The sequence below is a fragment of the Alnus glutinosa genome, chromosome 3 (assembly GCF_958979055.1).
Source record: "Alnus glutinosa chromosome 3, dhAlnGlut1.1, whole genome shotgun sequence".
NCBI classification, from domain to species: domain Eukaryota; kingdom Viridiplantae; phylum Streptophyta; class Magnoliopsida; order Fagales; family Betulaceae; genus Alnus; species Alnus glutinosa.
Window position 1 is genome coordinate 15,341,463 of NC_084888.1, and position 72,089 is coordinate 15,413,551.

The 72,089-nt window shown below is 37.3% G+C and overlaps 1 protein-coding gene and 1 long non-coding RNA gene across 2 annotated transcripts; one reads left to right on the top strand and one right to left on the bottom strand.

Annotated features, from left to right (window-relative positions):
- Positions 1-40,295: 40,295 nt before the first annotated feature.
- Positions 40,296-41,905, bottom strand: LOC133864080 (GDSL esterase/lipase 1-like). The gene is made up of 5 exons (XM_062300283.1): positions 41,597-41,905; positions 41,392-41,513; positions 41,056-41,286; positions 40,711-40,954; positions 40,296-40,633 (listed from the first exon to the last, which is right to left on the bottom strand). The coding sequence occupies exons 1-5, from the start codon at positions 41,859-41,861 to the stop codon at positions 40,395-40,397; spliced, it is 1,101 nt and encodes a 366-aa protein (XP_062156267.1). The 5' UTR covers positions 41,862-41,905; the 3' UTR covers positions 40,296-40,394.
- A 3,458-nt stretch (positions 41,906-45,363) lies between these two features.
- On the top strand, positions 45,364-48,427 carry LOC133863829 (uncharacterized). Its single transcript, XR_009899448.1, has 2 exons — positions 45,364-46,154; positions 48,164-48,427. It is a non-coding gene; the product is annotated as an uncharacterized LOC133863829 (long non-coding RNA).
- The last annotated feature ends 23,662 nt before the right edge of the window (positions 48,428-72,089 follow it).

Below are 72,089 nucleotides of genomic sequence, written 5' to 3' on the forward strand. Positions count from 1 at the left end.
TCTTCACAAGGAGCTGTAAAAAGAAAAGTAAGCAAAGTCAGAATCAAGATGCAAGCGGAATGAAAAGGCCCAGCTCCAGAAACTTACTTGATAATGAGAGATAAGAATGCCTTGAGCAATTTTCTCGGGAGAAGACACCCCTGCACTCCCCAGATATCCCTCGGGGATTAAGTTCTTTATGGCCTCCATCGGATGACCCAGAAGACCCCTGCCCAAAACATCGAAACCGACCGAGACCCTAGGGGAAGGGCTGGGACCCGCATGAGGTTCAACCCCTACATTTGGAGCCGCTTCAGACCCGACAGATCTTAGTCCAGAAGGGCCAGCCTCGGCACGAACAGAAGTCTCGGGAAGCATACCTGCTTCAGGGATAACGTTCTCGGGGTCGATCCGAGGCTCCTCAGGCACTTCGGTATGGGGAGTTATTTCGGGCTGACCAGAACCTTGAACTTCAGAAACAGAGCCCGGCACCTCCTGATCAACCGCTTCCTGAAAGGTGCTAGGCTCTTCGACATCCTCAGCCTCGAGTACTCCAGTAGGAGTCTCAGTTTCTATAGGCGCAGAACATGAAGCTTGGGGGGTGGAGTGCCCCGTTTCACGATTTTCTTCAGGGGGTGGTGGCGTCTCTGGACGTTCTGAAGAAGGAGTTCGGGGAGTACTTTCTACTTCAGACTCTTCAACCAGAGGCTCGTCTCGGGGGGTACCAGTTTCCTCATCCATCTCTTCAAGAGAGTCACCACTTGAAGCGACAGGATCAGAAGGTATTATAACCGCTTTACCCCACAAACGCCCGGCGTCCGCGAGTCTTTGAGCCATTCGATCCTGGCCTGTGAGTTTCCGCTTCTTGGCCAGATGTTTCACCCTACGCACGACTGGGACGTCTCGGGCCTCAGGTACATTTCCTTCTCCTTCTCCAGAGCCCTCAGGCGCCGCACATTGTTCACCATGGAATGAAGCCTCAGAGCCAGATTCATCCCGTAGAACAAAAGAAGGAGCGGGGCTAACCTCGGGAATGAAATCCCGAAAGCTGGCAGACCCCTCTTCAACGCTCACCCTAGGTGATGGAGCCGAGGAAGAAGTCCTCCTGGCACCCGAAGCGGCCAAAGGAATCTTCTGTTTCTTTTGTGCAGGAACATCCCCGAGAACTTCCTCAGAATTTTTGAACGATCTCTTCTTAGTAGCAGGCCTCGGAGATGAAGGGGCGTCATTCCTCTTCTTGACAGCTCCCCTCTTGGTGATTAGCTGTTTATCTCTCGGAATGTCGTATCCGAGAAACTGCCTCAGATTCTCCTCGGTGACGAGATTATCGAAATCAACCTCTTCAAACTTTTCGGCTTTGACCCTGGCAGCGGACCACCCACTTATCTCCTTAACGTCCTCCAGTTCGGATACAGTGAGTGAAGGGGGGTCGCTTCGGTCAGACCGCAGCAATTGCCAAGTTCGAGGCATCATACGGTCTTCAGGAAGAAGAGTACCTTCGGGGCATTCCCATTCCCCGGAAACTCTGAAGAATTGCATCTCCCAGAACTTATTGTTCGTCAGCCCACTCTTGAGCTTGATGAAGACAGGCGGGTGACGAACGCAGAGTTCTATCATCCCCTTTGTAGTCTGCCTCGGCCTGTAGATATTGAAGAACTGCGGAATAGTCATCTCCTTCTTCAACACAAGCCTCCACAGAATGTAAGAGGCAAACAGATATCGCCAGGCATTGGGCATTACCTGACTGGGCGCGATCATCAGAAAGAGAACGAAGTCTTGGGCAATCTCCGGAAACGGTAATCGGAGCCCGGCAAGAAACATCCTCTCATAAAGGGTAATGTCGCCGCCATTAATGGACCGAGCTCCAGGCGCCTGATAAAACATCTTCACAGTTGGAGAAATTTCATAGTTCGAGCGAAGGACACCCTCATGCTTCGCGAAGATGATGGAATCGACCCTGTTCTCCAAAGGAGAAAGATCCACAGAGCCGTCGGATCTCTTTGTCCGAGCCCGAGACGAGGCTGAGACAGCTTTCTTGGGAGCCATGGAAGAAAGAAGAAAGGCAGAAACAGAAAAATACAGAGAAAGGAAAAGTTTGGGGAGGAAGACGACAATGGAGTATCGAGAAAAGGAAGTATCAGTGAATGAACAGTAAAATATCCCAACTTTAAATGCCCCCACTACCACGTGTCCGAAATGCCAAAGGGCGCTGTCGATTCAAAATTTCCGAAGGTGAAAAGGCGCGCCTTCCGTAAATTCAGCATTAAATACGCTGCCTCGACAATACCATTTAATGATGACAAAAAGGCGGCTGTGCAGAGATGACGTCGACACTGAGAAAAGGAGCGGTCAAATTTAAAATTTGAACTGTTGAAAAGACGCGCCCTGCACAGACATCAGATACAGACTGGCAGCCGGAAAGTAATTCTCTTATTTCCGTTTATTTCTGAAATTAGAGAATTAGGGGGGTAACTGTTAGGGATAAAATCAACCCTAGAGACACGTGGATCCAATGACACCTCGGAGTTATGTCTCGGCTGCTTGTTCCGCATGGTTCCATCCAGCGAAGGGAAGGTCGTTTATGACCGAAGACATCTCGGAGATATGACGATGTCTCGGTCTTGACATTCCAGGTTACGGTATGTAAAATATCCCGAGATCTCCCAGCTAAGATGGAGTAAACATATCTCGGATATTTGTGCCTCGGAGTAATAACACCTCGGTATGATATCGAGTCGGTGCGGTATCTCCTCGGGATGATATTCATTGGATGAGTCAACATCTCGGAGTATAAACATCTCGGACTTACACAACCCTGTTATGATGCGGATATATCTCGAGATCTCCAGGTAAGAGTAGAAACGTCTCGGATATCATCACCTCGGAGGTCAGCTGAAATGTGCTACAGTCTCCTAGGAAGGTGCCATGCGCCACACCCGTCTCAGAATTCGATAAGGATAGAATCCCAGGAGATCAGGGATAAACTACAGATCCATGATTTATGGGATAAGATGATTATTGACATGGAATCGAATTTAAAGAAGTACAAACGCAATCAACTGCGGATTCAACACTCCTACTCAAATTCCCAGAAGATATGATTAAAACTCAAACCGGGCTAGGACTCCTCAAACTCCTAATCCAACTCAATGTCAAGAAGGTCCGGCCTATAAATAAAGACCGTCACACCAGGTATAAGATACGAATTCTCTAAGCTCTTGAGATTAAGATTAAGGATTCTATACAGAAAACCTTTTAGACTGACTTAGGCATCGGAGTGGGCGTGGTCGGCACCCCCGACGAGTTGTTTGTTCCTTTTTGCAGGGTTGAAGTGTTCGATAAAAAATCAGGCAGCGAATCCTTAGGCGACACGTCACCATACCGGAAACTGTACCAACAATAGTATTTGTGCCATACAAAGCACATATAATTTACAAGCCAAAATAACTAAAGTGTAATTATTACACGCCAACAGAAATATAAACATCGTTTCTGAATATTAATATAATGAACTACAACATAGTAGTTCACAAAATTGAGGCAACCTAGCTTCAAACACTATTATCAAGATCCATCTATGGGTTTGGATAATCTTGATATTCCTCATCTTCATAGCCTGTATTAATAAATAATACAGAGTGAAACAACAATACAAAATACCTAAGTGAGTTCGTTGTTGTTTCCAATAATATAATGAATGCTGATTTATTTATGTGATGCAACACAATGTTTATGATTTTATAATTACATGTATATGCAATATATAATCCATGTCGCGAATCATAGACATAAATTGAATATAGACATAATCATAAAGCAGTAATATAATAGTTTTAAATGCAATGTCTTAGTTATTACTCTTTTTGCATTTATCTCATAATGGATCCAACGGTCTGGATTAACGTGTTGTGGGAGCCAATGGTCCCCCTCACTTAAAGCTTATTTGTTTGTTGCTGGAATCCAAAGGTCCCAGTAGACTAAAAGCCAAAAGTCTTAACCCGTTTATTTATTAAGTATCACGAAAGCTAAAGATTCCACTGGCATCCATCAACCCCCTTCGCGCTGCATACCAGCTTTGTTATTAACCAGTTTAGTTAAAATAAAAAATGTATAAAATCACATGCCAAACAAATAAATAAATAAGTGTTCATAATACTAAGGAAAAGTCCACCAGCATCACCCTCAGTAAGATTAAAAATACTTACAGTTTCCGTTTCAGAGATTATCTACAGAAACTGCATAATTATATCCATGCATTAATAGACCAGCAAATAAAACTAGGTGAATTTACTTACTCTTTATTTTATTAAGAAATCATTTTCTATTACAACGGCTACAATTATATTAGTCATATAACCTTATCCTTAAAGTAATTTCATTTATAGAATGGATGGTACAATGATATAGGATATTGATATTTCGTTCTTTTAACATGGACAAAATATCAGCATTAATATATTGAATGCCAGTTATTATTTAAGATATTTAGGCAGCGTAAAGATACTACCAAAACATTTTCCTTTTCTTAACAAAAATACAATTTCTTTTTTTAAAATATCTCTTTATATATATATATATATATATATATATATATATATATATATATATATATATATATATATATATATATATATATATATAATCATTAATAAGATATATATATATCGGTTCACACTCACAAACACACACTCGCGTCCAAATAAAATCGCATACATATATATATATCTCTACAAAACACACACACACACACACACACGTCTTCACAGCTACCACATGCACACACTTTCATTTGATCAAACACCCACTTTCTTCATTAGAAACACAGACACTTTCACTGTCTTCAACTTAACACACACACATCTTACTCTAAAATGCACTCACCCGGTTCTCTGTATCCACACAGCATGCAACACACACACACACACACACTCAACTCTTCACATCACTACCCACCGTCACATACACACACATGCACTCACGTTCTCACACACATACATACTCACTTCTTTCTTTGAAAACACACCTTAGCTATATATATATATATCTCAAATCAATAATCTCACACACATCCATTTACACGTTTTTGTTTTTACAAGCCTCATACTTACAGATTGGTTGCTGGTTTTTGGCCTGAAACTTCTTTGTTAACAAACAAAAAGAGGTCCATAAATATATATTTATATATATATATACACACACATGGTTGTTGCTTCTTCAAAGAAGAAGAATAATCATCGTCTAAAGAAAAGGAATTTAGTGTTCTCTGAGAACTAGAGGAAAGAAAATGCTTACTGATGCTATTCCTAAGTAATCCAAGAGAAAGAAGTGTTGCTGTCCAGAACTGGAAAGAACACCAAAACAATAATTGATGCTTTGTTTTTTGGTCTAGAAACAGAGGTAATTTCTGTTTTTGTTTTCTGTTGGGTTAGTGAGGAAATGAGAAGTAATTAAATGCTATCTTCTGGTTTCTAAGCACCGGAACGTAGAAGAAACAAGAGGATTTCTTCTACTGAAATTTCTACACTAAAACAGGGAGTATAACATATAGAAACTTGCTGAATTTTCTTCTTTCTTGGTGCAGGAATTGGTCGATCATCAGTTCTTTATATAGAAGACTTGTAAGGCTGAGATTAAAACAGTACAAACCCTTTGATGGCCAGATTTAACGACTAATGGTTGTAGGATTTTCAACAAAATCGCAATTCATATCTCTCAAGATTATATTTTCATATCTTAAGTCATAATTAATTGCATCGTACAAGCTAAATTTAGTTTCTTTTGAACCAAACTTAGCTAACTAAACTAACTAGATAGATTCTAATCTTTTGAAACCAATTACACGAAGTGGGTTCAAGAATTAGAAAAAATATGATCGACACCTGTAGCTTATACGTAAGCTGCATCATATTGAAAAATAAAGTCGCTCGATCGACACTTCAGTTGTTCGATCTACTACGATCTCAAAGTCGCTCGATCGACTTCGACTCCAAAGTCGCTCGATCGATTTCGGCTGAAATAACATCGCTCGATCGACTCTCTCTCTCTCTCTCTCTCTCTCTCTCTCTCTCTCTATATATATATATATATATATATATATCTAATTAATCTACAACTAAATTATTTAAAACCTATACCTTTGCCGCATACAAATGCATATAATTATACTTATGCATTAATAGTCTTAGTATGTTACTTACCCGAGTGTTACAGAAATAAAATGACTGCTCTTAATATTTTATTTGGTGACAACACATAAATGACAATATTTCCTTTTAAATTGGAATTGAATATATTTTGCTCAAATTTCCTAGAATGCATTCCTCAAAAAATTATTTACTAACAACCATTATTTTTACTTTTTATGGGTAACCAAAATTTAAGAGTGATCGGCACCTTAACTAGAAGCTTTGGGGAGGACGCCAAGTTGATTTGGGGGTGGCCACAACTAACCCTAATTCCATCGGCCATCCCGATGGCCCATCGAAGGTGGTGTGCGATGCTTTTGATTACGGTGGCTGATGGCTATTCCTTAAAATGAGGAATAACCATTCTTATAGAATGATCATTCGCATGAATGGCAAACAATTAGGAATAACTTTGGACACTTCTCTTATAGTTGTTTGGGCCGGCCCACTCGACATTTATCTGCCAATTGTTTGGAACAGGTCTTACAGCGACAAAGTTTGCCTCCACTACAAAGAAGTCAACTAAATAGAAGTTTTTTTTTTTTTTTTTTTTTTTTTTTTTTTTTTATTATTATTTTTTTTTATATTACTAATTCTCCATTTGTTTTGGTGTAAAAATGTTTTTCTTCATAAAATATTTTCAGGAAAATCAATTTTTTTTTTTTTGAAAAATGTTTTCTGTAAAAAACATTTTTCGGCGTTTGGCTCATATGAAAAATCACAGATTTTTTTTTTTTTTTTTTTTTTTTTTTTTTTTTTTTTTTAATAATTTCATTCACTCATATTAACCTATAAAAATCAATTTTTATTCACAATATAAAATATATTAATATAAAATAATTGTTTGGTGGTGGTCCAAGGGTGTCTTGGTAGTAGTTTGGGGTGGTTTGGTGTTCATCCAAGGGGTGGCTCGGTGGTGGTTTGACGATGGTTTTGGAGGCTCCGTGATGTTTCGGGGGTGGCTCAGTGATGGTACGGGAGTGGCTCGGTGATGGTTTAGGATGGCTCGGTGGTGTTCTAGCAGTGACTTGGTGGTGGTCTAGCGGTAGCTTGAGGGTGGCTCGGTGATGGTCTGTGGTGGTTTGGTGGTGACCCAGCAGTGGCCTGGCTCTGTCTTGGTGGTGGTCCAACGATGGTCCAGCGGTTTGAGAAGGAGAAACTCAAACTCGGAAAATGATTTATGAAATTTAAAAGTGTAAATCATTTTCTGAAACTAAAGAAGCTATTTTGGTCAAACCGAAAATATTTTCGGTCACACCAAACACTACAAAATACTAAAAACATTTTTTAGAAAATATTTTACGCCGAAACAAACATAGTATAAAACGTTAAGATTTGTCCTGTCTTGAAAATTTTCACCTCTATTACGAAACAGACCATCATAATTTATTTATTTTTCATACTTCGTCACTATGTAGAGGGTCTATAGAGATGACAATAATCATCTTTTCTACAAGTTCCTAGGGAGAAACTACTTTTAATTTAATTTTCTAAAAAGATTTTGGGGTAATTACTTTTTCCCCTCATGAACTACAAAAAAATGCGCGATGCCCCATGAACTACCAACTCGACCAAAAAAGAGCATCTAACTACCACAGTTACATGTTTTGCCCCTTTCTGTTAGCCTAACTCGTAAAAATACTTAAATACCCTCACTCAATTTAAAAAATGACCTAAATGACCTCAACTTAAAAAAAAAAAAAGAAGGAAAAATGGTGCTGCCGGTGGGGGTGGCCCGCGAGCCACCCCTAGAGGTGGGTCCGGCCACCTCTGGGGTGGCTCACGGCCACCCCGCAACCTGGGGGGCCGCGCGGCCACCCTTGGAAAAACCTAGGGTGGCCGGACCCACCTCTGGGGGTGGCTCGCACGCCCACCCCTCCACCTAAGGGGGTGGTTGCCACCCCCTCTGGCAGCCACCCCATTTCCTTTTCTTCTTTTTTTTTTTTTTTTTTTTTTTTTTTTTTTTTTAAAAAAAAAAATTTTAAATGTATTAGTTTTAATATTTTTTATTAATAAATTTAAACCAAATTAATAAACCAATTTTTTTTAATTTTTTTTTTTTATCAATTGATGGCATTTTTGTTTTTTTTTTAATCAAAATTAACGTTCAAAATTGGCATATTCTGTCCATGTTAATGTGTCTGACTGACGAAAGGGGGTAAAATGTGTAAAGTTGGTGGTTGTATGCTCTTTTTTGGTCGAGTTGGTAGTTTATGGGGGCATCGCGCATTTTTTTGTAGTTCATGAGGGTAAAATGTAATTACCTCAAAGATTTTGGACCACTACTCTTTAAGTGTACTTATTAATGAAGTTATCTAAATTCAAATCAGGCATATTTAAGTTCAGTGCTCATGCCATTGAAAATTCTGTACAAGTCTTTTCTTTCCATGGCTAGCTAGTCAATTTCCATAGCCTACTGGTTTGTTTCCCTTATTTGAAATCTTAATGATACACTGTTCTCCATGCAACATATTGCAAGCCTATTACCGTGGGTAAATGTATTTGGAATAAGGGAAAAGAAAATTTTAAGAATTTGAAGAGCATATGAGAGCAGTGAGTGTAGATATCATGAGAAACTAAAATAGAGTTTGAAAAACCAATCCTCATTACTTTAATGCATCTTCCAAAATACTCAGCATACAAAGGCAAGTGCAGTTTGTGAGTTAATTAATTAATTATAACTATATCTTACCTATGAATGGCAAATACTTGTTACGTGCTTACGTAACGTAGGATGAGAACTCAACAAGAATAATAGATATGGTAGGATTTTCGAGAAATCCTAAACCTCCTTGGTTAAGCAATTAGAGGTGCTCTGAACTTACAAACACAAAGTTTGATAATTTACTTGATTAATTTCTTTTATTCAATAACAAAGCAGTATTTAAATGAACGGAATACAATAAAAAACAAATTCCACATGAAATAGAACTTCGATTTGACTTCTAACTCAACAACCTAACCTACTATCAACAAGACTCCTAAAAGATAAAAATAAAAAAGATAAACCTAATTCTACACAAATAACAACATAAAAAGATAAACATGAAATATACTTCTACCCAAACAACAATAATAAACTAATAAAACAACTAATGAACTGAACAACTTGTAAAGCAATAAATTGAATAATCTAACAGATAACACTTTATAACAGGCCCAATACCTAACAACTATTGAATTGCACCTAAACTCAACGTGCACGTAACACTCCCTCCCCCTTAATATTATCCTTGTCCTCAAGGACAAAAGATGATTTGGCCTTTTCATTCTTCCTAGGCGAGCGTTCACTTAGTGGATTCAATCTCTCCTCCACGAGCGTCTTCTGAGTAAACAATAGTACATGGTGGTAGCTGGGTGAACGGATCTGTAGCCAAAGTTGCTTCGCGATTAGTGTGGCTCCATGATGATGAAATCGTCGTTTCTATGCATAAATGACAACTCAAGGTGGCGACGCATCATAGTGGGATGGCCAAACTTGCTCTGTTTTCGTCAAGAACAATAGTTTGACCACTGGTGGGTGTTGGCAGATTGAACAACACGGATGGATTTTTGGTGGTGGAACTTTGACTTGGTGGTGGGGGTGTAAGTTGATCTGTGGTGGTTGCAAGGAATACGATGCTATTTGTTGCCTCTCATGCTGGACTTCATATTTATATACCACAAAACAGCTCTCGACTCTAGCAAATGCCTCATCCAATTTGTTTTGGAATTCTCGCACAAGATTGTCAGCATGTTGATATAGACAATGATCATCCATAACTTGAAGCTGTGGGTTATGGAAACCTGGCTCTGATACCACTTTGTTACATGCTTATGTAACGTAGGATGAGAACTCAACAAGAATGATAGATATGGTAAGATTTTCGAGGAATCCTAGACCTCATTGGTTGAGCAATTAGAGGTGCTCTGAACTCACAAACACAAGGTTTGATAATTTATTTGATTGATTTCTTTTATTCAATAACAAAGCAGTGTTTAAAATAACGGAATACAATAAAAAATAGAGTTTCACATGAAATGGAACTTCCATTTGACTCTTAACTCAACAACCTAACCTACTATCAATAAGACTCATAAAAGATAAAGATAAAAGAGATAAACCTAATCCTACCCAAATAACAACATAAAAAGATAAACATGAAACATACTTCTACCCAAACAACAATAGTAAACTAATAAAACAACTAATGAGCTGAACAACTAGTAAAACAATAAATTGAATAATCTAATAGATAATACTTTCTAATAGACCCAATACCTAACAACTATTGAATTGCACCTAAACTCTACGTGCACGTCAGGGTTTTATTATGTTTGTAAGAACCAAATGAGATAAGTAGATTTAAGTCTTGGTGCTAAATGAGGAATGAGAAACAAATAATGAAGTAAAGGTGAAAATAAAAAGACTCCTAATTTAACATGTGTGTGTGATCAATTGCATAACAAAACATCTAAATGCGGAATTAAAAGAAGACAAATATTTTGTTAACGAAGTGGAAACTAAATTAAGAAGAAAACTACTCCGGGGAAACCAAACTCAGGATATCCACTATTCAGAAAAACAAAGCTAGTTACAAAGCAGTAGCACTCGCATATCCCGATGCAGTGGTCGTACCTTGAACTCTGACACGTACGTATACGTGAAAGCTTCCCAACTAGGTCTCGTACTTGAAGGAGTCTTCAATGCTTAGGGCTCCTCCCTAAGCTACACTTCAAAAGATCAAATCACACAATAACTCCTAGAGAGCTAGTAAATCTCACAATCTCTTCCTAAACACCCTCTCTAAGCACAATAAAATTCAATATCGAATTCTGTGAATAATACAAGCCTAGAGATTTCTATTTATAGGCTTTAGAAAACCTAATACAATACTGATTCAGATTTCTTTGCGCGGCGTTCGTACCTAGACAGAGAGTGTCTGGACGACAAGCAGCAACTGACTTCCATAATGCGCTTCACGCATTTCTTCATTAAACTTCAATCTCCGCATCTGGACGGTGTTGCCATAGCGTCCGGAAGGTTGCATGCTGTCTTCACCAAGCGTGTCTGGTGAGCTGTTCAAAATCTTCTCAAACGCTAATGAGCGTCGGGACGTGTCACTGGGCCGTCCGGACGGTAATTAGGGATCCGACTTTTGCTGAGTTGTAAACTACGTAGAATCTTCCTGGAATCTGGAAGTTGCCTTCTTGATACTTGTGACACTAATAATTGTCATATTAAGGCCCTTTACATATTGAAGAAATAATCTCTGAATATTCTGAAGACTCTGAATAATTACAGCATCCCTATTATAGCAGCACACTTATATGGTAGTGATTTTGTCAACAAAATGTAGCAAATAAAACTAACAAACTCCCCCTTTGGCCATTCTAGGACAAAATTCACTTGATCGGTTAAAAATACAATCTTGGTCCAAAAATAAAAATACTCCACCTTTTTGTCTCAAAAGGATAAAGGGTAAACAGAGTATAGAAAAGCCATAGTAACATAATTTACTAATATTCAAAAGAATAGGAATAAAAGTAAATTTCCTCAAAAGGAGCCCAAATAAACAGAATTTTATAAACAACTAAAAACATGAGTGATCATAGCTGTTAGTATTTTATATTGACTACATTCTGGATAAACAAAAACAATTTATGTAATGGTTGCGATTTAATAGGATGGTTAGTTCTCAAATTCAGAATCTTCATGTATTCAGACAATGAAGATATTCATGAAGAGTCCTTGCAAATTCGAAGGCAAAACAACCGGTTCCTGTGCAACCGTCCGGACGAGCCTTTGAAGGCGTCCGGACCCCTTGCAGTGTCTTACAAATAACGATGAAGACGTTCGGACGTCAGAGCAACACCGTCCGGACGCTAGGTCAATCATTGTTCAACACGGAGTTAGATTTCTGAAGTTGACACTGTTTGGGAAGTCTCTGCAAGCCGTTCGGACGACGTGGCAACACGTCCGGACGATGTCTAGTATTTCAGAATACTCCAGAGTTCCGTTCGAATGAGGAAAGGATTTTAGCAAAGACCGTTCGGAGGCTCGGTAAAGCTGTCTGGACGTGAACCTGATAAAGATAAAATTATGCTGTTTCTGAGAGGATATTGTAGAAAACCGTCCGGACGTGGCTAACTTCCGTCCGGACGCTCGACAGCCAGAGCTCGAATCTCAGTAGTTTTAGGTTTCCTGTAAGCCTATAAATAGAGGGCTCTAGGCTTGTATTTTGTACATAATTCAATAGTGAATTCCATAGTGCTTTGAGAGGGTGTTTAGGGAGAATCGAAGATCTGCTAGCTCTCAAGCTGTTGCCGGTGTGTGCTCAACTGTTCGTGTGAAGTCTATCTTAGGGGTCGGCCCTAAGGTAAAGGAATCCATAAAAAACCCCTTCAGGTGGAAGATCTGGTTGGGAAGCGTTCACGATAGGCTTCGTGTCAGAGTTAAAGGTATGACTACTTCATAAGGGTATGTGAGTACGAGTGTCTTGTAACTAGCTTTGTTTTTGGATAGTGAATTTCCTGGGTTTGGCTGCCCCGGAGTGGTTTTTCTCTTCACAGAGTTTCTACTTCGTAACAAATATCTTGTCTTATTTAAATTCTGCATATAAGATATTTTGTTACACACAAACACACACATTTGGTTTAATTAGAAGTCAATATTTATTTTCAATAGCACTCAATCATCATCATCATTCTGTGGCTCAAAGTGCTTGAGGCACTCTTTGATGTCGATTAGCACTGCTCAACCTTGACATCAATAATGCTGACCTCTCGTTGAACAGAACTCAATGCATCCATAATTTGAAAAAAAGAAGCATCAAAAGATGGAGGAGGTGGAGCAGTCTGAGATGAAGAAGCAGTTGTAGACGGCTCATCTGGAACTGGAGGAGGCTGTGGAGCTTCGCCTTAACCTTCATGTCGCAGCTGTGCATTGGACTTCATAAGGGTTTGACTCCCAAGAGGATCCTAAACTCTCACCTTGGGCTCAGCATCAGTGATGTCCGTCACAAAAAGGAGACAGATCTTCGTGACTAAGCACGCAAATGGTACGCTTGTCGAATGGTCATCTCTCATTTCGAGCATCGTGTGCACTATATGCTTTCACAGACAGAAGGGCATCCTCATGAGCAGGGCATACAAAAATCTAACCCTCTTGAGTATGAGCTCAATCAAGCGAGCTGTGGGCCACAGATTGTGTAAAACAATTTTTGCAAGCACGCGGTGTGGGGAAGAGAATGCACTGATCTTGATGTGCTGATGTGCTCGCTCATCACCTTGAGGATGTGCATCAAAGAAGTCCATAAGATCATCCATGCTAGGAGGACCCATACCATCTGTGAACGGAACCCCCGCAATGTCAAGCACTGGAACCGCAACGATAGAACTGATAAGCTCGGGGTCAATCCGGATGATATGCCCTCGGACAGTAGTTTGTAGGATGATACCACTCTCGTCATCCTGGATCAACTCCATGTGCCCATAAAAATCACGAACCAGCCGGGGATAAATTGGGCATGCACAGTGGTAGAGATAGTCCCAGTGATACTCCTAAATAATCTGATCAATGAAATCTAGTGGGGGCGACTATAACGTCGGCTTTGACTACGTTCCACTATAGAATGACCTTCCTGCCTTCCATCCGGGCCCTGGTGGCTGCAAGTCCTGCATCTGTCCTTTGTCTCATTCTACGCTGAGAATTGCCTGTGGACATTTTCCTGAAAATAGGCAAAGAAAAATATTTCCAAAAATACCACAAAAACGTTAAATCCTGTTATTTTAAACGAAAAACCGGCATTATAACAGCAGTAATTTGGATTTTCCAAAATTATACATGGATAAAAAAAAAAACTATCTTAAACAATCCAAATCAGTTCAAATGATGACAGGAAAAGCAATCCAATCTCAGCAGCAGAGAAGATAATCAATTTCATGCATTATTTATCTCAAAAACATTCCAAAATAAATCCTAATATTCTAACAATTAATAAAAACTGAATAGAGTATAAGAGAAACAACAAAGTACTTGGGAATGGAGAAATCACATGAGAAAACACAAGAAAACCGCAAGAAACTGAGAGAAAATGGAAAGGAATAGAGCTGTGCAGCGCAAGGAGAAAGAGACGTGGGTCTTATACCTGTAGGGCTCCCGTTCGAATGTATCACTTAATTGTCCGGACGGCTATTGCCAGATTAGCCATCGGCAGGGCCGCACGCGTCTGGACTTCAAGCCAAGTTTGCCCGGACGCTTCACACTGAAAAGCTGAATTTAGAGAAAAATTTGTAGAAAAATAATTTTTTTCTAAATTTAGCTTTAGAACACGCATGTATAAATAACTGATAAGACAATCAAAAGGAATTAAAAAATATGTAAAGATATAATTGAGAGTTAAGTATTCAATAAGCACAAATTTTAAATAGATGACTTAACTCATGCTATGCGTGTGTGTGTGTGTGAAGGCTTTCTCAATAAGGTATGTTTGCTCATATGATTTAGAACAACTGAATTTTTTAAATAAGAGAGAAATATTCAATGTTTAGATCAATCAAAAGTCAAACCTCATCTTACTAGGGCCTAGTCACCATCATCTGATATATTCCCCCTAAGAAGCAACACTTTTATTTTCTTTTACTTAGTCCATTAATGACCGTCTGTTTCCCCAATGAATTGGTCACTGACTGTTTCAATAAGGACAAGTTCAAGAATAATTTTTAAGCACATTTAGCAGTGGATCTTTTGAATCCAGATTTTTTGATTTTTTAATGCTTTATTTATTGCTTGTGCTGCAACCTAGAAAGAATGCCAGAATTTATAAGTTCTAGGTTCAACTAGTGAGTTGGTCAATTTGACCATCATAGCAAAAAAAAAAAAAAAAAAAAAAAAATCTCTCTCATAAGAATTTTCAGAAGCTAAAAACCATAGAGTAAAAAAAATTGTACCTTAGAGAAGCTTTGGATAGTGCACAATTTTTTTCCATCGCATGAGAAAATCAACTATCTAGCATTAAGATGCAACAGGGAAACTTAGCAGATATCATGCATAAACTCTCAATCATATATATGTATATTCAATCAATGCACAATAAACTAAGATATTAAGCAAAAATACATACAATATCTGAAATGCTATCAAAAGAAAAGAAAAAAAAATTCTGCATCTTTTCCCCCATATATTATTATTATTATTATTATTTATTTATTTATTTATTTTTTAAATTTTTTATGTAAAAAAAAATAAGACAGAAAAACAACAAAGACATGTTATGAGAAAAAGAAACAATTTCTAGTTCTAGCATGTGAGGTAAGATCAAACTTGTCCTCAGGGAGAAATGTTCGGAATTACCAAGACAGAAAAGCAGCATGCTTTCTCTGTCATCCCCATAAAATACCTGCAGAATTTTTCTTAAGACAATAAGAGAAAATCTGATTCCTCTAACGGAATGCAAGGCATGAATAAGATATAACATGATAAATAATGCAATGCAAACATACTTGACATGCACTAGGATTTAGGAACCAAAATCCTAGGCATGGTGTGACTTCACCTTTACTAGGTGAGTCCACTCACCCTCAAGGAGTGAATGGTCTCATCATTCCTAACCCATACCTGCTTGACCCATGGAGGTGGTTTGCGGGTCTTGTCCATGTTGTCCATTCTTCTTAGCATACCTTACATCAAGCTCAGCAACCCTTCATAGCCATAGTTATTATTGGGCTTCTGCGGCTTTCTCTTGAAGTGCCTGGATTTGCTCTTCTTTGGTTTGCCACTCTGATTAGTAGGAACAAACTTTTGCTATCGCCGCTGATGCCATGGAGCCTGATGTGCCTTCGGAGGTAGAGTACCTGATGCAGCTTTTGTTGGCAGTTTCCTCTGAACCTTTGACTTCTAAGCTTGGAGTTGTGGACATTTGGGTTGGATGTGACCGGTGATGCTGCAGTGATGACAGGTGGGTAGGCTTCTTTTGTTTGAATGGTTTTTGACAGTATCTGCAGAATTAAGGTTATCATTCTTACAAATAACACTGTCCTTACCTTTTATATGTCTCCTATGCGGAGGGACGTATTTAGATGAGGAAGGTTTTTCAACTTTACCTTTCCTCGGAGCATCCTACTTAATCCAAGATTTGTGGGTTTTTAATAGAAAACAATTTGGTCTAATGTGACCAACTTTCCCACAATTATGACAAGTAGGAACAAATTTACCATGAGCTTGTGTTCTTGAATCCTTGGACTTAGGCTTCACATAGTTATTTAAGCAAGAATTTTTAGAATTATCTAAACAAGCTGTATCTACTATCACATGCTTGATAACAAGAGAATTTATTTCAAAATTAGAAGCATGTGAATTAGAAGCACCCAAATCATTAACAATTATGCCAGGCTTGTTAGAATTATCTATATGAATACGAAGCATGCCTTTTAAATTAACACTAGAGAGTTTTTCCAAGAGATCTTCATATTCTTTTAATTTATTCTCAAGTGTATCAATAGTGTTAAACATCATGATATTCTTAGATTTCAAAGAGTCAATCAAAGCATGTGATTCAGACAATTGAATGATTAAAGACTATTTTTCTTGCTTAACCTTTTTGAGCTCTTTATTGTAATTTGTTAGTATTTTGGCCTCATTCTGTGTTTGGACAAAATCACTTAAGTGTAAAGATGCTGTAGACATGGATTCCACTATTCAGAGTCTGCAAGTCAGAAGAAATTCAAGTTCTCTGTTAGCCGTTCGGACGATCGAGCCATCCCGTCCGGACGCCCATCTGTCCACTGTTCCATCCGTCCGGACGACGTGTCATCCCGTTCGGACGCTAGATAGACCAGCATCATCCGTCCGGACGAAGTGTTCATTCCGTCTGGACCCCATACTGTATCGAGAAGTTTCTGTGCCAGCTTGCATCCGTCTGGACGTTTCAGCAGCATGTCCGGACGCCTCCCAGTACTCGATCAGTTTCTGATTTCTTTCCAAGTTCCAAGAAAGGGAAGATCAATCACCTGTCCGGACGATGTGGTATCCCGTCCGGACGCGCGTCTCCATAAGGCAAGAATCGCAATTCAAATATGACCGTCCGGACGTCTGACAGCTGTGGTCCGGACGCTCGTGCATTAAAGAAGGAAATTGCCGATTCGACTTCAACCGTCCAGACGACTGCCTATCATGGTCCGAACGCGCGCATTACCGATATGGAAATTGTGTGTTGAAGAATAGCCGTCCGGACTCTCGTCCCCATGGTCTGGATGCTCGAGAGCCTTATAAGGAAATTACTTGCAGTGGACGTACGACCGTCCGGACGATGTGCCATCCCGTCCGGACGATGTCCTTAAACATGAAAGATTTCTCCGCGAAATTTTCAGAAAATCTTGTCGCACAGTTGTCTGTCCGGATGGCCCATGTCCACCGTCCGGACGGTGCCCAGGTATATTTTGCCTGACGCTCATTTGAGCCCCCAGCCTATAAATAGAGGCCCCTGGGCACTGAGAACTGCACGAATTCGGTGTGAATTCCATTAGAGCTCAGAGAAGTTATCAATCCCTCTGAAGCCGTTTTACAAGTGTGCTGTGCTGTAAACCGAAGTTTATCTTAGAGGTCGGCTCTAAGGTAAGGAGTTCCATTGAAGACCCCTTCAGGTAGGTGAACCTGGTTGGGAAGCGTTCATGTTGGGTTACACGTCAGAGATCAAGGTACGACCACTGCATCGGTACATGTGAGTGTTACTGTCTTGTATCTAGCTATGTCTTCTGAATAGTAAAATTCCTGGGTTTGGCTGCCTCGGAGTGGTTTTTCTCTTAACTAAGTTTCCACTTCGTCAACAAAAATCTGTGTGTCATTTACTTTCCACTGTGCTTTAATTTTTGTTGACACTTATGCACACACTTTATTTTTATAAGTCAATTCAATTTTTCAATTGGTATCAGAGCTTGGTACACTCTGAGAAGATTAATTTCTTGAGTGTTATTATATTTGACTTCTATATCTTGATATGTCTCAAAATCTTAATTCTGTTCCTACCTTTGATGGTACGAACTATGGCTATTGGAAAGCTCGGATGCGATTCTTTTTAAAATCTATTGACTGTTGGAGTATTGTTGACTCTGGTTGGACTAAACCAGAGGATACAACTCCTGAAACAGTCCCTCTGAAAAATGCCCGACTTTCCAATGATAAAGCCCTCCATGCTCTGTGCCAAGCACTTTCTCCCTCTAAATTCGCCAAAATTTCAAACTGCGAATCAGCCAAAGAAGCATGGCAAATCTTGGAAACAACATATGACGACACGAAATTAGTTAAATCTGCCAAACTTCAAATGTTGACTTCAATATTTGAAGAAATTAAGATGTTGGAAGAAGAGACTTTTGGAGAGTTTTACTCCAAGATAAGTGACCTTAGAAACTCCATGGTGAGTCTTGGGAAATCTATCTCGGATGTAAAACTCATCCAAAAAATTCTAAGATCTTTGCCCAAGCGTTTCAGGATCAAGGTAACAACGATCGAAGAAAGCAAGGATCTTGAAGAGATGAAGATTGAAGAGCTAGTTGGATCTCTTCAAACATATGAGTTGTCTCTGCCCCCGGTCAAGAAATTGAAGACCATTGCCCTAAAGGCTTCCAAGAAGAAGGTAGAAGCCTCATCTGAAGATGACTCTGAGGATGAAGACAAAGCTATGGCTATGTTGGCCAAAAATTTTAGAAGACTGATGAAAGATGATCGGTTCAAGAAGAAGTTTTCTGATAAAATGAAGAAACCTCTCAGAGGAGTTGAACCAGAGGAAGAGGAGAAGAGAGATCCCAGAGGACCCCGATGTTTTGAGTGCTCAGGCTTTGGGCATATCCGGACGGATTGTGGAAATCTCAAAAAGGGCAAGGGGAAGGCATACAATGTGACTCTCAGTGATGAGTCAGAAGAAGAAGCTCCAGAGTCTGAAAAATTTATGGCCTTTGTAGCCCCACATGTTGAAGAAGAAGACTCATATTACTCGGAGCATAGTGAAAATGAGGAAGAGCTCAAGGAGGCCTACAAGACACTCTACAAAGAGTTTGAGAAGCTGAGGGAAGGAAGAAAGTAGCACCTGAATGATCTGAACAGTTTGCAGACCAAGAAAAGTTCATTGCTGCACAAAGTACAAGAGCTGGAGGAAAAGCTACTAGATACACAGCTCCAGCTAGAGAGAGTCACTGGTGAGAAGTTGACTCATATGCTGTCCATCCAGAAGAGCCTAAATGACAAGACTGGTCTCGGGTATGTAGCTTCCTCTTCTGATGTTCCTTCTTCCTCAAAGACTGTATTTGTGAAACCTACAGTCCCAGAGCTTCCTCCCGCTGTTGAAGATAAACAGAAGGAAAAGGTCAATGATGATGTTCCAGGCACTCAGCAGCCTCATTCCATCATAAGACCTCATATTTGCCATCACTACGGTCTCAGTGGGCATGTTCGGCCTCAGTGCTCCCTCTTGAAAGCTCAAAAGGCTAAAGCCAAGAAAGAAGCGCCCAGACAAGCTCATTATGGCGCTAGACCTGCGGCTCTGCATCAGACTCCTTGGCATCAGGCATCCTATCAAGTACCATGGGGACAAGTATCAAGGCATCAGTATCAAGCCCCTTAGTCTCATGCTCCTCAGCATCAGCGGCCTCAGCATCGGTTTGTACCAGCCAATTACAGAGGCACTTACAAGAGCAAACCCAAGCATTTGAGAAGGCCTCAACAACAATACTCTAGTGAGCCTCATGTCTGGATGCAAAACATGATGGAGTTGATGATGCAGTCTTGTCAGCAACCACCCACTGGAAGGCAGACTTGGGCTGAGAAGGGCAGTTACCCCAGGAAGGGGAACCGACGCACCTAGCAGATTCGGGCGTTCATGCCTAGGATTTGGTTCCTAATCCTAAGGCATCAGGTTTGATTGCTTGCACTTTTTATGTTATATTTATGTGCTTGTTATGCAATCTAGGAACTAGCTTGTTGTGCCCCTCTGTTTCTCTTGAGAGAACTTTGCAGGTTTCTATTGGGGAAGACAGAAAAAGCAGGTCGAGCGACTGTTTTTCTGTACTGGCATCTTTGAGCAGTTACGGGTGTGATCTTACCCTTGCATATGATGTCATTTCCATATTGCATGTTTTGCTTGTTTTTTTAATAATAAAAAAAAAAGAAAAAAAAAGGGTATTTTGGGGAGAATTTGCAGGACTTTTTCTTCTTGGCTTATTAGATATTGTATGTATCTTTACCTGATATCTCAATTCTGTGAGCATTAATTTACTTTGCTTAGATACATTTGAGAGTATATGATTATTTTGGCCAAGTTAGTTTTCCTGGTTGTGCAAAAGTAGGATAGCTCATTTCCTCATGCGATGAAAAAGTGCACTATCCAAGACTCCCTAAAGGTACATCATTCCATCTCTGACTATTTGCTTCTAGAAATTCTGAATAAGAGAAGAGGTTTGTGATAAGATGGTCAAATTGACCACATGCTAGTTGAACCTAGCATCTATAAATTTTGGCATTTCCTCTAGCTTGCAGCACCATAAGAATTGAACAGTTATTCGTATGAATTTTGTGCTTTAAAAATTGTCTATTCACTGCTTCTGTACTGAATTTTCAATATACCTTGCCCTCTATGAGCAAGTAAAATTTTTATCTTGTCCTTTATGGTACAAGTAAAACAATTCAGTGTTGTATCTCAGGGGGAGTGTATCAGATGAGGATGGCTAGGCCCTAGCAAAACTAAGGTTTGACTTTTGGCTAATCTGTCACGGATTCTCTCTCTTCTTTAGGAAATCCGGCTGCTCTTGTCATGATTTTTCAAACCTTGTCGGTTTAGTCTCCACACACACACACGCATTGCATGAGTTGAGTTGCTTATTTGATTTTTCTATTTTCAGGAAAACTATTTGTGCTAAATGAAATCTCAGTTCTCATTTATATCTCTGTTTAGTTTCTGAGATGCTCTCTGATTGTGTTATCAGTTGATTATACATGAGTGTTCTAACACTGACTTGAGGAAATTTGATCTCTGTAAATTTTCCTCAGCTTTTCTGGTGTTTCAGTGTGGAGCGTCAGGACGGTCTACATTGACGTTCGGACGGACTGGTGGTCCGGACGCCTCTCCCTTGGAGTCCGGACGGAGATGGAGCCCACATGTCCGGACAGGACCTGACGGAGTCCGGACGTGCGCGACTAGTCTGCTCCTTTCCGAGGCAGCGAGCGTCCGGACGTCATCAATCCACCGTTCGGACGGGGACCCCACAGAGGCTATAAAAACCCTTGCTCGCCACATTCACTCCCTACCCCACAAAATCATTGTTTTTTGGCTGTTTGTGAGTTAAGTTGGCTTTAAGTTTTTGGCTTGTTGCATATTCCTCTCATATTTTAGGTATTTTTCTAGTCTTTTTCTCTTCAGTTTTTTTTTAAAAACTGTTAGAATGTTTTTTTTTTTTTAATATGAGATGCATATATCTGCCATGTTGAAATTTCTTGGACTTAGTTGTGATATGATTTTGTATCTATTTTTTTCACAAGTCCTTTTACTGCTGTTATTCTGCCAAATTTTTGTTATCCTAACAAGAATATTTTTGGAATATTTTTCTTTGGACAATTCTTGTTGGATCTTTTGCAGAATCATGTCTGCCGGTAGTCAAAGGCTTGTGGAAGATAGGGCTGCAATTCGGGCCAAAATTATGGACTGCTCTGTCATTGCTAAGTGGAACGTTCTTCGGGCTGATATCATGGTGCCACTGCTGGACAACATACTTGACATCATCCAGACGTACAACTGGGGATATCTCCACAGCTGTGCTTGTGTGGTATACACCAGATTGGTCAAGCTGTTCTACGCCAACCTGGAGGTGGTTCAGAATGATGATCGTGGAGTGGTGCTTCAGTCCTCAGTTGCAGGCCATCTCATCACTGTTGATCCTCAGGTCATCAGCCACATCATCCAAGTCCCAGTGCTCGAGATTTCGGCCAGCCCATACAATGAGGTGGTGCTTCCTCCATCCCTGGATGATCTCAGGGAATTCTTTCGTGCCGTTCCCCAAGGTGAGGAGTGCTCTATTGCCATCCGGATTGGTGCCCTGTCATCCACCCACCGCATGCTGGCCAAGATCGTTCAGCAGAACATCTGGCTTGTTGCCCGGCGCAGTGATCTCATTCTGAAACGGGCCCAGTTTGTCTATGCAATCCACCTCCGCTTGCCTTTCTGCCTGTGCAAGCACATTTTGGGGGTTATATTAGAGGCCCGTGATGAGAGCACTGCTGGTCTCCCGTTTGGCTGCCTCTTTACTCAAATTATTCTTCAGTCGGGCATCAATGTCAATGGCGAACCGAAGATGAAAATCCAACAGCCCATCAGCAAGCAGACATTGATGAAGTCTAATGCCCAGCTGCAGAGAGATGACTCCGATGATGAGGTGCCTCCACCTGCTGCTATGCCGGTCGGCTTTCCAGATATGGCTTCATCCTCACATACTGTACCGCCATCTGAGCCAGAGGTCAATTATGCTCAGATTATGGAGGCTCTTGTTGCACTTCAGGGAGGGATGAGCAGCTTGCAGGTGTCTATGTCCTCCATGCAACAGTCTATGAGTTCCATGCAGTTACCTGTGCACTCCATCGATAGGCACGTGGAGCAGAACCAGCTGGACCTTCAGGAGTGCCTGAAGTATCATCATCCTAGCAGCAGTGATGATGAGGATGTTGCAGATGGGATTTTACCCATGCCTGAGGATGTTTGATTCCCTCTTATGTTTGTAGTTTTTTTTTGTTGTCTTTTGTTATTTTGAGACAATTTCTGCTTTGTTAAAACTTTTTGGATATATATTACTCTGTTTCCCAGGTCCTTTTGAGACCGTTAGGGGGAGTAATTTTTATGACAGTTAGTTTTTATTACTCTGTTTTACCCTTTGTCCCTTTGAGATAAAAAATGGGGAGTAATTTTTATTTTCGACTGGGAATGTATTTCCAAACCGGTTAAGTGATTTTTGTCCCAGAATGGCCAAAGGAGGAGTTTGTTACTATTTTGGCCTCATTCTGTGTTTGGACAAAATCACTTAAGTGTAAAGATGCTGTAGACAGGGATTCCACTATTCAGAGTCTGCAAGTCAGAAGAATTCAAGTTTCCTGTCAGCCGTCTGGACAATCGAGCCATCCCGTCCGGACGCCCATCTGTCCACTGTTCCATTCGTCCGGACGACGTGTCATCCCGTCCGGACGCTAGACAGACCAGCATCATCCGTCCGAACGAAGTGTTCATTCCGTCCGGACCCCATACTGTATCGAGAAGTTTCTGTGCCAGCTTGCATCTGTTCGGACGTTTCAGCAGCATGTCCGGATGCCTCCCAGTACTCGATTTGTTTCTTATTTCTTTCCAAGTTCCAAGAAAGGGAAGATCAATCACCAGTCCGGACGATGTGGTATCCCGTCCGGACACGCGTCTCCGTAAGGCAAGAATCGCAATTCAAATCTGACCGTCCAGACGTTTGACAGCTGTTGTCCGGACGTACGTGCATCAAAGAAGGAAATTGCTGATTCGACTTCAACCCTCCGGACGACTGCCTATCATGGTCCGGAGGCGCGCATTACCGATATGGAAATTGCGTGTTGAAGAATACCGGCAACAGCGCCAAAAACTTGATGTGAATTTTAATTGTACTCGCAAGTGCACGAATCGTTTGCAATAAAAGGGTTTTGTAAGTGCGATGTAGATCCCACAGGGAATTGTGTTCTTGAAAACAAATTTATGACTAAATTAATTAAATCTTAACCTAGTTCCAAAAAAATGTTTGATTTTTTATAAAAAGAAAAACAACATAAAGTAAATAAAGTAAAATAAAACAAAAGAAAAGGTACTAAGGTTTTGGAATCCACACTCACCAAATCATAGCAACATATTATCATGTTCATCAATACACATCCGAAGTTCTCACCATACAAATCTTATATATATATATGTTCTACTATGCTTCAAAAAATCATTAAATTATTCAATGAATCTGTTCTTTGCACAAATCACAAAAGATATCCGGTTTAAACCAAATCATTAAATGTATCCGTAGAACGAAACACAATGAATATCCAACGTTTTGATAAATAAAAACCGAAGCAATCAATTATGTGAAATTATCTCAAATCATTAAATGTATCCTTGAATCACAAAAGATATCCAAGAATCATCCCACAAATTGAAAAGAAGTAAAACATTGAAAAAATTAAACCAAATAAAATCGGATAGTATATAAACTTATATGAAAATATTATTGTTCTTCAATGGTGAGGCTTTATCCTCAACTTTAGTTGAAAAATTAGCTACATATGACTATTGAAAATAAAACCTAACCTAAAAAAAAACTAAACTAAAAAGAAAAGAATATTTTGGTCTCTAGCTTCTTCCCCTTTTTCTTGAGCCTTAGATGCCTATTTATAGGGAGAAAACAAATCCTAGAAGCCCTAGAATTCCTAGAAAAATCGGAAGTTATTTTCCTAGTTTGAGTAGGAGACTCAAAACTCAATCCAAGAAGGAAAAGGACTCCAAATCCGTCTAGATTTGAGACCTTTTATTTCGGGGCACTTTTGGCATAGCAGACGTCCGAATTAGGAAAATCCTATTTCAAAAGTATTTGTAGAAAATTGAGTTATCTTTCTAACTCCGCTTGATTCACCTTAATCGGATACTTGACCTGAAAGTTATGGCCAAAATACTGTGACATGTGCAGAATCTGAATTCTAATCCGATTTTGACTCCAATTAGAGAAATTCCGATTTAGTCCTCTCCTTGATTTGGTTGAACATACCCACATCCTCTAGGTCTTCTCAAGGTGTGCTTTCTTTCACCTTAAAGCTATTGTTTTCTCTCAATGACCTGCAAAATACTAAAATAGCAAAACTAACCCAAAACATTAGAAAATAACAAAACTAAAGGTTTAGTAAATGCAAATTAAGGGGTCCACATATGCAATATTTGACACTCATCAATAGCTGTCCGGACACTCATTCCCCATGGTCCGGACGCTCAAGAGCCTTATAAGGAAATTACTTGCATCGGACGTGCGACCGTCCGGACGATGTGCCATCCCGTCCGGACGATGTCCTTAAACATGAAAGATTTCTCCGCGAAATTTTCGGAAAATCTTGTCGCACAGTTGTCCGTCTGGACGGCCCATATCCACCGTTCGGACGGTGCCCAGGTATATTTTGCCTGACTCTCATTTGAGCCCCCAGCCTATAAATAGAGGCCCCTAGGCACTGAGAACTGCAAGAATTCAGTGTGAATTCCATTAGAGCTCAGAGAAGTTATCAATCCCTCTGAAGCCGTTTTACAAGTGTGCTGTGCTGTAAACCGAAGTCTATCTTAGAGGTCGGCTCTAAGGTAAGGAGTTCCATTGAAGACCCCTTCAGGTAGGTGAACCTGGTTGGGAAGCGTTCGTGTTGGGTTACACGTCAGAAATCAAGGTACGACCACTGCATCGGTACATGTGAGTGTTACTGTCTTGTATCTAGCTATGTCTTCTGAATAGTGGAATTCTTGGGTTTGGCTGCCCCGGAGTGGTTTTTCTCTTAACTGAGTTTCCACTTCGTCAACAAAAATCTGTGTGTCATTTACTTTCTGCTGTGCTTTAATTTTTGTTGACACTTATGCACACACTTTATTTTTAGAAGTCAATTCAATTTTTCATAATTTTTAGAATTTTTACTCAATTTAAGAAAATCTTCAAAGAGCTCATTATTAGAATTTTCTTCAGATAGCTGAGTAGAATTCATGATAAAAGGAGTCAACAAAAATATAAATCACACTCAGGAAATTAATCCAAACACGAGTATACCCGCTCTGATACCAATTGAAAAATAAAAGACTACTAATTTAACATGTGTGTGTGATCAATTATGTAACAAAATATCTAAATGCGGAATTAAAAGAAGATATATATTTTGTTAACGAAGTGGAAACTCAATAAAGAGAAAAATTACTACGGGGTAGCTAAACCTAGGATATACACTATTCAGAAAACAAAGCTAGTTACAAAGTAGTAGCACTTACATACCTCGATGCAGTGGTTGTACCTTGAACTTTGACATGTACCTATACGTGAATGCTTCCCAACCAGGTCTCCTACCTAAAAGGGTCTTCAATGGATTCCTTTAGCTTATGGCTCCTCCCTAAGCTAGACTTCAAAAGATCAAATCACACAAAAACTCCTAGAGAGCTAGCAAATCTCACAATCTCTGCCTAAACACCATCTCTAAGTACAATGAAATTCAATATCAAATTCTATGAATAATACAAGACTAGAGACCTCTATTTATAAGCTTTAGAAGACCTAATACAATACTGATTTAGAGTTCTTTGGGCGGCACCGACTTCCATAACGCGCTTCACGTGTTTCTTCATTAAACTTCAATCTTCGCGTCCGGACGGTGGCACCTAGCGTCCGAACGGTTGCATGCTGTCTTCACCAAGTGTATTTGCTGAACTGTTCAAAATATTCTCGAACGCTGATGAGCGTCCAGACGTGTCACTGGGCCGTCCGGACGGCAACTAGGGATCTAACTTTTACTGAGTTGTAAATTGCGAAGAATCTTCCTGAAATCCAAAAATTGCCTTCTTGATGGTTGTGACATTGATAATTGTCATATTAAGGTCCTTTCCATATTGGAGAGATAATTTCTGAATATTTTGAAGACTCTGAATAACTATGGCATCTTTGTTACAGCAGCACACTTACATGGTAATGATTTTGTCAACAGAATGTAGCCAATAAAACTAACAAAAGGGAACAAATAAAAGTAAAGTGTAATAAGTGAATAAATAGATGAAAAATAATTACAAGAATCAATAAATGAATGAGTCAAATAAACATATATAACGAATTGGATATTGAAATATAAACATAACTAATATCGAAATAGAATTCATAAGAGATATGGATTAATAACAAATTGATTCTAAGTATCATGCCTAGTTTAGAAATCTATGTATATGCCTCAAGCTTTAAGAAATGAATATATTACGATATGTGATTGTAATCTAATCAAATAAGAGTTATTAAATTAATATGTTAAATAGGATTAAGGCCCTATAGTCTAATTACTCAAGTATTTATATAACAAAAGAATAAAGAGTTGAATAGGATAGTTGAAGATGAAAATCTCATGGGATTTATAGTTTAACCTAAGTAACTCCATAGCCATTAAATCATTTAGGTCCAATAGTCTAAACTACATAGATGGTTAGTAATTAATAAAGATAAAGTATTAAATGTAATGGTTAAAATGAGAATGTTGTAAATGGTAAATTATCCAAAATAACCTTAAGTCAATAAGTATAAATTAGTGATGGAAATACATGAATAGGCTTCAGATTCATTTGGTAGTGTAATTAGATAATTTAATGCGTTTATCTATGTATTATAAAAATACTTAAGTGTGTTAAGGGGTTATGCTTAGCTTAATAAGCATTTTTTATATATACATATATGGACTGAATATACTTAGTTAGCCTAAGTGGATAAACTAGCTATAATGCTTAATAATGATAATAAGGTATAATAATATATAAGCTAATAAAAATAGTAAATGCATCTTATAGTTAATAAACAAGATAAAATACGAACCTAGAACCAATGCGTTAATAATTATTGACTTCTAATTTAATCAAGTGTGTGTTTGTGTACAACAAAATATCTTAAATGTGGAATTTAAAGAAGACAAGATATTTGTTACGAAGTGAAAACTTTGTGAAGAGAAAAACCACTCCAGGATAGCTAAACCCAGGAACTCCACTATCCAAAAACAAAGCTAGTTACAAGACACTCGTACTCACATACCCTTATGCAGTAGTCATACATTTAACTCTGACACGAAGCCTATCGTGAATGCTTCCCAACCAGATCTCTACCTAAAGGGGTTTTTGATGGATTTCTTTACCTTAGGGCCGACCCCTAAGATAGACTTCACACGAACTGTTGAGCACACACTGGCAACGGCTTGAGTGCTAGCGGATCTTTGATTCTCCCTAAACACCCTCTCAAAGCACTATTGAATTCACTGTCGAATTCTGTAAAAAATACAAGCCTAGAGCCCCCTATTTATAGGCTTAAAGAAACCCTAAATCTGCTGAAAAATGGACTCTGGCTGTTGAGCATCCGGACGGAAGTTAGCCACGTCCGGACGGTTTTATGCGATATCCTTTTAGAAACAGCGTAATTTTATCCTTATCAGGTCCGAGTCCAGACGGCTTGGCCGAGCGTCCGGACGGTCTTTGCTATAACTCCTTGTAGCGTTCGAACTGAATACTAGAATATTCTAAAATGCTGGATAGCGTCCGGACGTGTTGCCACGTCGTTTGGACAGCTTGCAGAGACTCCCTAACAGTGTCAACTTCTGAAATCCAACTCCTTGTTGAATACTGATTGACCTAGGGTCCGGATGGTATTGCTCTGTCATTCGAACGTCTTCAATGTAAATCTGCTAGACACTGAGGAGCGTTCGAACGCCTTCAAAGGCCCGTCCGGATGGTTGCATAGGAACCAGTTGATTTGCCATGGAATTTGCAAGGACTCTTCATGAATATCTTCAAGATGCTTGTGATTAGTCACATGCTTTGATTTGAACATTGTCTGAATACATGAAGATTTTGAATTTGAGAACTGACCATCCTGTTAAATCGCAACCATTACATAAAGTGTTTTTGTTTATCAAGAAAGTAGCCAATATAAAATACTAACACAATGATTAACTTAATAGTAGTCAAGGTATTTAGCTAGTTTTAGAAAGCGAGAAATGTTACGTGTGAGCACGTGGGTGATTTTATGTATCATAGAGTATAATGTTCGATAGCTTAGTTGAGTCTAACACTACGATTGTTTGCAAGCACATAAAAATGAGATTGGGGACTCCAACTTGTTCTCCAATGTAGAGTTCAAGGTAACTAGAACGTGGGAGAGTACTTGAGTCGTGAGTCCTATGCAGTCTACCAAAGGTGAGTATTTAACTCACTGAGAAAAGATACAAAGTTTTGAGGTTTTATGGTATTACTAAATGATATATTTACTTTAATTCGAGTCGATGACATTTTGTGATAATGCGTATTTTGAGAATGCTTTCAATACCTTCAATTATATTGAGATATGATTTGATGATGGTTTATGAGTTTTCAAGTATGTTTATGAAATAAGAAATGAGAAATGATTTGATAATGCTTCAAAGTATGTTTATGAGATTGAGAAATGGGATATGTTTTATGAGTTTTTATGATGAGTCAAAGGTTTCATGTTAAAGTTTGCAAATGATGTGAAAAGTATATGATGTTAAATGATGCATGAGTATGTGAAAGCTTGGACATGATGATGTTATGGCACGAATGCATAGAGCATGATGTGAAACGAAAACGAGAACATGACACGCTGAACTAAGACCGTTTGGGTGAGAGTCCCATCGGCATTAAGCAACAAGACCGTTTGGGTTAGAGTCCCATTAGCACTACGAGACAAAGACTGTTTGGGTGAGAGTCTCATAGGCACCACGAAACTAAGACCGTTTGGGTGAGAGTCCCATCGACATCACGTGTAAGACCATTTGGGTCAGAGTCCCATTAGCACTACGAGACAAAGACCGTTTGGCTGAGAGTCTCATAGGCACCACGAAACTAAGACCGTTTGGGTGAAAGTCCCATCAGCACTATGATATGATGAAAACCTATGAAAGCATGCAAAGCACGATGATGATGTTTGAAATGTTTTATTATTGATTTTCATGCTAGACATACATAGCAATATGCCTATGAGTTTGAATGGAATAGAGCATATGCATATAGTTATGACTGGTTTGCATATGATGATTTATAAGGCATCGTGCTTAATTATGCTTAGATACTTGTATTTTCCAAAGGTTTGGAAATGCGCGTATATGAGTATAGTTGGGTTGTGATATGCTTAGATGTGCATAGATATTGGTATTTCCCAAAGGTTTGGAAATGCTTGTATCTTTGCATACCTGGATTATGGTTCCACTCATTTTCTGCTTAGACGTACCTGTATGCTTGTATTCCCCAAAAGTCGTGGAGTGCTTGTATATGTGTATAGTTGAGTGTTATGACATTCATACGAAGATAAATGGTTGCATGCTTAGATGTGCTTGTATGCTCGTATTTCTCGAAGGTTTGGCAAGCTTGTATACGTGTACAACTGAGTTATGATATCATTTGTTTATGCTGAGACATATTCGTATACCCGTATTTCCCAAAGGTTTGGAAAGCTTATATACAAGTATAGCTAAGTCACATGGTGAATATGTAGTATATTGTAGATGAGTTTATATATATATATATATATATATATATATATATATATATATATATATATATATATATATATATATATATATATATATATATATATATATATATATATATATATATATATATATATATATATATATATATATATATGTGCCTCTAAGCTGGAGATTGGAACATTTGTATATATTCACAGCTATGTAGTATGATTTCACTTTTTTATAAAATGCCAGTTTGTACCTTATCAGTTACGAAATGTCTTAAAATGAAGTATTATATTAATGGTAGCTGTTATTGTAAATGTATGATAGAAAGAAAGAAATATCGGCTTATTACAAAAACTTAGTGAGTTTATATTGCAGAGACCGTGGACTCACTATTCCACCTATGCGGACGTGGCTAACACCACGACTGTGTAGATGTTGTTTATGTTGCAGTTTAGGTGTCACGTGTGGTAGTTCGTGTACGAGTTTAGAAGTTAGCACATGGATTCCTTTGTGATCCTATTTGGTGAGGTACTGACTTGACCTAAGTCAGTCTCTCTTTGTGATGTAGTGACTTGTACCTTATGATTGTAATTGGTAATAATATTGAGTAATTGTTTAGTAGCTCTAGTTAGTTTATTGGAAATGTTTATGGTCAATTCAAAGACAAAAATTATTCAAGTTTTCAGCTGCGATGATTGTTTAAAGATTTAGAAATAACGTTTTGTGGTTAATTGATTTTAATTTCCCACTCCGTCCTTGAATTTAGGTTGGGACGTTACAACCTGCACCCTTACCACCAACTTCACCCCCACCCCCACCCCAACCCCAACCCCGACCCCGACCCCAACCCTAACCCCGACACTCACCCTCACCCTCACCCCCGCCTCTGTTCTCACCCAAACTACTGCCCCCCACTACTTTCATTATGGAACAATGCGGTCATGCAGTATCACTCCATAGAGATTGAGATTATACAGAAGCTCGAGAAGTGCGGATCCAACTTATACCACACTTTGAAGCGAACGTGGAATCTGAAGATACCTTCTTAGGTATGTTAATCAAGACCACCAAAGCAGTGGCAGAGCTAGAAATTTATCTTTAGGAGGGCCTTTTTTTTTTTAAATTTTTTTTTTTTTTTTTTTTTAAATTTTTTAAATTTTTAAATATTTTATTCTCTTTATATTTTTACTATACACAAAAAATATAATAAACACAATGTAAAATAGAAATGAAATATTTTATAACATAATATGAATTAGAACAACTAAAAATGAATTAAGAATAACTAAATATTAGTAAAAATGTCACATAGTATTGCCTTTATGTGAAGCTCCATCAAAATCTCAAAAATAAGATGATCTAATGGGTAGCATTTGCAGAGACGACCATTAGACATCCAATCATATTTTAATTTTTCAAATTTCTTAAAAAAAGATATATTCAAAACGGACAAACTAGCTAGTTAATGGTGCAACAATTTACAGTAACTCAAATAATTTTGAAACAAAAAGAAAAAAAAAATTATAATACAAATAATAGAAGAAGTACCTATACATAAAAAATAAAATTAAAAATTAAAACAACTACAATTTTGAAGTCAATGATGCAATTTAGAATAGAAAACTAAAACTAAAAAAAAATAAAAAAAATATACTTACTTTTGGAAGAGAAGTCTACGTGACAAACAAAAACAAAACAAAAAAAAAAACCCATGAGAGAAAACTATAAAATAAATAAGGATGCAATTTGAAAGAGGTTCATACTTTTCAATTTTTTTTTTCTTTTTTTCTTTTTTCAATTTGTAATCTATTATAACTTACAATACTTTTTACTCTAAAAAGAACCAGACATTACAGGTCTACATATCTACCCTACGTCGCTTATAAAAAAAAATCCAATAAGAAACTGCGTGTGAGTGCGTGGATAAATTATTTGACAAATTTACTTATAAAATATTATTATTATTTTTTTTAAAACCAATTGCAAGGCCACGGCTCCTGCTGGCCTTAATGTGGTTCCACCATTGCAAACATTCCCTACATATCTCCATACAATAAAGTTTTAAATCCACCGTTGAATTTGTGGGACCCAATGTGAGTCCCATAAATCCAATGATAGATTTGAAAATGAGATGTGTAGGATATATATTTATATAATTTCTCGTTTTGTTGAGATCTCAGTTTAGATGAGCTCTTGTTGAGATCTCACTGGGGGCGTGGATCAATTACTTAACAAATTTTCTTATAAAAAAAATATTTTTTTTAAACCAATTGCTGGAGCCACGGCCCCTATTGGCCTTAACATGGCTCCGTCAATTGTCATGCAGTTTGAAAATGAGAAATTCAAACTCGAAAAATGATTATATAGAAGCTCGAGAAATGTGGATCCAACTTAGACCACACTTTGAAGCGGACGTGAAATTTGAAGATACCTTCTTAGGTATGCTGTTCAGGGCCACCAGAGAGGTTCTATTTCCAATATTAGAAGAAATGCCAAGTGGATTAGGGAAAATAAGTCAAGCCCGAATCTCCGACTGGGCTTCGAGCTCTGGCAATGGAGATTGAGTAGGCGTTAGTTCTTGCCCTTTATGAGCGTTTTACCAGAAGAAATAAAGAAAGGAAGTCTTTTTTTTTTTTAATAGTTTGTCACGTGTTTTATTTTCTCTTTGATTATGCAACATTGCCGGCACGCAATTTCACTCCACGGACATCCAGATTATTTAGATGCTCGAGAAGCGTGGATCCAATTTTGACCACACTTTGAAGCGAACGTGGAATTAGAAGATACCTTCTTAGGCATGCTAATCAAGAGCACCAAAGCAGTGGCGGGGCTAGAAATTTATCTTTGGGAGGGCTAGGTTTTTTTTTTTTTTTTTTCCTTTATGTTTTTACTATAGACAATAATAATAATAATAATAATAATAATAATAAACACAATGTAAACTTGAAATGAAATATTTTATAACATAATATGAATAAAACAACTACAAATGAATTAAGAATAATTAAATAATAGTAAAAATGTCACCTAGTATTGCCTTTATGTGAAGCTCCATCAAAATCTCAAAAATAAGATGAACTAAAGGGCATCATGTGCAGAGAGGACTATTAAACCTCCAATCATATTTTAATTTTTCAATTTTCTTACAAAAGATATATTCAAAATGGACAAACTAGATAGTTAATGTTGCAACAATTTAGTAACTCAAATAATTTTAAAACAAAAAGAAACAATAAAAATAAAAATAAAATTATCTTATAATATAAATAATAAAAGAAGTACCTATACATAAAAAATAAAATAAAAAATTAAAACAACTACAATTTAGAAGTCACTTAATTCTCAAGTGTACTTTAGCTCGCAACTTTTCTTAAGGAGAATCGGATTTTCGTGCTTACAACTGGCCAAAGTGCTAAAATGAAGGACATGTGGTATCCACAAGTGACAACTAGAGTCCATTTCAATTTTTTTTTTTTTTTTTTTTTTTGAGTCAAAGTTGGAGTCCACATGCATGTAGAAGCACCTGGAAGTTGCACAGGCTAAGGGGCACGTGTCTTTAGGAGGTAGAATTTAGAAGTTTGTAGATTCTACAATGGGCTGGATCTTGCTGAATGGGGGAGACACAATATTGGGCTTCTAACAATTGGGGGCTATATATATATATATATATAGCAACCAGTATTAAAACTTATTTTTTGCAAACATAACCTCACCTTGTAGGCAAGGTGCTTCAAGGGGTGGGTAATGTCATGGGTATATTAGTAAATAATGAGCTTGGGCCTTATTAGCTTAGTGGGCTGGGCTTACTTTACTTTAGTGATAATGAGCCTGGGTTATGTGTATATAAAGGCCATAGCTTCATTGTAGTAGATATAAGATTAGTCATTTGTTTACTTTGGTAAGCAAAAGAATTGCACTCTCGAATGTGTTAGGAGATTGGCCCTCTCGAATGTGGCTGAATTCTGTATTTTTCATTTATCAATTTTACTGTTATTCTGTTCCTTTATCAATTCCTCAATTTCTTTCTATTTCTATCCAATTCTATTACAATTCATCAATCAAAACACTAGAAAATTAGTAGCAGTTAATTAAACTGTTACACAAATAAATAAGGATGCAATTTGAAAGAGGTTCATACTTTTCAATTTGGTATTTTTTTTTTATAATTTTTTTTTTATTAATTTGTAATCTATTATAACTTACAATACATTTTACTCTAAAAAGAACCTTGCATTACAAGTCTATATACCTATCCTACGTGGCTCATAAAAAAAATCCAATAAGGAACTGCGTGTGGGAGAGTGGATAAATTACTTAACAAATTTTCTTATAAAATATTATTATATATTTATTTTTAAAACCAATTGTAGGGGCCACGACCCCTGCTAGCCTTAAAGTGGCTCCACCATTGCATACATTTCTTACATATCTCCATACAACAAAGTCAAATCCATCATTGAATTTGTGAGACCTAATGTGGGTCCTATAAATTCAATGATAGATTTGAAAATGAGATGTGTAGGATATATATTTGTATCATTTCTCGTTTTGTTGAGATCTCAATTTTGACGAGTGGGGGCGTGGATCAATTACTTAACAAATTTTCTTATAAAATATATATATATATATATTTTTTTTTTAAAAAAAAAACCAATTGCAGGAGCCACGGTCCCTGCTGGCCTTAACGTGGCTCCGTCAATCGTAATGCCGTTTGAGAAAAAGAAACTCAAACTCAGAAAATGATTATACAGAAGCTCGAGAAGTGTGGATCCAACTTAGACCACACTTTGAAGCGGATGTGGAATCTGATGATACCTTCTTAGGTATGATGTTCAGGGCCACTAGAGAGGCTCTATTTCCAATATCAGAAGAAATGCCAAGTGGATTAGGAAAAATAAGTCAAGCCCCAATCTTCGACTGGGTGCCCAGGCTCCGGCAACGGAGATTGAGTAAGCATTAGTTCTTGCCCTTTATGCGCGTTTTACCAGAATAAATAAAGAAATGAAGTCTTTTTAATTAATTAATTTATTTATTTTTTGTATAGTTTGTCACATTTTTCATTTTCTCTTTGACTACGCAACATTGCCGACATGCAATTTCACTCTACGGACCATCCAGATTATACAAATGCTCGAGAAGTGTGGATCCAACTTCGACCAAACTTTGAAGTGGACGTGGAATCTAAAGATACCTTCTTAGGTATGCTAATCAAGACCACCAAAGCAGTGGCAGAGCCATAAATTTATCTTTGGGAGGGCCAGTATTTTATTTATTTATTTTTAAAATGAGATGTGTAGGATATATATTTATATCATTTCTAGTTTTGTTGAGATCTCATTTTGACGAGCTTTTGTTGAGATCTCAGTGGGGGCGTGGATCAATTACTTAACAAATTTTCTTATAAAATAATTTTTATAAAATCAATTGCTGGAGCCACGGCCCCTGTTGGCCTTAACGTGGCCTGACTCCGTCAATTGTCATGCGGTTTGAGAATGAGAAACTCAAACTCGAAAAATGATTATACAGAAGTTCGGGAAGTGTGGATCCAACTTAGACCACCCTTTGAAGTGGATGTGGAATCTGAAGATGCCTTCTTAGGTATGTTGTTCTGGGCCCCCAAAGAGGTTCTATTTCCAATATAAGAAGTAATGCCAAGTGCATTACAAAAAATAAGTCAAGCTCGAATCTCTGACTGGGCCCCCGGGCTCTGGCAATGGAGATTTAGTAGGCGTTAGTTCTTGCCCTTTATGCGCGTTTTATCAAAAGAAATAAAGAAAGGAAGTCATTTTTTTTTTTTTTTTTGTATAGTTTGTCACGTGTTTCATTTTCTCTTTGATTACGCAACATTGATGGCATGCAATTTCATTCCACAAACATCCAGATTATACAGATGCTTGAGAAGTGTGGACCCAACTTCGACCACACTTTGAAGCGGACGTGGAATTTGAACCTTCTTAGGTATGCTAATCAGGACCACCAAAGTAGTGGCGGAGCGAGAAATTTATCTTTTGGAGGACCTTTTTTTTTTTTTTTTTTTTTTTTTTTTTTTTTTTTGTTTTGTTTGTGTTCTATATTTTCACTATACACAAAAAATATAATAAACACTAAAACAGAAATGAAATATTTTATAACATAATATGAATTAAAACAACTACAAATGAATTAAGAATAACTAAATACTAGTAAAAATGTCAGATAGTATTGCCATTATGTGAAGCTCCAAAATCTCAAAAATAAGATGAACTAAAGGGCAGCATGTGCAGAGACGATCATTAGACCTTTAATTATATTTTAATTTTTCAATTTGCTTACAAAAGATACATTTAAAACGGACAAATTAGCTAGTTAATGGTTCAACAATTTAGTAACTCAAATAATTTTAAAACAAAAAAAATATTTATTTTTTTTCTTCTTATAATATAAATAATAGAAGAAGTACCTATACATAAAAAATAAAATAAAAAATTAAAATGACTACAATTTAGAAGTCACTGCTGCAATTTATAATAGAAAACTGAAACTAAAAAAAAAAAAAAAAACTTACTTTTGGACGAGAATTCTACGTGGCAAAAAAAAAAAAAAAATCATGAGAGAACTATATAAAAAAACAAATAAATAAGAATGCAATTTGAAAGAGCTTCATACTTTTCAATTTTATTTATTTATTTTTTTTAAAAAAACTAATTGTAGGAGCCACGACCCCTCTGGCTTTAATGTGGCTCCACCATTGCATACATTCCGTACATATCTCCATACAACAAAGTTGCAAATCCACCATTGAATTTGTGGGACCCAATGTGGGTCCCATAAATCCAATGATTGATTTGAAAATGAGATGTGTAGGATATATATTTATATCATTTCACGTTTTATTGAGATCTCATTTTGACGAGCACTTGTTAAGAACTCAGTGGGGACGTGGATCAATCACTTAATAAATTTTCTTATAAAATAATTTTTTTAAAACCAACTGCAGGAGCCACGGCCCCTGTTGGCCTTGACGTAGCTTCGTCAATTGTCATGCGGTTTGAGAATGAGAAACTCAAACTTAAAAAATGATTATACAAAAGTTCGAGAAGTGTGGATCCAACTTAGACCACACTTTGAAGTAGACGTGGAATCTGAAGATACCTTTTTAGGTATGTTGTTCAGGGCCACTAGAGAGGTTCTATTTCCAATATCAAAAGAAATGCCAAGTGCATTACGGAAAATAAGTCCAGCCCGAATCTCCGATTGGGCCCCGGGCTCCGGCAACGGAGATTGAGTAGGCGTTAGTTCTTGCCCTTTATGCACGTTTTACTAAAAGAAATAAAGAAAGGAAGTCTTTTTTTTTTTTTTTTTTTTTTTTTTTTTTGTTGTATAGTTTGTCACCTGTTTCATTTTCTCCTTGATTATGCAATATTGCCGGCATGCAATTTCACTCCACGGACATCCAGATTATACAGATGCTCGAGAAGTGTGGATCCAACTTCGACCACACTTTGAAGCGGACGTGGAATTTGAAGATCCTTTCTTAGGTATGCTGAGCGTATCTTTGGGAGGACCTCTTTTTTTTTTTTTTTTTTTTTTTTTTTTTTTTTTTTGTGTGTGTGTTCTATATTTTCACTATACACAAAAAATATAATAAACACAATCTAAAATAGAAACTAAATATTTTATAACATAATATGAATTAAAACAACTACAAATGAATTAAGAATAACTAAATACTGGTAAAAATGTCATCTAGTATTGCCTTTATGTGAAGCTCCAAAAATCTCCAAAATAAGATGAACTAAAGGTCAGCATATGCAGAGACGATCATTAGAACTTCAATCATATTTAATTTAATTTAATTTTTTTTTTTTAAAACTAAATGCATGGGCCACGACCTCTCTGGCTTTAATGTGGCTCCAGCATTGCATACATTCCCTATATATCTCCATCCAACAAAGTTTCAAATCCACCATTGAATTTGAAAAACCTAATGTAGGTCCCATAAATTTAATGATGGATTTGAAAATGAGATGTGTAGGATATATATTTATATTATTTTTTGTTTTGTTGAGATCTTGATTTTGATGAGCTCTTGTTGAGATCTCAGTGGGGGCGTGGATTAATTACTTAACAAATTTTCTGTTAAAATAATTTTTTTTTTTTAAAAAACTAATTGCAGGAGCCATGGTCCCTGCTGGCCTTAATGTGGCTACGCCAATTGTCATATGGTTTGAGAAGGAGAAACTCAAACTCGAAAAATGATTTATAGAATTTAAAATTATTTTCTGAACCTAAAGATGCTTTATTGGTCAAACCGAAAATATTTTCGGTCACACCAAACACCGAAAATACGAAAAATATTTTTCAAAAAATATTTTTCGCTGAAACAAATGTAGTATAAAACGTTAAAATTTTTATCATCTTGAAAATTTTCGCCTCTATTATGAAACCGACCATTTTAATTTTTTTTTTTCATACTTCGTAACTAGGTAGAGTGTCTATATATAGAGACGACAGTAATCATCTTTTCTAGAAGTTCCTAGGGAGAAAACTACTTCAATTTAATTTTCTAAAAGGATTTTGGACCACTACTCTTTAAGTGTACTTTTTTTTTTTTGAACGGGGACATTCATTCATTCCATAAAAAGCCCAAAGGCAAATACACCAGCCTGAAGGCAAATAAACCAGTCCCAAAAACTACAACACAAACCCGGAGGTTGAAGGTAGTGAATAGAGATGAAGAATCTCTAAAACACTAAGTTAGGATCAAACCTAGCTTAAAGCAGTTACCAAAGCAACAAGCTAAAATTACAAGAACAAACATTTGGCTCTCTCTATACAATGAAGCACCACCCATCTAAAAGTGACAAAGCCTGGTCTAGCTGTCAAGCCTCCTAAATGCCCAAGTAATTATCAGCTCATTACAATAGTAAACTGTGAAAGAAAGAAAGAATATACAAAAAACAGAAACTAAAACGCTAAGTCGGCAAGTGGAGAGCAACCCCAACACCGGCGTGTGTTTTACACGCGCCGCACCTGGGCCACCCCTGCTGCAGCCAATCAACATTCCTTCCCGAAAACACCACCTCGCCAGCCCGAAAAATGGTTCGTGGCTCTCACGCGCAAGCCATACCCTCGACATGTGCAGACCACGCTCCGAGCTTAGAAGATCAATGTCGCCGGTAGATGAGGCGGCATGAACAGATCGAGGCTGACGGCGAGCAGACTCTGGGTGGTCGTGTCATAAGATCTCCGGCGTATCAATATAGATCTAAGAGAAAAGAATGCCGGAAGAACACGAACGGAGGTCACACCCAAATACGACTTAAAACGAAATGAATCTGTCAAAACAACAAGAAAACACAAATAAACAAACTCCATAGCCCCAACAGCTAGGAGGACAAACACCATCACCGGAAACTAGCCGGGGGGAACAAAAACTCCCACTGGAACAAACCAGGGGAAAACAAAACAACCACCCTAGCTCATAAAGAGACTAGAGGGAGAAGCACCACCGGGAGGAGAGAGGCGACGCCTCCCTCCCCCGGAGAACACAAGCTCTCAGAAACTCTCTCTCTCTACTCTTTAAGTGTACTTATTAATGAAGTTATCTAAATTCAAAAATCAGGCATATTTAAGTTCGGTGCTCATGCCATTGAAAATTCTGTACAAGTCTTTTCTTTCCATAGCAAGCTAGTCAATTTCCACAGCCTACTGGTTTGTTTCCCTTCTTTGAAATCTTAATGATACCCTGTTCGATCTCCATGCAACATATTGCAAGCCTAGCTATTACCGTGGTTATATGTATTTGGAATAAGGGAAAAGCAAATTTTAAGAATTTGAAGAGCATATGAGAGCAGTGAGTACTGTAGATATCATGAGAAACTAAAACAGAGTTTGAAAAACCAATCCTTATTACTTTAATACATCTTCCAAAATACTCAGCATACAAAGGCAATTGCAGTTTGTGAGTTAATTAATTAATCTCCCTCCCTTCACTTTTGCTCAATCAGCGCTTTTAGATTGTAAGGCCACGTGACATCAAGATTTCCATTCCAGAAAAGCTTGGCTAGTTGCTGGTTGGCCCTTTCAGTGGGATGAGCGTTGTCAAAAAACACATATTCACTGGCGTTTCCACATAATTCATACTCTTTCACTGATTTCTTCCCTCCACAACTTGAAATTCCTCTGTATGGACCAGTTCCACAACATGCCATCTTCCCTTCCTTGAAACCTTGATAGAAAAAAGTCAGTCTTGGTAAATTACAATCGTAAAGTATGTTCTGTATTATGAGAATGGCTATGACATACCATATTTTAAAGGGTTATTAATTCTTTCTGTAATAAAACTGTAGAGATTGGTATATGAATATTTGAATCCTTTCAGCTGGCTCGCGAGGATCTGGAGGGCATGAGAAAGTGCTTTATTGTGCCGTGTAACCAGTGCTGTAATTTCCTCCCTATTTTCTGGTGTGAATGCTTTCGTATATGGAAGAAAACCCAGCGGTACCAAGCTTACAAACCCAAATTTCCTTCCTCCTTTCCTATGTATTTCCTGACGCATCAAAGCATAATTATAAAACGTACACCATCAAAATAATCAAAATCAAAAAGTTTGTTTAAATTTTGGATTAATTCAACATTTACTGTTATTACTTTGATCACAGTTGTGACGTTGCCAATCACCATATCTACATATTCTTCATGAGAGTAGGATTGAAGCACGCTGGAGTTTGAAGTGAAAGGGGCTAAATAATCGTTGTTTCCAATGCTAAATAAGTAAATAGCTTTGGACAACAATTTCTTGGCTTGTGGTTCACCTATTTCTCGCTTCAACAGCGTGTCCACCTTCTTGAAATAACTGAGTTGACTATGTTGGTCTATCACCTGATAAGGACGGAGACCAAAAGAAAAAAAAAATAGTGCAAATATAATCAACTAATGCCCTGCCATCAAGTGAAAATACTTGATTAGATATACAAATACACGTACAAATCCTCGACGAGTTTCGACGAGAGCACCAGCTCCTGCTGATGCAAAGTTAGCTCCATCAGTATATCGAGCATAACCAGGATGTAGATAGGGTGGAATCATTGGCAACTTTACATACTCAGCTGCAGCGATGTTCAAGAGTCAATTGTGCAACAATTCAGGTCCCAAAGAAGAAAAAAAGAAACCCATTATAACTGTGTCTTACCTATGAAATCTGGAATGACACGGCCATCAGAAACTCTGCCAGTGGGGTACTTAAAGAAGTTTTCACCATACGGCCAAACATTTGACTTGAAATCAGTGGTCGTGTTGATATAGTTATTGTTTCCGACATCAAAGAGTGAATCTCCGAAAATGAACAAGGCAACATGTTCCTCCGGCAGGCAGATGTCTCCCAGGCATTGGGTTGGAATAATAAGGCTTGCACACAAAACGAAGAAACAGAAATGGAACCTGGAACCGGCCATCATGTTAAATCCTCTTCACTTTCTGCTAATTTCTCTTTAGTTGCAAGTTTCATTTATAGGCTGCTTACAACTTCCTGGTGAGGAAAAATCAAATGTAAATTGCTCGAGTTGAATCACCGCTTATTTTAAAAGCTTAAACGGAATGTTATCTTTTTAATTAGCAAGACCTAACGTGTAAAATATTTAATTGAAATGCGGGTGTGAATGATGAAGACATTAATGTTCGAACTCATGACTTTTGCTCTGCTCTAATACCATATTAAATTATTCAAAAATGCGCTTAAGCTGATCGGAAAAAGTAAACTTAATCATTTAAATTAATATTAGGAGACCGAGAATTAATTAGAAATATGGGGCAAATGAAACTATTTTATACCGGCATAGGATAACCACTTCATTCTTTTCATTAAAATATTGGCTGTGCATGTGAGCTAATCACATAGGTTCGAAACTTGGGCCCCAAGTTGGACATCTTATATTTGACAATGGTCAAAAGGAAATACAAAGGAAAAGAAGAAAGCGAAAGGTACGTAATCGTAAGGTGCTATATATTGACTGTAAATTACATGACCACAGAAAGAAGCATGTTATCAGCGGACGATTTTGACTAGTCCGATTTATGACTCAAGCGAGCTGGTAACTCTTGCGAGGCTTGTTTTAGAGCTTCCAGGACTTTGAGGACTTGTGGGCTATCGTCCTTTGATGATGGGTCTTCCATGGTTGCTAGAAGTTTCAAGAGAGAGAGAGTAGACAGAGACGTTGAAAAGGGGTGCGTGTCTGGTTTTCATAATCATATGGCCATATATGGGCATGATAGTGTTTCAGTTCAAATAACTCCGACTATGCTACAGCGCTTTCTAGGACTACACATTTTGATCTTAATCATTCTTGTTAGTTATTGTAATGTTCAAAAAAATATTTAATAAGTTTATTAAGATTAAATAAAAATAATTTTATTTAGTGTGGTGGTAAAATAAAATAAAGTGTTTTATTTTATTCAATAGACTTGTAAATGGTAACGTTGAAAAGAAAATATACCTGATATTTTTAGGTCCAAATAAAATATACAAGAAAAAATAATAGAAAAGAAAGATTAAACAATAAAAGAGATAATAACTAGAGTGAAGACTAGTCAAACAAAAAGACAAAGCTAAGTATGTGGTAAAGGGTAGAATCGGTTTGATAGAAACAAGAAGAAAAGTCAAAACTTCAAGTATGTGGTTCACGTTAAAAGAAAAATGAGAAATTTTAAGTGACTAAAAGATATATACTACAAGAAAAATGGTCTTCGGCCACCAATTTTTTAACGACGACCCACAAGTCGTCGCTAATAGTCGCTTATCAGTGACGGCATTTTGGGGTCATCACTAATGTCATAAAAAGTTTTAACATCAACGACGACAATTTTCTCGTCGCTAATATGTCGTCATTTATATTGTGGCGGGAATTTTTTTCCTACATAAAAACTATTAACGACAATATTTAGCTTATTAGCGACGACTTAGTGGTCGTTAATAACAAACCACAATAGTCGTCGCTAGTACTTGACTATTAGCGACGGCTAGAATAGTCGTTGCTAATACTTTGACTATTAGCGACGACTAGAATAGTCGTCGCTAAAATGATCCATAAATAATATATTTGACTCAAATTAGCGACAAAAAATCGTTGCTAATATCTCATGTATTTAACTTACATTTTTTTTGTTTTTTGGAAAAACTAAACTTTACCCCCCAAAGTTTAATCTAATATGCAATTTTGCCTCCAAAGTGAAAAAAAGTTGCAATGGACCCCAATTAAGTTTCATAATTTTTCAATGTAACATATTCTTTCGAAAATACCCCTGAAAAGATCAATTTCTTTTTTAGAAAAACTAAAAAAAAACAAAAAAAAAAAAACAAAAAACAAAATTGGGGGTGGCTTTGAAGCATTTGGGGATTTTTTTGGTCTTTTTTTTTTTTTTTTTTTTTTTTTTTTTTTTTTTTTTTTTTTTTTTTCCAGAAGACTTGGCTACATTACAAAATTAGGAAACTTGGTTGGGGTCCATTGCAACTTTTTTCACTTTAGAGGTAAAATTGCAATTTGGGTGAATTTTTTTTTTTTTTTTTTTTTTTTTTTTTTTTTTGGGGGGGGGGGGGGGGGGGGGGGGGGGGGTTAAGTATAGGGTTTTTTTTTTTTTTTTTTTTTTTTTTTTTTTTTTTTTGTAAATGTATCATAAATCCTTTATATAACAAGAGATTTGAAATCATTCTTTCACTTTTTAAAAATAAAGATTCGCTCCTTAAGTTTTTAATTTCGCAAATTTGAAAAATGTTAATTCCGTGTTTTTTCCATCCAGTTTTGCAACATCTGTTAGGTTGAGTCACCATTTATCCACATAGGCATTGACACGTCAGTTAAAATGACACCGTTTAGTAATTTTTTTTTTTGTTGCCAAATCTCCTAAAATTAATAATTTTTTTAAATTAAAATCTAAAACAAAAAAAAAAAAACCCATTGTCGATGCAACAAAACTGAAGGTGAAGGTGAAACAGAGTTGGACGAGAGAATGGTTTGAGTTGAAGAAGTTGTTGATTTTTTTTATTCCATTTGATATGAAGAATAATTGACCTGTAAAGAGGAAAATAAAGCAAAAGGGAAAAATGAACAAGTTGCTGTAAAGAGCAGATGGTAGGCATGGTGTTTGAGAAAATGGATAATTGTAAGTTAGTCCCTGGAGTTGGCCATAATTATTTTTCACTCTTTGTGGTTAAAAAAATTCGTAGGAGGTCCTCGTAGTAAACAATAATTACGAATTACTTCCTAGACCTATTTTCCATCCACTAGGTTAATAGATTCCGTTAGTCAATCACGTCACACCCAATAGGAAGTCAACACGTGTCCATTACAATAAAAAAAAATGAAAAAAATAAAATATAAATATTTTGTAGCGCCCCGGATTTTAAGTAATTAAATAAATGTCTTAAATGAGAATTTAAGACCGAATAAAATAGACAAGTCTAGAATTGACGTTCAATTCTAGAGACTCGACGCTCGAACGGCTTAATATTGTTGGAAACAATATTCACATCGATCAGTTAATAAAATACGTGGCTTTAAACACGATATTTTAATCCCCGATGAATAATGAGGAATATATGAATATTTATGAAAATAAATATTATTTGGTCTTATTATTTATAAACTGTAATTTTATAAATGAAGAATAATATTATTATACTCTAATAATATTACGAGACTAATTAATAAACAGATTGAATTAATCAGTGGATTAATTGATGCGATAATATTATCAAATAATATTAATGTGTAATATTTACTGTATGTAATATTATTGTATATATATATATGTTTGCAATGTATATATTGAAGGTGTTATAATAATATTGAGATAATAGTATTACCGATGAAACGAACTAGACACAAAACGGACTCAGATTGTAATCCTGATAAATTATACATAATGGTAAAGACCAATGTAAAATATCTAGAGAGATATTTCTATGAGAGATATTTTATAGGAGATAATTTTATAAAACTTAACTACTAAGTTATGTTCAAAATATCGAGTGATATTTTACTGAGATAATGATTACAAGAAAAATAATATCCTAATTATTCTATAAAATCAAACCACTCTCTCTCTTCAGTGATTCGCAACCGGTTCCTATTTCTTTTCTTCCCTTATTTCTTTTATTCTTCTTTCTTCCTTCTTTGTTTCTTCTCTATTCTGTTGCCCGAAAACAGAGACAGCGAGAGAGAGTGAGACTGAGATGAGAGAGATTGAGAGACGAGAGAGTGAGAATGGGGGAGAGATGCTGAGAGTCAGAGAGAGAGACCGAGAGATCGGGAGAGAGAGGATCCGTGAGTGGGAGACTCGACGGGGCAGGAGGGAAATCCGACCGCTCAGAGGTCCGGTTCTCGGTGGGTAGTGCTGGGTCGTCGCCGGCAGAGCCAAAGCGACGATCGGCGGAACCCAGGGGTTTGAATCCACAACCCATTAGCCCAGAAAACCCGCGACCCGCAAGCTAAACCCGACGGATCCGGGAGAATCCGTGTGACCCGATCCTTCCGGAGGTCCGATCCTCCATGTCCGGCAGTTCCAACGGCGGTTTCCGGTGAGCCGTGACCTGTGTGCAGCAACCCAGACGAAGACCCGAAGGCCCGTGACCCAAAACCCGACCCGGTGACCCGTCAGACAGAGAGGAAGACCCGGTTCTTCCTTTGCGTTTTCCGGCGGATTTTCCGGCGGAATCGGTGGCTTTCTCCGGTGGATTTTCTGATTAAATCTTCAAGGTATAAAAACCCTATGATTTAGCTTGGGTATTTTGATTTGTGATTGGATTATTGTAAAATTAGGGTTTATGATTTTGGGGGTTTTCTATGGATTGATTAGGGGATTTTATTGATTTATGATGGGGTATTTTTTTGGTTGTTGTTCCCCTGTTGTTGCTGGTCGAATGGTTTGGATTGTGTTCCGTGTGTGGTGTTCGGTGGCTGTAAATTCCAGTGATGTGTGTAGGTGATTTTGGATGAATCTCCTGTTTTGATTTAAGGTTTATGCATGTGTGTTGTTCCGGTCAGTACCTTGGTTTGCAGTGTTTTGGTTGGACTGCGATGATGGGATCTCTGAATATTGGATGAGTATTGGGGCTGGTGTGTGTCGGCAGGGAGTGTTATAGTTCATTATATCCCCTGTTTTGGCCAACCGTGTATTGATGTTGGAGGACTGATCATTTGGATTGTTTGGCCATGGTATTTAGTGAAGACCTGATTTAGATGAGTGTGGATTTCCATGTTCTTAAGATATTCATTGAGTTTAGTTGTTCCCTAATTTAGTATTAATTGTCCTTAGTTGATGATGGATTAGTGGATGGGGTGTGTTTATGAGATTGATGGCAGTGGCCTTGTTAGTGTACTACTTTGGAATATGTTCTTGAATTAAGACGTTTTGGTTTGCTAAGTGTACAGGAGGGTAGTAATATTTTGGGGTGTTTCTCTGTTAGCTTATTGAAGGAATGCTTGTACATGACCATGGTATTTGGTGATTGATTTGATAATATATTATTATTGCTTGGCTATTTGATGTTAAGTCATATATCATGTGTTGACCGAATCCATGTGAAGCATGATATTTGTTTAAGTTATTTGGGGGTAAATTCACTATGTGTTAACTATGGGTCTATGTTTTAGGAATTGGAGGTTCTTCCTCAATTTTGGTTATAGATGATAAACTAATACGTTTTAATTGACAAAGGAGGAATTGCTATATTCTATCCATGTTGTAGATAATGTTTGATTATTGAAAATGTATATGTGATGTTTAAACTAAGTACTTTATTAGTTGTAAAGCTCTAGAATTAAAGAATGATTTTATGAGTTTAATCATGTAATGCATTGTTTTAGGACTTGAGTATTATGGTTTAAAGCTTTCAAAATTGACAGTGTGATATGGAAATCTTGCTAGAAATATGCATAGGTTTCTTGTTGGCTGATTTATCTATGCTATAGAGAATGATATTAAGAATTTTAGATTGTACTCAAGTGATTACTTGAGACCTAGATTCGATATTATTCTAAGGTATTGATTTGCTAATTGATTGAGCAAATATTAAGACTTAACCATGTTATGTTAAGTAATAATTAATGTAGATTGTGTTCCATAGATGATTGCTTCTATGTATGTGCATATGTATAAAAATGGAATTCATGTTTAGGCATGAATTTCTAAAAGGAATGTTATTGACCTTCTATGCATATAAATATGTATTTGATGCAGATGATGAACTGAGACTGCACGAAAGGGCTGTAAGTATAAATTACTTACTGAGGGTCGTACTGGATTTCAGTAGTGTTGTGTTTATGTTTTATTTTAATTGGATGCGTGTGATTGATCATTGCATACATTTAATAATTAACCTATTAATATTGGTTGCTACCGTCTTCCAAAGGTTCAGGATGGGAATAGTGCCTGGAACCGAAAACCCAATAATTCATATTGATTGCTACTGTCTTTCAAAGTGCTAGTGGAGTGACGTGGGACGTACTCTGCTAGTGCGGAAACCATGCTAATAAAATGTAATGTAGAGGGTACGGCCTCGAGATATACGCTGACCGGGGGTACGGCCCTTATATGAGTGGAGTGTCATGACTATATTAAACTGTTAAACTTTGCATGAAAACTATCACTACATCATTATGTCATATCTCTGTTCCTTAAATAACGCATAAATCATGATGTTGTTGAATGACAGTTAGCTCACTTATGAAACTATGGGATTGTGGCGGTAACCACCTTCTCATAGATGTTTGCGCAGGTTCTGAAGATTATGGATTGGATTAACTGCTAGCTTAAGAGATTTAAAGCTGTGTAGTTAGGATTTCAGTACTTTGTACTCATAAATGTTTGTACTATTTGCGTGTAACATGTTTAGACATTTACTTGTATTTATTAAGTCCCATGTATGCTTAGTGTCATATGTGACACATGTTTCTTTGTAAATGGTGTAAAGACTTTTAATGTATTTCTAGAGGATGTCAGTTAAAGCTCTGAATGTGTTGTAAAGGAATTGCCCCTGATGTTTGAAAAAAAAAAGATATTCGTATTTTCCGCTGCTAGATTTATCATCTCTGAATGGTTAATGACACGTAATTATCCAGATATAATTACTTACGTTTTTTGTAAAAAGCGGGTCGTTACATATTTGTTTTAAAAAAAATAAAACAAAGGGGTGGCTGCCGGTGTGGGGGTTGCCAGGCCACCCCTGACCACCTTTAGGGGTGGTGCGCGGCCACCCCAGTGGCCGAGGGTGGCCGAAAGATTTTAGGGGTAGCCTTCAAATGGCCGAGGGTGGCGTGCAGCCACCCCCAGAGGTGGCCGAGGGTGGCTTGGCCACCCCCAAAGTGGTGGCTACCCCTTTTGTTTTATTTTATTTTTAATTTTTTTTAAACAAATATTTATATATTTTTTTAATTGTAATGGACATGTATCAGCTTATTATTGAGTGTGATGTGGCTGACTAACAGAATCTGTTAACCTAGTGAATCATGATAGAATCGATAGAACATTCGATCGATCCAGTGCATTAGTCCGATTGATCGTGATAGAGTTTGATAGATCAAACTTGACAAAGTGAATTTTCAATCTAGCGTCCGATTAATGCTAATGTACTAGTTTGGTAAATCATGATAGGATTGATAGAAAATCTTATCGATCCTAGTGCATTACTCTGATCGATCGAATATTCGATCGATCCTAGTGCATTATTTCGATCGATCGTGAGTATTATATATTATCCTAGTGCATTAGTTCGATCAATAATGATAATAATATATGGATTTTGTCTTATCCTTGTGGATTAGTCCGACTAATCGTGATACGATCAAATAATTAATTGATCACAAACTTACATATTTTTCAGGAAAAAATACACATACCCCCTCAAATTGATCCATTGTCAATGTTCCATCTAAACTACAAAAAAATGTCAATGTCGGCCTCTCAATGACAAAAATATGCTTCAGAAAATTATAAAAAGAAATTATAATTATAACAAAATTAAAAAAAAAAAGTTTGAAAAACCAAGGGGTTCATTGTAATTTTTTAAATTTTTGTAAACAATTAATTTTCGTTTATTTGTTTTGGAATTTATAAGAATACTTTAGTCCTTGATTTTAAAAAATATTAATAAAGAAATATATATATATATATATATATATATATATATATATATAAGAAAAAAGAAAAGAAAAGGCCAAAGTTAGCCAATTGCCCAACCCATAAGCAATGCTAATTAATTGAATCTGGCAGTACTCCACTCACAAAAGGTATCGACTAGCTAGGATATTTACAAAAAAAAAAATAATAAAAAACTTCCATTGGTTGCACGCGGGAGTCTTTCCCGCACAAACCAAAACTAGGTTGTTATAGTTTAAGAAGCACTGAAGCAGAATAAATAAAAAAAAAAAAAAGAAAAAAAAAGAAAAAAAGAAAGCAAAGAAAAGGGGCGTTCTCTATCATCAAAACTGTTTCTCTCTCTCAGGTCTCTCTCTCACTCTCTATCTCGTTTTGATCTGTACGTTTTACTCCCAAAAAAATTGTGAACCTTTGAATTGGGATTTGGATCCTTTATTGTTTAGAGGTTAATTTTATGTTTATTTTATTTTAGTTCTAATAGTAAAAAAAGTGATGCCTTCGAATTGGGATTTGGATATTTTATTGTAGGACAATTTTGGACGAAAGTATGCTGTGTTTTGAAAATAGTGACACCTAAAACCTGTAGATTGATAGCAATATGTGACCTAAAACTTTTTCCTTTTCCACAAAATAGTTTATGAGCAACTTGGATTAATTGTAGTTTTATCTCAACTGGGGTTGGTGATCGTTTCAGGCTTGCAGTCAAGACTGATTTGGTTTTTTTTTTTTTATTTTTTTTTTTAATTTTTTTTTTCTGAGACTAGGAAATTATTAAATTGACTGCGCCAACTAGATTATCACACAAAAAGCACGTCTTTGTTGTCATGTACGTCTAAGAGTACTGCATATGTCTGTGTTTTTAATTTTTAATCAAGCTTAATATGTTTCTGTTTTTTTATGATTACATTTTGTTAATGAATTTGATGGATTACTAGATTATTTTTTAAAATGTACCTTGGCTTGATCTCCTTTTTACATTTAGCTTCTATTGGTCATTTACTTTATTGGATGTGTCAATCAGGTAGAACAATTAAGCTTAATATCTCTCTTAATTATCACAAGAAAACCACTTTGTTTTGATGTACTTCTAATTTAGATTCACATGCATATGTGTAGAATAAGAGTCTCTATGTATTTTAGTTTTAATTAAGCCTAAATGTTTTTTTCTTTTCCTTCTTTCTTGAATTCAAGAAGAGAAATTATGTTAATATTCAACCTTTTATTTTTTATTTATTTTTTTTTCAATGGTGAGTAAAATTTGGTGAGGCTTCTAAGAATGCTTAAAGTCATTCCTTTTTTTAATTTAAAAGTTTTAGAATTTTGATAAAACAAGTTAATCAATCGAAAAATGTTTTAGAAAGCTAGAGTTATATATTCTTGTATTGTTTAATAAATGTGTATTATTTGCAATCATCATTCTTTTTTCTTTTTTATTTTATTTTTTTTATTTTTTATTTATATATATATATATATATATATATATTTACTTTGTGAGTAATCGCGCGATTTCAATTCCCTTAATTTTTAATCGGGATGCACTTTTCTTTAGAAAGTTTTATAGTTTTTCAATAGGCACTTAGGTGGTTTATAAATAATTGTTTTGCATATTGATGTTGAAGTAAAATAGAGAGTGAGCTGTTTTTGGGTAGTAGTTGGCAAGTAGTACAAAATGTGACCCATAGAAATACATACGATGTTCCAACTGTACTAGAGGGAGAGATTGAAGAAGATGACGAAGGCTTTGGTGATGAGGACAAAGAAGATGAATGTGTTGGGGGTCATGCACCTGTGCAATAAGGAAACGATGAAGACTCAACTCCGTTACGTGGAGATGATGTGGAACCAATAGTTGTTAATAGAAGCATGTTAATCAACGATGAGGCCAATAATGTAATACCCGGGAAAGACAACCCACTTAAGTTATCAATATGTGCATAAATATAAGACTTAAGAATTGCTCTTAGTTTAATTAAGTTTCATAGTTATGCATGTAGAGAATTGGATCACTGAGGTTAGTCGATCGAGCGACTTTCTGGTCGATCGAGCGACTTTATTTTCGATCGAGCGACTTCGCCCAGTGCAGTGCAGTTTCCGCCAGCTGCGAAAATTGATCTTTCGACCTAATAACTTGGGGCCCATACGGGGTACTTGATGCCAAACGATCATGTCCACATTTAGTTAGCCTAGTTAGTCCATTTTGGTTGAAGCCCAACTAGATTTCCTTAGATATCATGCAATCATGGGCCAAGATATGGAATAGTAACCTAGGAGATTTGAGCTAAGAATTTGAGGTGTTGGTTGGCTCAAATCTGGCCATTGGGATGATGATTTGTTGGTTAAATCTCAGCCCTTCAAGAGTACTATATATAGGTTGCATGGGAAGTTGATTTTCATGAAGGAGAAACAAAACTATAGCCAAAACTCTCCCTCACTCTAGTGCTGAAAGAGTAGCACGAAAATCCCCCATTTTCACCCCACTTTCCAGCACCTAGCAAGCCCAATTAAGCTCCAAAAACCACCCTCATTCTCCCACAAATCAGTAGTAGAGTGTGAGTGGAAACCTCCTTTGTTTTGAGACCAAGAAGCCAAGCTTTGCAAGTGGAACTTTCTTGGACAGCAACTCTCCTCACTCTCTAGGCCATTGAGGAACTTTGGGTGAGTATTTTCTCCCTCAAACTTCTCATAAGATCAAGTAGTTCATTGCTATTTGAAATCATGACTTGTTCTTGTTTTTAATTATGCATGTTATATGGAAAGTTGGCTAGCTTACATGTGAGTATATGTGTAAACATATGGATGAGTATTTACTACATGAGATTAGTAATTTAGAATGGATAAATTGTGTTTTAAAAATGGATCAAGAAATATAAGTGTGAGAGTAATATGTTGAGGTTTTGATATATATATATATATATATATTAAGAGAAAAGAGGTGAGCAATATTTAGGTGTGTTATAAGGATGTGAATTAAAGAAGAGTAAAATCATATGTGTGCTTGATTGTATGACAATGTATTCTTATTTTTAAAGTATATTATGTGAAGGATAATTTTAGTAGTACAAGAGTTGGTGTGTGAGCATTAAAATAGATAAATAAGAAATCATGTTTAATTCGGTAGCCGTTGCGATTTATAGGAAGAAATATGGTAGTAATAATGATTTCATAAGAATACTTTATTAATTCGCTATCATCATATAATGATTGTTATGCAGTTGTAAAGGAAAATATTTGGAGTAGAAACTAGTAAGTATCTCTATACTTACTGAGGACGAAGCTGGTTGATTTTCCTATAATATTATGTTTACTGCTTTATTTACTTGTTTGCGCATGTGATTTTGCATATTTTATTATTTTAATAACCTGTCTAATAACAAGCTATTGGATCAAGATCCACGGTGGGTATGCGAGGCTTCACATGAGTTCCAAGGTTCTCAGTGAATGAGGAGATACCTGAAAAGATTAATAAATACAAAAACTGGTGTACCAAGGTCACCAGGGAAACCAAGGTTTCCAGGAGCTAAGGCTCCCAAAGATTATAATTAAAAGTTAAGTGAGGAAACCAAGGTTTCAAATAACACGCTAACCGTGCCAAGGCCAACAGAGTAGTGGAAAAAGGGAAATACCTAAAACTCTACACTTAAAACTGTCATACCATTGCTTTATTATCATATTTATATTCACATCATAACTGCAGAACATGAATTGCGTATACTTATGATCATGAAGCTATATTGCATTGTGTTGCATTCCATAAATAAATCAGCACTCATATTATTATTGGAAACAGCGGACTTACTTTAGTGTTTATGTTGTTTTCTTCTCTTTGTATGGTACTTGTAATGGTTCAGGCTATGAAGAAGAAGAGGATTATCAGGACTATCCCGACACATAGATGGTTCCTGGTTCAGTTTTGTAAGGCTGGATAGCCTATATTTTGGGACTACCCTGTTGTAGTCCATTAGCCTAACTTAAGACAATATTTATAATTCGCCGGTTATATATAGATTTTGGCTTGTATAATTATTTAGCCCTGTGTGGCATGACTGGTATTACTGTCTGTATAATTATGCTGACTGACTCATTATATATATATTTTGAGGTATTTCAGTAGTAGCTCTGAGGTGTCAACCTATTCCCAATTCATATTACATTTATTCCGTTGCCAATAATTACCTCTAATAAGTTAGTAATGTCTTGTGGAAAATTCGAAAATTTTCACTGACGCTTTTTGTAAAAGCGGGGCGTTACAAATAATGAGGAGAATGAAACGACCTATGATGATGAAGAAAAGTTATCTAGCAACGATGATGAAGAGGAGTTATCTAGCAACGATGATGAAGATGAGTTATCTAGCAATGATGATACAAACTCCGCTCATGAAGAGATGTTATCTTGCAACTCTGATACAGACTCTGAAGATGATATGTGTTGAATATATTATATTGTGAAATTTATTTGTTGTTTTGTGATATACGGTTAAATGATATAGGCATATGATTTGTTTGCCTCATTAGAAATCATTAGAAATCATTTGAGTATTATTGTATGTTTATATTTTCATATATTCTTATCCATTGTTACTATTGTAGAATTAGCTATACACAATGAATCGAGGATGAAAATGATGTGTGCACACGACTCGTTCTATGCCATTGCAGCTCAGTGATAAAGATGGGGACACAAGTTTAGATCCCAAGTGGCTATTGAAACTGATGTACAACCATGTCAAATGATGACCTACGGACCCTCCAATACATCCTGTAAGTGCACATATAATATTTGTGCAATAAGCTCTGTTATTGAACAAACTACTTCACCAGAAATTACTAACTAGGTTTTCATATTTTGCCTCATAGCTGTTAGTCCAGCAAGAAGAAAAGAGGTTAGAATAAATCCATTAAGTTCAGTAATCTAATAAAGCATGGTCCCGTTCTGATAGAAATCCCCGCTGAGGTAAGCGGACCTGTAGGCAAAAATGCTAGTCAATTTAGTAGGAGGGTGACAATAGTTGTTCGTCAACACGCCGATCTCTGGCATGGTTCTTGGACTCGTGTCCCACCAAATGAGCGGCAACTGTTAAGAAATCGTGTTTTGGTGAGTTTTATAGTTTGATGTTATGTTAATTACTACATATAATATAAAATGTTAAGACTATTGTTTTCTTATCTATTATGTTTCAGAGTGAGTGAGATTTAGATGAGAACGTGAATGAACACAATGCAAGTGTGGAGTTGGCCTTATCAAATAGTTATAAAACACTTCGTTATGGTCTTCATCAAAGATTCCTAAAATACGGTGGTAATACAAACTTAACAATGGCGAAGACAAAAGTTCAAAAGAATATGTCAGAAACCACGTGGCATAAGATATGTGAATCATTTGCCAACAAAGATTGGAAGCGTAAGTCCTTACGTAATAAGGCAAATAGATCGATGTTGAAGACCAATCACACATCCAGCTATAGATCTTTTATTAGTCATCGCCATAGTAAGGTAATAATTTTATACTATTACATTATTTTAATAATTATATCTAGAGCATATGTTAATCATGTGTCTATTATGTGCAGAAGAGACAGATTGGGGTGGAACCTAAGGTAATTGACTTTTATAAGACCTCTCACACAAAGAAAGATGGGTCATTTGTGACTCCGCTGTGTGAAGAACGAAACGTAAGTAATTGAAATATAACTTTTCCATTATATAATTGAATTGCATAAATTATTTAATTAAAGTTTATGTTGCTTGTGCAGAATTTGATGCTAGATATGTTAGATGACGAAGAAGTTGTCTTAAATGAAGATTAAATATTTACACAAGTTCTTGGTGGGAAACGTTCTGGCCATGTTAGAGGGATGGGAAAATATGTCATACCTACCCCATCCTCTTCGCATTCGCGATATGGCACCCAAGTCAACCTTGAGTTAAAGGAAACAAAGCTCAAAGTGGCCAAGTTGTCAAATCAATTATTGGAAAAAGAAAGAAAAAGAGATGAACAAATAGAAGAAATGCAAAATGAGTCAAATCGACGTATCAATGAGATTCAAAAAGAAGCAAATCGACATGTTGAGGAGATTCAGAAAGAATCAAAGTGCCAATATGATCTTCTAGTGTCACTTATTTTAGGTAAAATGGTTGTATGACAAATATGTTTTGTTAAGCTTTAATTGAACAACAACAGCTAATTTCTGACAGTTGACACCTTCGTTTGTTTTGCTATATGTTATAGGAGCACAAGGTCATAATTTTGCCCAATTTGATGGGGAAGGTTAAAGAGATTGGATTCGAAAACTTCACGTCTTTTGTGCTATAGAGTATGGTATGTTTCATTCGAACTTTATATTTAGAATGAAGTTGCATAGCTTGTATATTTGGATGTTTTATTTGAATGAGAAGATAAAAGGTATTTAAAATGGAGCAGCTTGTGTTTTCACTTCTGATGCATTATTTCTTGAAATGTACTTTATGGTCAGTTATGCTCTTCATCAAATAGTTCCGTATCAATGTCTTTGCTTTATCTACTCTGAGAGATTAAAGGCCTAGTTGATTTTAGCATATGGTCCGGTAATTGTATTGTTTCTTGGTACAATTTGGTATCTGTCTATTATTTGACTTAGGTGCTTATCCTTTTACACATCGAATTTCTGTTGGTTTCATAAGTTTAGAAAATGGCTCTTTAAGTAGTTTAATTTTGTAGTATTCAACTGTTGGATTTGGTGCGCTGAACATGCTTTAGTGTTCCAATATATTTTTGAAGGAGGATCTCAATGTTTGCTTACTGAAATATAGTTTTTATTTTTATTTGAAGTGTAGTGTTATATTTTTGTTTGGGCTTTAGTTTGCTGATAGCGATTATTTATTTGTTCTTTTGTCAGGGGAATCTACCACCGCCGGCACTCTTGTGGCTTATGTTAAATTATAGTTGCATTAGTTAAATTTTGGATACACTTAATGTTTTATCAGACTTTTGGATGCACCTAATGTTCTAGATGTAATCTGACGAGGAAGACTCAGTTTTTCAATACTTAACGTTTTATCATATTTCGTTTATGCTTAAACAATTCGGCAGTTGGGATTGCATTTTAGTAATTTCTTGTGTTTTTTTAATTTTTAATTTTTAATTTTATTTTTTTAACAAATATAGATAGATGCTTTGCTTAAAGATGTGAGCCAAGGGCAAACCAAAATTCTATTTTTGGTTTGTTATCTTTTATGCATATTAATAAATGCAATTTAGATAATTCATACCAAACAATAAAATATTAATTGGCAAAAAAAAAAAAATGTAATTGGCACATTTTTTTATTAAAAAAAATTATTTACCATTAGTGATGACTTACGTAGTTGCTAATTAATATGCAAAATATCATTAGCAACGACACAATGTTGTCGTTGTTGTGTGCACATTAGTGACGACACAATGTCGTCGCTGTTGTGTGCACAATAGCGACGACATTGTGTCGTTGCTGTTGTGTGCACCATTAGCAACGACACAATATTGTCACTAATGTGTACATCATTAGCGACGGCATTCTATCTTGGGAGGCATTTTTAGCAACCATTATTTGTAATAATAGCAACGACAACTGTGGTCGCTAATAGTAATTATCAGTGACGAAATAAAAAGTCATCGCTATTTAGTCTTTAACAATGATGTTTTAGCGGCCACTTTTGCGACGACCAAAGTCGTTGCTAATAGTCAATAGCAACCACTTAAGGCCTGTAGCGACGACTCAAGGTCGTCGCTAAAGACCATTTTTCTTGTAGTAGACAAAACAAAATATAAAGGAGAAAAGAAGAATCAGGTCATGTGGAAAAGTAAAGCAAAATTGAAAATGGAAGACCAATTAAAGTAGATGGAGCAAGTCTGGTCCTTCAGATAGGCGCATGGCCCTGTGTTAAAAAAGAGGCAGTAAGCCCCTTTTCGGTCCGGAACCAAAAAAAAAGAAAAAGGTTTGGGCTCCTCTCTTGGTTTTTCAAGAAGAAAAATCGTGATTTACGAAGATCCAACGATCCAATTTTCGATCCTTCTTCGAAGACGTAATGTAAAGACCAAGAAAATAAATAAGGCATTTAGCAATTAATAAATTATATTTATTAAATAAGATGGATTGATATTAAATTTTAAGTGGTGTTTATATTATTGGAATAAAATAAGTCTAAGATAAAATAATAGAATTAGAATAATAATAATAAATGTGGATCCTAGTTGAATAAGTATTCAATTACATTAATTAAAGTGTAGTTAAAATATATGTGGGTTTAAATAGTAATTAATAAATGAAAAGATTTTTAATAAAACTGGGTCGCACTATAATTCACATAAGTTAGGGGTTTTAAATAGAAAAGTAATCTCCCTCTGCCACATGGCATTACCCGGTTGGTTGGAGAGGATTTCATTATCCCCTCCCAACCGCTCACAGGTGCCACGTGTCTCACCTTATCTTATCTTTTTCTCTTTCTTTTTTCTTCCATTTTTGGACCGCACGTTTCAGTCGCACTCTCCCCCTATCTTTTCTTTTCTTTTCTTCTTTCGCTCTTTTCCTCCCTCACCCGCACGCACAACTCACCCCCTCCCCTGTTTCTTCTTCCCCTCTCTCCACCCGACGCTTTCTCTTCTCCTTTCTTCCTCTCTTCTCTTCTCGTCTCCTTCGCTCCGTAGCACATGCTGACCCTAGAGTGGGTGAGAGGGATGAGCCGATCCAGATGGAACCCTAGTGAGTGAGCTGCTGAGGGAGATTTTCTTGCAGAACTAAGTGACCGAAAATGCTAAGTAGTCAAGGCGAGATTTCTCTTCTCTTGTCTTTAATTTCGTTGATTTTCTTGGATTTCCTTTGAGAACCGAATGGGTCTTTTTGGGTTTGATCTAAGTAGAAATTCTAGGGTTTTAAAAGCTATTGATTTAGGTGAATAATTTTATGGGTTTAATTTGGGTTTTATTATGATAAAAGAAATTTAGGGTTTCAATGGGTGTGTCAGCCAAATGGTACAAGTTTCTTTGGGTTTCGGTTTTTAGAGGATTTAGTTGATGTTTTGTAGTTTTAATCTATGATTATACTCCGGTATGGATTGATTTTGGGTAGGATTCATGATGGATGAATGAGATTGTGGGTGGCCCCTTTGTAATGGCCGAATGGTGCTATTTCTTGGGGTTTTGGTTTTGTTGATGCTAACCCATGTATAGTGTTGCCCAGATAAACAACCCTAGAGGGGGGGTGAGTAGGGTTGATGGCAAACTTTTGTTTTAATGAAAATTATACTGAATTAAGAAATTCAAACAATATAAGATGCAGTATAATGTTAAGAATATAAATGTGAGAATAATAATGAAGAGATAGGGAGAGAGAGATTCAAACTCAGCGATTTATCGTGGTTCGGTCCACCTGACCTACGTCCACTCCCCAAGCACACCACTTGAGATTTCAATCCACTAAACCAAACTCCTTTCAGGTGGAGTTAAAACCTTTACACTTCAAGAGTACACTACTCTTCTTCACAAGGTGGAAAATCTCCTTCACACCTCACAAGGGTCACACCAACCCTCTTCATACAATTGATTGTGGATCGGGTTTGAGATTTTTCTCACAATGACGATTCTCCTTTTTGAGAAGGATATACAAATAAAGCTTTTACAACAATATCTCTCTCACTAGAACTCTTGTATGAATTGAACTTGCATGGCTCAAATGAAGTTGAATATATGAAAGAAAGAATGCTTTGAGTTCTAAGCTTGTTTGTTTCTCACTTGATTGATTGATAGTGAAAAATGAGAACTAAGGTCATGTATTTACAGGTCTAGCAAGAATATGACCGTTGAAGAGAATTTGAATTTTGCTAGGTAATTTTCCAAGTTGCAATCACATTTTCAAAGTTAGAAATTGTTGCTAGCTAACTTTTCAAATTTGTAATCAGATTTTCAAAGTCAGAAATTGTTGCTATCTAACTTTTCAAAATTGCAACTAGATTTTCAAAGTCAGAAATTGTTGCTAGCTAATTTTTCAAAGATGAAATCCGATTTTCAAAGACAAGAATTATTGTTAGCTAATTTTCCAAAGATGAAATCTGATTTTCAAAGACAAGGATTATTATTAGCTAATTTTCCAAAAATTAAATCAGATTTTCAAAAACTCATGTATGCAATGTACGAAGGGTCCTAAGGTCATTCTAGGGTAAGGAGCCTTAGGAGTTCAATCATATAGGAGCTTTATAAGAATACCCTAATAAAATACGGATTCTTCAATCTTGAGTTCTTCAGTGCTTAAGGGCTTCTTGCTTTGAATTCCAAATGCCTTTGATTCTTTTTGGTCCTTTGAGAATGTGTGTTCGAATGTTTCTTGCAACTATCATACTTGAAGTAAATACATTAGAGCAACAAGATATAATTTGTTATCATCAAAATATTTGCAATATAATCGGATTGACGCCATAGGGCTAACATATAGTGTTAGTTTGTGATTGGCTACATTCTGTCGGACAAAATCACTTCTATGTAATGATGCTTTTTACACAGGGATGCTGTTTTATTTGGATTCTACACTTCAGTTTTGTCCTTCAAAGAAGACTCTGTGCAGAATTCAAAGCAGTTAGTACAGTTCCCTTGCAACCTTTTGGACGACATGTTATACCGTCCGGACACTTAACTGTCTAAGCATCATCCATTCAGACGACGAGAACTTTCCGTCCGGACCTTCCTCTTTGTCGAGAAGCTTCGAATTACTCCAACTTGCATCCGTCCGGACGTCTTAGTAGCACGTTTGAATGTCGTCTGGTGTTCGATCAGCTATGGGATTTCTTTCCAAAACACAGATATGGGAAGACAGCTGCAACCGTTCGGATGATGTGTGTTTCCGTCCGGACGCGCTCATTCATAAGGCATGTCGTGCATTCAAAATCCAGACGTCCGGACGTTAGTCTTCATGGTTTGGACGCTCAAGCTTCATATATGGAAATTGCGTGCATCAGATCAACTATTCGGATGATAGATGTTATGGTCCAGACGTGCCAAGCCTTGATATGGAAATTGTGTGCAGCTAAAGTGCAACCATCCAGACGCTAGGGCAACACCGTCCGGACGTGGCTCAATTCAGGAAAGAATTTCAGAAAAATTTGGAAAGTCGATCGCACAATTGTCCGTCCGGACGCCTTATGTCTACTGTCCGGACGGGGCCTAGGTATTTCAAGTCATATGCTCATTTGAACTTGTAACCTATAAATAGAGGTCTCTAGGCTTGAGAATTGTAAGAATTCGGTATTGACTTTTGTAGGGCTTAGAGAGTTATATTTTAGAGTTATTGTGCTGTGTTAGTCTCTCTCAAGCCGTTGCCAAATGTTGTTGTTGTGCTGAACTGAAGTCTATCTTAGAGCATCTATATCAAGCTCTCCAAAATTTTCTCCAAATTTAACCCAAACAATCTACTTTTTTGATTTTATCTCACTTTTGAAAAACTTCATACATCAAACTTTCTAAATATTTCTCTATTTTAATTATATATTGTTTTTTATTAGTTTTGACACCAACCAATTTAATTGTATGAACATCAAATTTTCCTACCAAAAACAATCCCACCACAATCTGCTACCCACAAAATCGAAATCTCAAAATTACACCATACCACCAAAATCAGCCGAACATCAACGCAATACCACCCAAAATTGCAAAAGTGAAAAGAGATACAGAATCAGAACTTATAGATCATAAAAGTGTAAATTAACATCTGATTTTGAATTCTTACAGATCATTAAAGGACAACAATCACCCAAAACAATACCAATTCCTTCACAAACCCACCAATTAGCCCAAATCCCACCAGACCCACCAAATCTCACCAGACCCACCAATTTTTTCCTAGTAAAATCCCGAATTTCCTTTCCACCAAGTCCCGATTCTTCCCAAAAATGAACACCCCATAGACAAAACCACCCAAAACCACAAAACGCCCAATCGAAACATCTTTTTTACCGGGTTTTTTTTTTTTTTTTTTTTTTTTTTTTTTTTTTCTTGCTGCTGCTTTTAATTTTTCTTTCCTTATTTTTTCAATAGACAAACACATAGAACCTTCTGTGAGAAGCAACCACCAATACCAAGCGTAGTAGTAGATCTCTCTCACTCTCCACAATAACTTTGGAACCACAGAAAAACACGACGAGGTTAACATAGGTGTTTTTCACAACTTTCTCTAATATTTGATAAAAAGTTCAAATTGGAGAGATCAATACTGATGCTCTTAGGGGTTGGCCCTAAGGTAAAAGATTCCATTGAAAACCCCTTCAAGTAGGAGACTTGGTTGGGAAGCGTTCGTGTTGGGTTACACGTCAGAGCTCAAGGTACGACCACTGCATAAGGGTATGTGAGTGCTACTAATTTGTGACTAGCTTTGTCTTCTAAATAGTGGATATGTTGGGTTTGGTTGTTCCGGAGTGGTTTTTCTCTTAACTGAGTTTCTACTTCGTCAACAAAATATTTGTCTATTTATTTTCCACATTGTGATATTTTGTTGCACACTTTTGCACACACTTGTTAAAATTAGAAGTCATCTATTTTTCAATTGGTATCAGAGCTTGGTACACTCTTGTTAGATTCAATTCTTGAGTGTTATCTTTCCTTTTTGACTTCCAGTTTTATTTCAATGTCTCAAAATCTTAATAATGTTCATGCCTTTAATGGTATGAACTATGGCTATTGGAAAGCTCGTATGCGGTTCTTTTTAAAATCTATTGACTGTTGGAATATTGTTGAAACTGGTTGGACTAAGCCAGCGGATGCAACTCTCGAACTAGTCACTGAGAAAAACACGCGTCTTTCTAATGATAAAGCCCTCCATGCTCTATGTCAAGCACTTTCACCGTCTGAATTCACAAGAATCTCAAATAGTGAACCCGCTCAAGAAGCGTGGCAAATCTTAGAAACAACATATGAAGGCACTAAACTTGTTAAATCTGCCGAACTTCAAATGTTGATTTCTAGATTTGAAGAAATTAAGATGTTGGAAGATGAGACATTTGGAGAGTTTTACTCCAAAATGAGCGACCTAAGAAACTCAATGGTGAGTCTTGGGAAAACCGTATCTGATATAAAACTTATCCGTAAAATTCTAGGATCTTTGCTTGAGCGTTTCAGAATCAAGGTGACTACAATTGAAGAAAGCAAAGACTTGGAAGAGATGAAGATTGAATAGTTGGTGGATTCTCTTCAAACTTATGAGCTGTCCCTGCCCTCGGTCAAAAAGATGAAGACCATTGCCCTGAAAGCTTCCAAGAAGAAGGTCAAAGTCTCATCTAGAGATGACTCTGAGGATGAAGAAAAAGTTGTGGCTATGCTGGCCAAAAATTTCAGAAGATTAATGAGAAATGAGCAGTTTAAGAAGTTTTCTGAGAAAATGAAGAAGGCCCCCAGAGAATTTAAACCTGAGGAAGCTGAGAAGAAAGATCCTTAAGGCCTAAGGTGTTTTGAATGCTCAGGGTTTGGGCATATATGGGCTGACTGCGAGAACCTCAAGCAGGGAAAAGGGAAGGCATACAATGCGACTCTCAGTGATGAGTCTGAAGAAGAAGAAGCTCCTGAGCAAGAGAAATTTCTAGCCTTTGTGGCTCCGCATGTAGAAGGGGAATATTCTTACTCAGAGCACAATGATGAAGATGGGGAAGAACTCAAGGAGGCTTATAAAACCCTCTAAATAGAGTTCGAAAAGCTGAGGGACGCCCACAAGCAGCACATTCATGATCTGAACAGTTCACAAACTGAGAAGAGTTCATTGCTGCTCAAGATGCAGGGGCTAGAGGAGAAGTTACTAGAGACACAGCTACAATTGGAGAGGGTCACCAATGCAAAGCTGACTCACATGCTATCAATCCAGAAGAGCCTAACTGACAAGACTGGACTCGGGTATGTAGCTCCTCCTTCTGATATTTCATCTACTTCCAAGATTGTCTTTGTTAAGCCTACAGTCCTCGAGCCTCCACCCACAGTTGAGAATAAAGGGAAGGACAAAATCAATGGAGATGTTCTGGTTACTCAGGAGCTACCTACCATCAAAAGATCTCCCATATGCCATCACTGCAGATTAAGTGGCATGTCCGACCCCAGTGCACCCTTCTCGCTCAGAGAGCAAAGGTCAAGAAAGAAGTGCCTAGACAAACAACTTACGGCACAAGACCTTTGGCCCAGTATCAGACTCCATGGCATCAGGCTCTATGGAATCAAGCTCCAAGGCATCAGGCTCCTGAATATCAAGCCTCATGGCATCATGACCTAAGGCATCATGGCCCACGACACTAGGCTCCTTAGCATCAGCGGCCTTAGCAGAGATTTGTTCCTGCCAAGCAAAATGGCAAATCAAAGACCAACAAATCCAAGCACTTCAAAAAGCCGCAGAAAGTGGAGGATGATCAAAACTGCAAGGAGCTACCTTTTTGGATGCAGAGCATGATACAGTGGATGGACCATCAGATGAGATCCTGCCAACAACCACCGACAGGAAGGCAGTTATGGGTCAGGAAGAAGGAAGACATCCACCCCTTGAGGGGGAATGGACTCACCTAGTTGGTGAGAATTTTTATGCCTAGGATTTGGTTCCTAATCCTAGAGCATCAGGTTTGATTGCATTGTATGTTCTTCTACTGTTATATTTTGTTTTTTCTTTGCAATTAGGAACCACTGTTATTTGCCCCCTATTTATCTTGAGAGAATTTGTAGGTACTAATTGGGGAAGATAGAAAAAGCATGCCGGATTACTATTTTTCTGTGTTTGGCAATTTTAATTCCTCATAGGTTTGATCTTGCCTTGCATGCTAGTTCTATGATGTTATTTCCATATAACATTTTTTTTAATACAAAAAAAAAAAAAAATATGGGGGAGAAATTGCAAGGATTTTTTTTCTTTTCTTGGCATGTCAGATGTTGCATGTATTTTTACTTGATATCTCAGTTCATTGCGCATTAATTGATTATGCTTGGATATGATTGAGAGTTTATGTTTATATATCTACCAAGTTTTTCCTGTGCATGTAAAAGCTGGATATTTACTTTACTCATGCGATGAAAATGTGCACTATCCAAGGCTCCCCTAAGGTACATTTTTTCCTCTCTGACTTCTTGTTTCTGGAAATTCTAAATAAGAGAGATGTTTTTTTATAAGATGGTCAAATTGACCAACATGCTAGTTGAACCTAGAGCATAAAAATTATAGCATTCTCTCTAGGTTGCAGCACCAACAAGAACCACGCAGTTATTCTTCTGAATTCTGTGTTATATGCTTATATTCACTGCTTATGTACTGAATTAACTTTATATCCTGTCCTTCACGGTGCAAGTAAAAATTTTACATTGTCCTTCATGGTACAAGTAAAAACAATTAGGTGCTGCATCTTAGGGGGAGTGTATCAGATGAGGGTGGCTAGGCCCTAGTAAATAATAAGGTTTGACTTTTGACTGATCTTTCTTTGATTCTCTCTCTTGAATAGAAAATCTGGTTGCTTTTTGTCATATTAGTGAACTTTATACCTTATTAAGAAAGTCTTCACACACACAAGTATTGCATGAATTGAGTAATCTATTTAAATTTTCTGTCTACAGGAAAATTTTGTGTGGATTGAACTCTGAACTCTCTTTTATATATCTGCATAGTTTTGAGATGCTATTTGAAAATTGAAATTGACTTCTATAAATAAAGTGTGTGCACAAGTGTCAACAAAAATTAAGCACAGCGGAAAATAAAAGACACACAGATTTTTGTTGACGAAGTGGAAACTCAATCAAGAGAAAAACCACTCCGGGGCAGCCAAACTTAGGAATTCCACTATTCAGAAGACAAAGTTAGATGCAAGATAGTAACACTCATATTAACCTGATGTAGTGGTCGTACCTTGCTCTCTGACGTGTAACCCAACACGAACGCTTCCCAACCAGGTCTCCTACCTGAAGGGGTCTTCAATGGAATCCTTTACCTTAGGGCCAACCCCAAAGATAGACTTCAGATGTAACGCAACACACTTGTAACGGCTTCAGAGGGATCTTGAACTTCTCTAAGCTATTGTGGAATTCAATACCGAATTCTTGCAGTTCTCAATGCCCAGAGGCCTCTATTTATAAGCTGAGGTGCAGAATGGGCGACTGCAGTAATATGTACGGACGCCGTCCGAACGGTGAACCTGGGCCGTCCGGACGGACAACAGTGCGACAGGATTTCCCGAAAATTTTGCTAAAAATCTTTCTTGTTTAAGAGCCACGTCCGGACGGTGAGACACTGACGTCCAGACGGTCGCATGTCCGCTGCAAATAACTTTCATATAAGGCTTTCGCGCGTCCGGACCAAGGGGGATGAACGTCCGGAAGGCTGAACTTCAACACGCCATTTCCATATCTGCTATGCGCGCGTACGGACCATGAGAGGCAGACGTCCGGACGGCTGACGTCCGGACGGGAAACCACATCGTCCGGACAGTGTATCAATATTCTCTTATTCTGAAGTTGGAAAGAATCTGAAGCTGGTCGATCACTGATGGACGTCCGGATGGGCTGCTGAGATGTCCGGACGGATGCAAGCTGGAACAGAAGCTTCTTGATACAGTGAAGGGTCCGAACGAAAAAATACGTCGTCTGGACAGATGATGCTTGTCTGTCTAGCTTTTGAACGGGATGACACATCGTCCAGACGGATTAAGTAGTGGACAGATTGACGTCCGGACGGGATGACACGTCATCCGGACGGCTGACAGGGAATCTGAAATCTTCTATCTTTTTTGCAGGGCAGAGTCTTTTGAAAATGCTCTAAAAAGTGGAATCCCTGTTTACAACATCTTTACACATAAGTGATTTTGTCCAAACAGAATGAGGCCAAAATACTAACAAACTCCCCATTTGGCCACTCTGGGACAAAAATCACTTGACCGGTTTGGAAATACATTCCCGGTCCAAAAATAAAAATTACTCCCCCTTTTTGTCACAAAAGGACAAAGGGTAAAACAGAGTAATGAGAAAAAAACCACACAACAATTACTCCCCCTTAATGTCTCAAAAGTATAAGGGTAAACAGAGTAATAATATCTACAGACAAACTTTCTAAAATCCAAAACGATAGGAAAATAGAGAAAAGTCTGCAAGTGGCCCAAAAAGAGGAATAAAAATCCTCCAAGTACCAAATCCTGCTGATCCATTGAAATCAAGTAACGGAGAGCAAACCGTATAAAAAGCTGGATTTGTACTACTTCGGCTTCGAGCTCAAAAAGTTGGGGACCATGGACTGAAAAACCCTCAATCTCTTGATTTTGCAAAGCCTGAAATTGATTATCCGCAGATTGACATCCTCTAAGCAACTGGTCTGCAAGATAAATGAGGAGGTTCACCACTGAACCTCTAACTGATGCAGATCTGAGGGAATGCTACGGAAGGCTTTGCATGAGCTGGGGGGAAAAGCTCATCTGAAATCCTAAGACCTTTGGAAGTTTTGAACATATGACTTGAACAACGGTCTTGTTTTCCAAAGGATCCATCTGTCAGATATTGTGCTGGGAGTTGCTGGAAAACATATTCCTGAAAGGATTTAGCAGAAATCTATCCAAAAATAACACCACAAGGAAATATTAGCTCCTGTTAGTTCCAAAAAGAATGTGGTATTATGACAACTTGCAATTTGAAGGCGTATGAATTACAAAAGCAAATATAGCAATCCAAATAGCATGGATATAACAATATCCACCTAACACACAGACAAAGTAGGTTTTTATGCACAATATCTCAAGAAAATATCCCAATCAACAAATATTCCAATATTCTAAAAGCACAAAAACTTAAAAGAATAACGGAAGACACAATGAAGATCATGGGATGAGAAGAGATGTGCAAAGATTGCCAAAATCTCGAGAGAAATCCATGAGAAAAACACACAACATGATATGATAAATCAATAAAAATGCAAAGATGTCTGTATGGCAGAGAAAGAGAAGCAAGTCTTAAACCTATAGAGATCCTGTTCGGATGTACAACTGCTAGGTCAGCATATGGCAAGACTGCTCTCGTCTGGACGAAGAATAGGTCCGTCCGAATGCTTCACACTTGAAAATCTGAAACTTGAGGAAAATATGTAGAAAAATATTTTTCCCAAAAGTTAGCTTCAGAACACGCATGTATAATCAACTGATAAAGCAGTCAAATGGCATTGCAAAAATATGCAAAGATATAAATGAGAATTAAGTATTCAATAATTACAAATTTTCCTGCAGATAGAAATTTTAAATAGATTACTCAACTCATGCAATGCGTGTGTGTGTGAAGACTTTCTCAATAAGGTATGAAATTCACTAATATGACAAAAAACAACCAGATTTTCCAAACAAGAGAAAAAATCAATGAAAGATCAGCCAAAAGTCAAACTTTATCTTACTAGGGCCTAGCCACCCTCATCTGATACACTCCCCCTAAGATGCAGCACCTAATTGTTTTACTTGTACCATGAAGGACAAAGTAAAATTTTTTACTTTCACGTAAAGGGCAAGGCATATAGCAAATTCAGCACATAAGTAGTGAATATACAATTTAAAAGCGCATAATGCATATGATTTACGGCTTGATTCTTTTGGTGCTGCAACCTTGAGAGTGCCAGAATTTTTGGGCTCTAGGTTCAACTAGCATGTGGTCAATTTGACCATCTTAACCAAAGACCTCTTCTCTTATCTAGAATTTCTAGAAGGAAAAAGTCAGAGAAGGAAAAGATTTACCTTAGGGGAGTCTTAGATAGTGCACATTTTCATCGCATGAGGAAAGTAACTATCTATTATTAAGATGCAACAGGAAAACTTAGCAGATATCATGCATAAACTCTCAATCATATACAAGCATATTTAATCAATGCATAATGAACTGAGATATTAGGCAAAAACACATGCAATATCTGAAAAGCTATCAAAAGAAAGAAATAAAGTTCCGCATCTTCTCCCAATTTTTTTTTTTGTTGAAAAATGAGACAGAAAAAAAACAACAACAAAGACATGCTTATGGAAAAGGAAATGACATCTAATTCCAGCATGTAAGGTAAAACCAAACCTGCCCTCATGGAGAGAGGTTTAGAAATACCAAGACAGAAAAGCAGTCGCTCGACGTGCTTTAACTGTCCTCCCCAAAAAAAATATCTGCAGATGTTTCTCAAGAAAACTAGAGAAAATATGGGGATAGAATAAAATGTTCCTCAAATAGAATGCAAGGCATGAATAAGATATGGCATGATAAACGATGCAATGCAAACATACCTGACATGCACTAGGATTTAGGAACCAAAATCCTAGGCATGGGAAGACTTCACCTTTACTAGGTGAGTCCACTCCCCCTCAAGGGGTGAATGGTCTCATCCTTCTTGACCCATACTTGCTTGACTCGTGGCGGTAGCTTGCAGGTCTTGCCCATGTTGTCCATTCTCCTTAGCATACCTTGCATCAGGCTCAGAAACCCTTCATAGTCATGGTAGCTAATGGGCTTTTGCGGCTTTTCTTGTAGCGCCTTGATTTGTTCTTCTTTGATTTGCCACTCTGATAGGCAGGAACAAACTGCTGCTGATGCCATGGAGCCTGAAGTGCTGTAGGAGGTAGAGTGCCTGATGTTGCTCTAGTTGGCAGTTTCCTCTGAACCTTCAACTTCTGGAGTTGTGGGCATTTGGATTGGATGTGACCGGTGATGCCGCAGTGATGACAGGTAGGCAAGCTCTTTTTTTTTTTTGAATGCGTCTTTGTATTCTCTGCAAAATTATGATTAGCATTCTTACAAATAACATTGCCTTTACCTTTTATATGTCTCCTATGCGGAGGGACATATTTTGATGAGGAAGAATCATCTACTTCACTTTTCCTCATAGCATCCTGCTTAATCCAAGGCCTGTGGGATTTCAACAAATAACAATTTGGCCTAATATGACCAATTTTCCCACAATTATGACAAGTAGGAACAAACTTACCTCTTGTTCCTGATTCCTTGGGTTTGGGCATCACACAATTATTCAAGCAAGAATTATCCAAACAAGCAGTGTCTACTATCACAGGCTTAATAATAATGGAATCTAATTCAGAATCAGAAGCATGTAAAGTAGAAGCACTCAAATCATTAACAATTAAACCAGGCTTGTTTGGAACATCTGAATGAATACAAAGCATGCTCTTCAAATTATCACTTGAGAATTTTTTCAAGAGATCATCAGATTCTTTTAATTTATTCTCAAGTGTATCAATAATGTTAAACAACATGGTATTTTCAGATCTCAAAGAGTCAATCAAAGCATGTGATTCAGACAATTTCATAATTAATGACTCTTTTTCTTGCTTCACCTTTTTAAGCTCTTTATGTGAAATTTTAGAATGTTAAGCATTCTTCAATTTATTAAAAACCTTAAAGAGTTTAATATCAGAATCCTCATTAAATAACTGAGAAGAATTCACGATAAAAGGTGTAATAAAAAAATAGAAGTCACAAAGAGATGAGGATCACACTCAGAAAATAAATCCTAAACAGAGTGTACCCGCTCTGATACCAATTGAAAATTGAAATTGACTTCTAAAAATAAAGTGTGTGCACAAGTGTCAACAAAAATTAAGCACAGCGGAAAATAAAAGACACACAGATTTTTGTTGACGATGTGGAAACTCAATCAAGAGAAAAACCACTCCGGGGCAGCCAAACCCAGAAATTCCACTATTCAGAAGACAAAGCTAGATACAAGATAGTAACACTCACATTAACCCGATGCAGTGGTCGTACCTTGCTCTCTGACGTGTAACCCAACACGAACGCTTCCCAACCAGGTCTCCTACCTGAAGCGGTCTTCAATGGAATCCTTTACCTTTAGGCCAACCCCTAAGATAGACTTCAGATGTAGCTCAGCACACTTATAACGGCTTCAGAGGGATCTTGAACTTCTCTGAGCTCTTGTAGAATTCAATACAGAATTCTTGCAATTCTCAATGCCTATGGGCCTCTATTTATAGGCTGAGGTGCAGAATGGGCGACTGCAGTAATATGTACGGACGCCGTCCGGACGGTGAACCTGGACCGTCCGGACGGACAACAGTGCGACAGGATTTTCTAAAAATTTCGCTGAAAATTTTTCCTGTTTAAGAGCCGCGTTCGGACGGTGAGACACTGACGTCCGGATGGTCGCATGTCCGCTGCAAGTAACTTCCATATACGGATTTCGTGCGTCCAGACCAAGGGGGATGAACGTCCGGAGTGCTGAACTTCAACACGCAATTTCCATATCTGCTATGCGCACGTCCGGACCATGAGAGGCAGACGTCCAGACGGTTGAAGTCGAATCGGCAATTTCCTTAACTGATGAGTGTGCTTCCGGACCAATGCTGACTGACGTCCGGACGATGGTATTTGAATTGCGATTCTTGCCTTATTTATAAGCGCGTCCGGATGGTGTATCAATCTTCCCTTCTTCTGAAGTTGGAAAGAATCTGAAGCTGATCGATCACTGATGGACGTTCGGAAGGGCTGCTGAGATGTCTGGACAGATGCAAGCTGGAACAGAAGCTTCTCGATACAGTGAAGGGTCCGGACGGAAATATACGTCGTCCGGACAGATGATGCTTGTCTATCTGGCGTCTATACGGGATGACATGTCATCCGGATGGATTAAGCAGTGGACAGATTGACGTCCGGATAGGATGACACGTCGTTCGGACGGGTGATAGGGAATCTGAAATCTTCTATCTTTTTTCGCAGTGCAGAGTCTTCTGAAAATGCTTTGAAAAGTGGAATCCCTTTTTACAACATCTTTACACATAAGTGATTTTGTCCAAACAGAATGAGGCCAAAATACTAACACTATTGACTGCTTTATAAGTTAATTATACATGCGTGTTCTGAAGTTGACATTAGGGAAAATATTTTTTCTGCAAATTTTCCTTCAGTTTTTGTTTTTCAGTGTGAAGAGTCCGGACGGTCTCTCCTTGCGTCCGGACAGGTGTGGCTCAGACGGGTAGACGGTCAGGTGACACGTCCGAATGCTCGCGTCCTGTCGCATGCTTATGTGGCAACGCGCGTCTGGACGAGTTAGTGATCTGTCCGGACGGGGACCCCACAAGTTATATGTTGTGGATCCAACCCTATCCGCCGCATCCTCTCATTTTCTCTTGAGATTTTCTTGCATCTTTTGTCTTTTTGTGAGCTTTTCTCGTGGGTTACTGCATAATCTCGGCTTATTTTGTCCTTTTGTGCATTTTTCTCTCCATTCCAGGTACTTTTTCAGTTCTCTTTATTCTTTTCAATGTTTTGCTAACTGTTAGAATATTGAATATTTTGGGAATATGTTTTGAGATTCTATGTTGCATGTTTGTGATATCTGCTGTGTTGGGAATATATGTTTTGACATTATTTTGGACTGTATTATGATATTTGCTGGTTGTAATTTTTGGAAAAGTCCATTTTACTGTTGTTATAATGCCGGATTCTCTCTTGGAACTGACAAGAATCTAATCTTTTTGAGATTATTTTTGGCAAATCTTGTTGGTTATTTTTGCAAAATCATGTCTGCTGGCAGTCCACAATGCAGAGTC

Bases quoted from the DNA above. Each gene is read 5' to 3' on its own strand.
- LOC133864080 (XM_062300283.1), bottom strand. From the start codon at position 41,861: ATGATGGCCGGTTCCAGGTTCCATTTCTGTTTCTTCGTTTTGTGTGCA. The intron at 41,514-41,596 runs GTAAGACACAGT...ACATCGCTGCAG, and splicing joins TGTCATTCCAGATTTCATAG to CTGAGTATGTAAAGTTGCCA. The intron at 41,287-41,391 runs GTACGTGTATTT...CGTCCTTATCAG, and splicing joins TCGAAACTCGTCGAGGATTT to GTGATAGACCAACATAGTCA.